Source organism: Aythya ferina, assembly GCF_964211825.1.
Source record: "Aythya ferina genome assembly, chromosome: 4".
Taxonomy (NCBI): Eukaryota; Metazoa; Chordata; class Aves; order Anseriformes; family Anatidae; genus Aythya; species Aythya ferina.
The window spans coordinates 18,180,304-18,252,392 of NC_140300.1; the positions used below are offsets into that span (position 1 = coordinate 18,180,304).

At 36.6% G+C, this 72,089-nt stretch overlaps 1 protein-coding gene and 1 long non-coding RNA gene across 2 annotated transcripts; both read right to left on the minus strand.

The window, feature by feature from the left end:
- Positions 1–2,591: 2,591 nt before the first annotated feature.
- ADGRA3 (adhesion G protein-coupled receptor A3) lies at positions 2,592–55,911 on the minus strand. Its single transcript, XM_084518855.1, has 19 exons — positions 55,355–55,911; positions 41,537–41,608; positions 33,790–33,861; positions 32,360–32,431; positions 31,359–31,430; positions 29,964–30,124; positions 28,370–28,583; positions 27,341–27,505; positions 20,598–20,799; positions 17,528–17,677; positions 14,783–14,944; positions 14,313–14,516; positions 13,768–13,981; positions 13,411–13,619; positions 8,969–9,093; positions 8,327–8,450; positions 7,312–7,457; positions 4,368–4,463; positions 2,592–4,172 (listed from the first exon to the last, which is right to left on the minus strand). The coding sequence occupies exons 1-19, from the start codon at positions 55,651–55,653 to the stop codon at positions 2,933–2,935; spliced, it is 3,999 nt and encodes a 1,332-aa protein (XP_084374981.1). The 5' UTR covers positions 55,654–55,911; the 3' UTR covers positions 2,592–2,932.
- Positions 55,912–64,501: 8,590 nt separating this feature from the next.
- On the minus strand, positions 64,502–71,626 carry LOC311436413. The gene is made up of 2 exons (XR_014692827.1): positions 71,207–71,626; positions 64,502–65,411 (listed from the first exon to the last, which is right to left on the minus strand). It is a non-coding gene; the product is annotated as an uncharacterized lncRNA (long non-coding RNA).
- Positions 71,627–72,089: the final 463 nt, after the last annotated feature.

The window sequence follows — 72,089 nt, forward strand, 5'->3', positions numbered from 1 at the left end:
CCTAGGAGGAAAACTGTCATACAAATTTCTGTTTCATCAGTTGTGACCAGTTAGCTAATAGAGGAAATTAAGTTTCTGCATACTGCACCTTTCTGCTCCTCAGAGTTAGACTCTGATAGAGGAAAAACTCACTCATTTGTGGCTTAAAGGGAAATTGCCACAGTCTGTGAAGTTGCTGGATACCTTAATGAGATAGGAAGAAGGGTGCGGAGGACTGCAGCATGCAGTTTAACACAATTCTTTTGTATCTCAGCAGAGATGAGTGAAAATGATGCAGGGGGAACATCTGAATTTGAGGGAAAGAGATCAGCCAGTGAAAAGAATTTACGTGGATGTCAGTGGAAGTAAACGTTACCTATGTATTATACAAAATATAGCTCATTACATCAAGAATTACACAGATTCTACACACCTATCCCTTAGGCTTTGGCAATGGGCTGAAGTCCTCCTCCTGTAAACAAAAACAGAAGTTTACATTTAACAACAGGTTTTCTTTTATATAAATGTTTGTCTTTTTGTGTCTTCATGCATTTTATGAGAAGCATGTTCTCTGGAAATCTCTAGACTCTTACATTCCTCTATTTGTTATTTTAACATTTCGTATTTTCTTGCATTCATGAAAGTTAACTATTGGATTTTTAACTATTGAATTTGAGGCTTTTTAGTGATGCCCCACTGAAAGGTGTGTACTAAACTTTTACTATAGCCAAGTAGTGCAAATGAAGCGCAAATTTTCAACAATCTTCATCTGATAGACTACAAAATTTCTCCACAATTTGATCTCACTTAATCTTAAGTCCTGCCTCATCTACTGTGCTAGAGCTCAGAGAATGCAAGATTTATAAGCACCATTATACTAAGTGCTGAATTCAGAGAAGATGATGTGTTCAGATAAGTATTCATTTGTACATAAAAAATGTGCATTTTGGGGTTTGATTTTGGTTAATTTTCAAGGAGAACCATCCTCATTGCAGACTGCCGCAGTGATGAAAATTTTATTTTAATTTTTAAACTGAAGTCACACCAGTCATCTGCTTGACTGCATATAAAGCACACTTTCAGAGATCTGTGAAGCCGTATCTCTGCACCGACCTTTTAGCTGCTGTCTTTTGAGTGCATAGGGACGTTCTCCACTCGACACCGGGTTTGGTCCATGATATGCTGGTAGCCACGACTGCAGTCAGCATAGAAGCCTGGTCAGCAGTGCCAGTTCTGCAAGGCCTTTATTAAAAGTGCTAGGTTAGCAAACACTAGGCATAACAGTGAATATCAAGCTGATTTCCTCAGCTCCTTACTTCAGGACCGCAGTCTACTGACACTTTTTATCTACTTGTATGGAGGTGAGTTCAGATGCGAGGTGGCATTGGTAGGTTAATATTACAGGTACAAAAGTTTGTCATATTTGCAGATCTTGTTAACCCCATCACTTTCAAAAGTTAGATTTTCCATATGAAACAAATTTTATATTCATAGACACCACCCCTTCACTTCCTCCCCCATCTCCCCACATGTTCATATTCAACCATCCAACCAATCTTGGAACCAGAGAAGGTATAAACCAAATTCAAATGAAGAAACAAACTCCCACAACACAACAGGTCCCTCTGTTTTGGAAAGCAAGAATTAAAAATTCACAAGATGTTTGTTACAGCACAAACTTTCTTCATGTTTTATAAGCGAATCTTGAACTATAAGGACAATTTCTCACCAGTATCTATGCTATTGATTTAAGATTTAGAAACAAACACTGTTTAAAATCTAGAAACAGTGAGCAAAAAACTCCCACTGATCTTTGTTTGCTCAGGGATGTGAAAAAGCAGCAATACAACACAAGACAGAGTTTCAGTAAGCAGCACGGTGTTAATACAGAACTGTCAAAATGGAATACATCTTAACAAAAATGAAAACTCCATGAAAAGCAATTGTCCCCTCCCACACCACCCCAGCACCTGACATTTCTTAACCTACAGAAATTGAAAATTAGTAATTAGCATTTAAGGCATTTTGATAACCCATTCCTTCGCATTACCCACAAGCAAATAACAATACAGTGAGCTCCTCATTCAGAAGAATGTAAAATACTTGCACCTTCCAGTCTTATCATACATTGACAAAATGATTGTTTGCATGGAAAACGTCCCTTTTGAAAATTTACACACATGCACCCCTTCCTTCTCAATTACAAATGATTAAATCAAATTAAAAAACAGAAAACCCCAGCCAAGTAATTATGAGGGAAAAACTGTATTTTCCAAATACATTACCAGGACAAGTATACTACAGCCCTGTGTAAATACGTATTGAAGTCAGCCACAACCATCTGAAAATATAACTAACTTATGTATCACAACAAGACAGTGATTTTGGAGTAAAGAAGTTGCCTGTAAACTAGAAAAACCTCTATAAATTAGAATTGCATTTTAAACAAACTGTAGGACTGATGTAATTAAGCTATTTGCATTGTCTATTTCAGACACGAAGTATTTTCTTTGGTGACTGAAACTGCCACACTTGTTACTTCTTGAGTAAAATCAAGATGACATTGAGTCTAATAATCTGTAATTGAAAAACAAGTAAGTGCAACATTAGGCTGCTGGGGAAAATACTATTTATTTATTATACATTTAAATACAAACTTGAAATGTGTTGTGGACACATCTGCAGGGTTACAGGTAAAAAATAAAAAATGTACAAAGTTCCATTCTGCATCTCTTAACAAGATTGATACTTCAAAAAAAAAATCACAAAAACACCAGAAGTTTGTCCTTGTAAGAACAGTGAAGGTAATGCATACAATCTTTTGCTTGGCAGATTATCCTTGTTCCCTCCCTGCATAAAGTACCTAGAGTTTGTAAACAGTCTTTAAAAGTGTTAATAGCTTTAAGGAATGTGTAATCACAGTTCACATGGATTTGTCCCACAAATTGTAATGCTACACAGTAGTTTCATGTTTCCATAAGCCAGTTCTAATATTACCAGTACTGTCTGCAGTGAGCAAGGGTCCATCCTGTCCACTGCTTTTAAGTGGTCCATTCTGAATGGCTAAATTTAGGCCATAAGATTTTTGCTGGTTTTCAAGTTCAACCACTATTGGCTTCCTCAGAATATCTTTTTTGTTGTTGGTAACTGTTTTTTCAGTATTTCTGCCACTTTTTGGAAGCGTACTGCAAGCATCACTACTGTCTTGCTGGGATTGGTTATACTGTCGTTCTCTATATGCCAAATAAGCTCTTCGGCTCCTTGAATGCCCTTCACTGTTGCTTTGTCGACTTTTCGGTAAGCCATTTTGCACGCTTCCTTCCACACTGGTAGGAACATCATATGCATATTCCCTCAATACTGCAAGCCTGCTAGCACGATGTCCCTTGCTTCTGTTCTTATGATGCCGGCTTGGGTGTCCATTTGTCCGAAATTGTACCTCTAATGGAGCTACATGCATTTTGATATCGTTATCCACTGAATGCTCAGTGAGACTGTTATCAAGCTGAGGACCTGTGTTCAGTGGAAGAGAAGTAGGGTGGCACTGAGCTGCAGCAGCTTGTAAATTTGTTAGTTTGCAACCTTGAGAAGAATTTTTCAGGCTCGATGCACTTTTATTTGTGCATGAAGATTCTGCACTGCTGTTGGTGCACTTGGGGGCCTCTCCATTGGTTCCACTGGAACTGGAGGGCTGAACATTCACTTGCACCGAGTACGTACTCCTTCCAGGGCAGCACGTTGTTATCCATGCATGCCTGACATCTTCCCTATTAACACAATGGTGCACCATAAGAAAGGCACTAAGGCTTAAACAAGTTGCCCCAAAAAAACAGCTAAAAATCAGGTCCATAGGATAATACAGGGAAACTGACAGAGCTCCAAAAATCCACAGAGCAACATATAGAAGCAAAGTAAGGCCCACTCCCAGAAGCTGTGCTTGAAAACTGTGCTCGTTCTCCAAAGCAGATGCAGAAACTAGTGACACTGACAACGAATCTTGGTGAGCCAGTTCCCCATGTTCGTTGGTGGCGAGACGCTGCTGTTCCTCAACTGGTTCCTTAAGTTCATATTTACGTTCAGGGTGCCGTTTTAGTTGTATGAATATGCTGAGGAAATACATGCAGTTTATGAAAATGATAAAGCTAGCTGGTCCATAAAATGCTCCTAAGCTAGGTTCCCAAGCCATCCAGCAACTGGAAAAGAAACAAACAAAAATCAGGATGAACACCTTCTCACAAGTTATTTATGCTTTATCAGTTCAAAACGGAAAGTGAAGTGACCTCGGCTGCGTTACATTTATTGGAACTATCAGAATTAATTGCAAGTAGTATTTAGAAAAGCAAGACTGTGAAACATTACGACAGAGCTCTCAGTTATACAGTACTTACTAAGGTGCATTAGGTCTGCTGCCATAATTTCGGATGTTTGCTGCTGCTGTTATTCCACAAACTATGATTGGGATCCCTCCACCAATAAGGTAGAACCTAAGAAGTAAAAACAATATATGAACACTTGGCTGCGTAATGGCAATGGATTTTATTTGGTCACCATAGGGAAAAGGAATTTCCAGAATTCTGGAAATATGCAATTTTTTAAAGAAAAAAGTGGGGTGAGTTGGTTTTGGACTCCAGTAAAAGCAATTCTTCCATGTCTTCCTCACTACGTTTTTTTTTTCTTCTGTGTAAACCACCTTTCTCTCAGTTTCTCACTTCCCTCCACAGCACTGAATAGACAAGGTATATGAAGTTAGAGGGAAGAAGCAAAAGATGACAGAAGCTATAAATTGTTACAAGAGAATATGGAAACTTAGAATGAAATAAGTGTTCTCTGTCTTATTCCTGAAGATTTTTATTTTTTTTTTTTTTTAAAAAAGAACTCTGATCTTACTTCCTGTTTCCTTGTGCAGTTGTACTGAAAACTGTATGCTTTCACAAGGATGAGGGCATATGTTGTTAGAGGATCTAACTAATCAAATCACTAATTACCAACAATCACTCCAATCAATAGCACGCTGTGCTACAATTTCTCCTTCAGTTACATCAAAAATCTAATGGCATGGATATACAACGTGTTACAACAGTAACAGAAACACAAAACCAGAAAAATTCACTATATGTAGAACATTCATGCCCAGTATTGGTACTACCATATTTTGCTTTCCATGAAGAATACTATGATTAAGATCTTGAATTTCTTTTAAAAGCAATCCTTTTAAGTAAAAATAATTTGAAACTGTTTCCTTTTGTCTTGGTTGACATGTCAACAAACTACCGTTTCTGCATGACAAACTCCATTTCCTGCTTGTGACTGGCAGCTAGGAGACTCATTTTTTTTTTCACACCCTCCTGCTTGGCATGGCAATGCAATGCAACGTACTTGGCATAAAGTTCTGAACAATTAAGAAATTCCACCCAGTGCAAGTGATGTACTATCTTTGCAACATGGCATCTGTGAACCACATAAGAACCCCTCTCTGGTCTAGAGTGTTTTACGAAACACTGAATCAGTTTTGAAGTCTTTTTCATCTTTTTTATGAACTGTATAAAGCCACATTAACACACAGAATAGAGAAGATCAACAAAAATTATCTTGCATGCAATGAATTTTCCAAAATAAAGAACAAAGCTTATCTGTGCTAGTATGGAAGGAAGGCTAATAGCTATTAAGTCCACCCTCATAAGACACCGACAGGAACTGAAGATCCACGTGTAAGCATAATGGTTTCCTATCAAGTGCAGAGTGGAATTCTTTAAACCCAAAGAGTGCAAAGCAGAATAATTTGGATATGGCAAATAAGGAGAAAACTATATACCTATTTACACCTACTAGGGCTTTTCTACATCCATTTCAAAATACCCTTTGTGAATGTGAAAAGGTACATCGGAGGAAGAATCTCAGCAGTATGGTGGCAAAGAGTGAATTAGTTGGTTTTGTCTCTTTCAGTTCAAGAAACAGGGGGCCTGAGTAAAGACAGCGACTGGTTCCATACAAGCAAGAAACTCTTATACAGAACTCTGCCATATGCCATTAATGGGTAGGTTTGCTTTGAGCAGGAGCTTAACAGGCAACTCAATGAAAAAAATTTAAATCCTTCTATGGCTGTCCCACATAAAGACATCACACATTGATTAAGGAAATCTTTGATCTGCAGAGACAGAATAACCTGAGAATTTATTAAGTATGCTTGCTCAGTTCTTATACTCTCTCCAGAGTTACTGTCATTATCACAGAGGAGGTGCCCAGATATGAAAAGGTATGTGCATGTTTATATTTACACAAAGCTGAGCCTCCAAGGCTGGTAACGTTACTGTAAATTTTTCCAAAGCAAGACCAGCATGACAAATAATAGGGGATGGAAAATGAAATAAAATTACACAGATGTTAAAATAGCCATGCAGTATCCTGCTGGAAGGCACAGTTGGTGATCATGATATCCTACACTGAATGGAACAGATTATTTTTCTGAAAACAAAAACAATGAATAAATTAAATAAAGCAAAGGGAGTGCTTAGTAATATAAATACTAGCATTCTACTTTCTGACTCATGTATTTAATATTTATATATGCTTGTACATAGTACTGCAAATTTTAGTTGATATTCAGAAGAGTATTTCTGATTTTCTGCACTTTCTGTACCTTAAAATAAATATTTGCTATGTAACTAATCAAAGTTAATCAATGTCTGCCACCTTGTGGAGAATTCCAGCTCAGCAGTCTTTAATTAGTATCTGGAGAAACAGTAAGGTATATGTACAAATTATATGAATGTTTACTACTAAAAGTATTTCATAAGGGGAATTTTACAGATTATTTTTTTTTTGCATTTCAGTGATTTTAGAAATACAAATTGTAAAGAGGATTGCTTTACAAAGAATACTATTTTCATTTGACAGTGCCTGACATTTTTTGAAATGACTTGTCAGCAATTTTTCGGAAAACCATATTAAACTATGTTTACTTGAATTATAGTGGTTATTAATTGTCTGGTAACACAGTTCTCCACATTCTTTCCCCTATGATAACTTAATGGGAAGTGTTATCATCTGAACTCCTAATCAAAGCCCCAGGAGTGATGTTAAACCAGTACCAATTTGTTAATTTACAAATCAGAAATACATCATCATAACCGTAACATGCTGAGACCAACCATCCTGCACTTCATCCTCATTAACGAGGAGCAGAGAAATCTGGAAATAACTTTGTAAACTTGAAAGGAAAAATCTTATAGGAAAAGCACTTGCAAAAGAACAGTATCAACCTGTTAAAATTTCTGGTCAGAGTATGAGCAAGGTGACCTAGTACACAGAGTTGCAGAAACAAACAAGGCTCACCTCAGCATTGGTCTGGGTGGAGGCGGCGGCTCATCAGGATCTTGACATCTTTTTGCTTTTTTGGTTACTTGCTTGTAAATATTACGAGATGTCACTCCCAGCCACAATACTGTTGCAAGAGTGGAATAATGGAGAATTATCCCAACCTTAAAAAAAAAAAAAAAAAAAGAAAAATAGAAACAAACCCCTAAACATTCCCATTTTACAAAGTTACAAGATAACCATTTACCATGCAATTTGCATAAAACCTGACTTTACATACAGTTGCTTCATCAAGAAGCAACTGCATTACATTTAAACACAGCAACTGAATGATAGATGGCTCAATCGCTGAAGAATAAATCATTATAAAAGAGGAGTCCCAATAAAGCTGTTTGTTTATGGAAAGAACAGGTCTTTCACTTTAAATACTTCTCAGTACCTTTAAGTTATACTGAGGCAGTAAAAATAAATACTTTTATATTTGCAGAAATCACCTTTTGTGTGGTCTGTAAATGTCACCTACAGCTCTCTATAATAATTCTGTAACAAATGAGTCTCATATATAAAGCTACAAGGTAAAAAACATTTTTGTGATAGCGTTTCTGGCTAAAGAAACCCCAAGCACTTCTGAGGTACTTTTTGGTTTTCAAATAATGACCTAGTTCTATCCGCATGCATGGGTCAAAATAAGAGAAGTTTTAAGATAGAAAAAAATTGATTCTTTATCAAAATGTTACATTCTGATGAAAATACCTGTACTGCACTGTAGGAGGCAAGGGGATATATATATATATATATATATATATGAATACCCCTATAGTATGAAACTGGTAAAACTAGTATTTTCAAATGATCTTAAGTACAATTCCAAATATTCAGTTATAATAAATAAGAGCTAAAAATAGCAAACCTTCATACTTACATAAAAGCTCAGCTTTGCCTCCCAAATGATGGAAGAGTTAAAATTCAGTATTTTAACATTGTTTTCTGGAAATAACTGTAACTTATTTTTTGTGCTGTTGTGTTTACTTACTGCTTGGCAAATGCTTGCGTTCCTGGTCTGAGTTATGCCTCCAATAAACATCACGCATGTCAGGAAAATATGAAAACTTAGGTTAACTAGCATGTGCCAGCTTTTTACACTGATCCTGACCACACTGTTAAGAAAAACAAATAAAATAAAGTTCAGCTGCATTATTGTCTTTCAGAAACCAGCAAGATACGTTTATGTTAAATGAGATATAATTAACGTTAATGATTGTTTGACTTCAAATATAATCTCTAATCTTCATTACAAGAATTTAAAACACCCTCCTATTAACCCGGGCTTATACAAGTATTTGGGATCTGATTCAAGAAATTTTAGGCTTCAAGCTTTCACTGACATTAACAGAAATGTCAAAAGCTAAACATTTTGTTAAATTTCACTGTCATTTTTGAGTGGTCTCTTCTTGCATCATGAAGGAAAAATGACAAAGAGATACACGGTTATGAGTTAAATTATCATACTAAAGAACATACGAAATAGCTACTTGCTTAAGTGTTAGTCTGCATCAACAAATTTTACAGGAAAAAATATGAATGCAAATTACTATATCACATTCATATAAGAAAGAAAAGGATCCTAAGAACTTTGAAAGTAATTTTTTTAGTCTCTAGTGATTTTGATTCATACCTGTGATGGTATATGTAGCTGACTATGATCATCATCAGGCACATTAGCAAAACCATGGCAGTGGCATAAATTACTGGATGCAAAAGATCAGCTGGCTGTGTATATAATTCAGCTCCTGTCAAGTCCTGGCAACAAAACCAAAAGTAACGTTAGTCCATCTTATCTCCTTATTTTGCGGGTGGGAATGGGAGAGGAGACAATATAAGAAACAGGAACCTTCTAGATATAATACTATACCCCTGAAGCCTACCCCCATTATTTAAGGTTATCTTTCTTCTACCAATACCCGTTATTCTGGCTGAATGTTATAAATGCAGTTATGTTTTATAACACACTTCAACTTCGTGTATGTCTTTATATACAGACAAGTTATCAGCTTAGACAGAACACAACTTTCTTGTTTTTAAGATGTGTATAACTTTGTATAGCACGTAGAACAATCCTGTGTTTCAGTGATGATTGAAATCTGCAACAACTCAGAGAACGGAACAGAAAGTGCCCTCAGCAAGTTTGCAGATAATGCTGAAGTGGGGAGAATGATCAGTAGATTGGACAATATTCAAATGGTTACTGAAAAGCCATCAGAACGGGCTGATAAAATGCCACGAATTTCAACAAAAGAACATGTGAGAGTTCTGCATCTTGGATAGAATAATGCCACACATGCTAAAGAACAGACTGGGTGTTGGACTGAATAGAAAGCAAAAGAAGAACCTAAGGGTGCTGGTAAGACAGAATCTGAACACGAGTCAGCAGCACACCCTACAGCCCAAGCCCACACTTCACTGTACTAGTAAAAATATAGCAAGCAAGTGAATGAAAGCAATTACTCCCCTCTGTTTAGCGCTGCAAGACCACCTCTGCAGAGGTATATACAGTTTAAGACTCCCCAGTATAAGACAGACACCGACACACTGGATAATGCATGTCTAACAAAGCATCACTGGGATGATTAACAGGGTGAAGCACACAATATATAAGGCTGAGAAAGCTGGATTAGTTCACCTCTAAGAGAAAGAAGATGAGATAAATCATTACTCCTACACTGGACTAATCATTATAATGAGAAATCTCATTATTATATTGAACCATCTACTGGGAAAAAGAAAACAGAGTCAAACTACTTGGAGTTCAGTGAAACTGTGAGGAGCAATGGACATTGTTGGCAGCATGGAAAATTCTAATTAGATGTAGGAAACAAATTCTGATGACAGTGGTCAAATACTAGACCCAGACTGCCCAGTGAGGCTGTACAACTGCTATCCTTGCAAATAATAATTAAAAAAAAAAGCTTGACTGAATATGACCTGGAGCAACATAATTCAACTTCGAAGCTGATCCAGCTTTAAGCAGTAATTGGACCCACTGACATCCAGAGGTTCCTATCAGACTGTTACTTCATGAGTACTGTTTGACTGAATAGATAGCTGATAACTCAAGATTTAAGCATCTCCTTAGCATCATTCAAGCTTGGTGAACCCACTGGTCAAAATATTCCTCAAGGAATAAGTATGGAATGGAATCTTGAACTGTTAAAGCATGACAATATTTTAAATAACATCTCAGGAGTGACATTTTCACTTATGAACAAGAAAAGCAAAAAATACTCATTTGATTTGGATGCAGTTAGGTAAGTTTCCACTCATGTTGAAACGATTTACTAGGATTCTGTTTCCATAATGGTAATGAAAAAAACTTCAGTACCTTCCAGCACAAAATAAAACTAAGTTCAGTGGAAAAAATATATATATATTTTACTTTCAGATGGGCCAAGATACAGGAACTTTTCTCAGATATTGTGAGAATTATACAACTTCTAGAAGTTTGAGTGAAGTTCAAATGCATGCTGATGGAAGGGAGAATAAATTCAGCATTCACAAAAAAAACCTGTAAAACATTAGAAGGAAGCTTTAATTTATTTTAAGAAAAATCAGTGATATATAAGGTTACAATAGGTAATCTGGTTTAATGGTCAGGGAAAGAGCTCTTGAATCAAGGCTTAAAATTAGAATCAGCAATATCTTCACTACTCCTTCAATTACTGTTTTATCAGAAAATAAATTTATTGTTGCTAACTCACTAACCTCATTTCAAACTAATTTAGTTAGATTGTCAGTTTGATTTTTTATGTATTTGGTTTTCCTGAGCACCTGGATGAAAACACTTTAGGAACAGTCATAAGATATTGCACCTCAGGCAGGCAGCATAGTCTGATCAGAACACTACCCAGAGCCCAATTAAAATCCAGCTGGAGATCCTTAACTACCCACTGCTGTTACAAGCACAAACAAAGGCAGTGGCACCCACAGTTGCTGGGTGCTGGAGAACAAGAACTGTAGGAGAACTGCTGAGCCTCCTGGTTACCTGTGCCATTATTAAGCAGTAGTTAAAATTATTTCCAAATAAATACAAAGTTTTATAGCTGTATGTTCCTAGATCACTAGATTAGGAAACTGGACACTTGGTCATGGCATTCCTTATCAGAGAAGACTTTACATTATGTTCTGAAATGTATACAGACAGGCCACTATATTGAACCTTTTATTTTAGTGTATATATGCGCAGAAGAAAGAATAACCAGTGTTATTTCACTCTTTATTAGCCAGTAGCCATAATGATGGACGCTGCATTCAGATCCTTGGTTGCCACTTCTGTTCATATCATTTTATGTTAATGATAACTGCTGAATTCAAAGCCAAGCTTCTAAAACTGAACTCAAAATAACATAACTTTATTTTTAACTTTTAGTTAAATAACACATAGGAAGTATGAAAACCTTCTTCAGCAGCTACTTAGCCAGATGTTTTGCACCAAATTATAAGAAATATAGATGAGAGTTACTCTCCCTCATCCTCCACCTACTGACTCCTCTCCTGTCTCAACCTAACACTTTTGGAAGTAGCTAAATATTTAAGGAATACCAGTTTTGAGTATGGAACAGGAATGCTTGCTCAAAGAGCCACTGGTAGAAAAGCAAGAAAGCTGCCCCATCCTCCTTTCCAACTTCTGGCAGTCAACAATTTTCTATATGCCTCACAATATAGTTATTGATGTAATCGTACCATGTGTTAATACAGAAAGTCATTTACAGCTGCAGATTGAGTATGCCCTTCATTTTTCTTCCTCCAGATGGCAGAAATGTGACCAATTTAAAGTATAATCTCTCTTCACATGTATACTACACATACAGATGAATTCAATTCTAAAGAACATATATGTTAAGGGAAGAATTATATATTAAAAATATTTAAAAAGGGAGCTAAGGGATTATAACGGTTTGAAGTCATTTAAAACAGTACCTTCAGAGGTAAAAATCTGATAAGATTTGGCATGATGCCATAACATAATTTTGCTTATTTCTATTTAGCTGTTCGTTATTCTATTATTCAATTCTCTTAACAGGATGAATTATCAATCTGAGTTGGAAAACAACAAAAACTGCAACTTCTCATGCACTGATCATCAAGAAATGCTCTTTCTTCTGAGTATGATTACATAAACATACATATATAATTTCAAACAGCACATTAACTACAACAAAAGAAAACCCACACCAAATTTACACGTAGCAAGTTCCACCCTGTTTCCTACTGGTCAACCATTTTTAAGGTATCATTTTACATGTGGTGATGACTGATAAGCAGGGTATCAATCACTGTAAACTGGAAGCTTTTGAAACGAAGCACTCCAGGAACAAAGAAGAAATTCTACTTCTAACTAAAGTGCATGAGAAGGCACCTCCCTCTTTCCCTCCCTTCCCCCCCCCCCCCAGTATATCATATTTTACAACTGGTTAACCATTTTATTGGAAGCATTACATGAAGACTAATGTTGAGATATATAGTTTTAGGTGTTTCTTAAAGGAACAGTATTTTATAGAGTGTTTTGATTTATTTATTTTTTTAACCTTTTCAATTCATTTTTTCCATTAACGAACCAGATTAGCTAATACTGTTCCATTCACTAATACTAGTGAATGAATAGCTAATTTACAGTAAGATAGCTAACCCTGATTATAGATAATAGCAAAAAAAAAAAAAAAGGGAAGCATTCCTATTAACAGACAAAGCAAACTAATTTTATCTAACAGATGCAATTTTTCTCCAACGCTGTTATTTTAAACTGCCATTGTTAAGACTGAAGTTCATAAAAACATCTAATTAAATGGTTCGTTAGAATTGCTTCCAATAGCATAGTTCTTTTCGTGTGAAAATTATTTTTTCTCCATCATACTATGCAATTAATTCCACTTTGACAGTTTTCCACTTAAATCTCATTTCACATCAAAATCTGTATTAAAAGAAGTAACAATTGAACATTTCTTATGTCTAGTTTTCTGTGAAAACAGACATGGGAATGCTTACTTTAATGCAGAAACAAAAAACAGGACTGTAGTTCCAGTGCTTTTAAGTTCCAGAAATATGTAATTCTAAGTGCCATACCATTAAAACTGCATAGTTGCTGAGGGAGTAGCACTGAATGGTAGTAATATTTTCATCAGACAGAAGAATGCGACAGCCATCAGACTTCCAGCCCCCTTGTCCGTTCAGTAGATCAAAGTCCCACTGAGCTGCAACAGCATCTGCTCCATGCGCAATGCGCCGCAGTGTCACATTTATAGGAATGTGGTGACTGGCTAGGTTTAAACCATCTGTTACAAAATAAATGTATTTGCACATGAATTTCTCAGTACGTCAAACGCAACAAAAAAAAAATTTAAATATGCTACTTGACAGAAATGAGTTAAGAAAAGCTTCTTATTTTTAAAGATCATAAAAGTGTAATAATAAAAAACAAACCTATCTTGGTAAGAATAACTGGTGTTACAACTGTACGACGTTTCCCATCATCAGCCAGATTTGTTGAATTTCCTGTTGCTGGAAAAAGCTTTCCATTGCGAAATGCAATAAGCTGAAGCTTGTAGACAGATTCATCTGCTGGTCTGATTTCTCTTTTTTGCTTCTGGGTGAAAAGGGAAGCTGGCAACTGGATAGAAGCCTCCACGATTGTATTCTAGAAATAAACAGATTAAAATAAATACGAATTATTATGCACTAGGGAGCATTTAATACCTATACCTACAAACAGCCTGAGAGCATCTTTCCACTTAAGATGTTTTAATAAGGGAAACCACACCTACTCATTAAAAACTAAGTCCATTAAGAAATTATCCCATAAGCAAACTATATTATCCTGTGTCACTTTAATCATCCCTTGTCAGTGTCATTCTGGATTACATAAGAATGCTACTTTAACATCAGAAATTCATAATGTAAGCTTGCTTTCCAAGTGATTCATATTTATGATATTATTACAAAGAGTGGGAAAACAGTGAGTATACAACCTTTAAAGCCAGACTTGACAGCGTATTTGAAACGTTGCATTTAAAGCTTAGTTGCTTATCTAGATTTCCATCTGGATCTCTTCTCCCATAATCACTGAGTCCTGTACGGTCTGATGTAGCCACTTTTTGAAATACGGTGCACGTCATCCCAGTGAAACCAGCAGCCTTTATTACATAAGCCTCAAGAGCAATATTTGGAGAATACTGAGACAAAAAAAAATCAAATAAAAAATGTTACACGCTACAGGAAGAATAACAAATAATCTTTAAGGGATTCTCTGTCATAACAGTATACAAAAACAAAACAAAAACTACTTCTGTATATCTGGCAGGGAATTCAGAATACTTCTCCTCTTCCTACAGAAACAGCAGAGATTAAGATAATGCCAAAAGCTATTAAGCAAGGAAAAATAAAAAGCTATTGAAACTTACGAGCCAGCAACATGTCTTCTAAAGAAATTTGTACTTACAGTTGAATAAACTTGAGCCCCATTTGCAAGCCGGTACATAGCAATTTTCTGTAGACACTGTACAATTCTAGTGCAAGCCTTTGCTTCCCTTTGTGCCATCCACAGAACACGTTCATCAGCTAACATAATATTACTTGCTATATCCACCATCACGTCACCAAGCTAGCAGGGAAAAGAAATAAGGTTATTTTATATCTTTGATAACGTGCATCAAGCAGGATCATTACCAGAAGATACAATGCTACTTGTCAACATAAGAAAAAGGAATTGGTTGTCCTTATTTCAATCACTGCTTGTCAAGTTGACATACTGAAATACATAGACATTTACCCCCATCAGAATACTGTACCAAAGTAATTTGTGTAATTGCATTAGAACTACAGAACAAAACCATGAGAAATACAAGTATTTCAGTAAGAGAAAAAGGCGTAATACTCCAACTTCTACTTTTCAAGTTATTCTAAAGAACAATTTATAATCAAATTTAAACCTAAAATAAATAACTATGAATCAGCAATAGTACAGTGTGCATGTCAAGAAAAGAGTAACAGAGGAAGAATTAGCACACAATCCTTCTGCCTCTCTTCCTTTTGTTATGTCTGCCTTTTCTTTGATTCCTTCCTTGCCTACTTTCAGTTCTTTGTGGACTGTTTTACGTCACAGGCTATTCAAGAAATTTAGAAAGGTACCAGAGTTGACTTCAAACCACCAATTACACTGTTAAAGTGGATGCTCGCACTCCCTACCTGGCCTTCTACATAAGAGAAATACAAACCAATGAAGGGAATTCCTTCACTTAGACCACAACTGTGCCAAAATTATCAAGTACCTATATTGGCCTACACTGGATTTTCACCGCATTTAAGAAAGTGGCAAATATTGCACCAAAAGTGAAGGTGCATGTAATTCTAACCAAACTGAATGAAATGTAATTCACAGTGCCTAAACTGACAGGGTGGTGGGGTTGGGAAGTGATCTCCTTTTGATCCAGATTGTGGCGTTGTTTTTTTTGAAGGAATATCATTAGTAAGTCGAGAACACAGTTAGGGACAGAAGCTACAGTCAGTAAACATTCCACAGCTAACAAAGAGCATCAAGCAAAACTTGCAGGCTACAGCGCTTTTTGTTAAATTTTCAAGAACAAATCAAAATTATATTAACGTAAGATGCTTATTATTACTTATTACTTGAAAGGTGTTATCATGTTTAATACATCAATAGATGGAGTTGTTACAATAAATTATCAGTGTTAAGATCCTAAAGTCATAGGGCTCAAGTTATTTCACGTTCCATACATTAAACATTATTCTTTCACTTTATCAAGGTATGCCTAAGTTTCTGCATTTTAACCTAAAATGTTAAAGGTTAAATGTTAAGGTTAAAACTGCATTTTAACCTAAGACAATCTACCGAGAAGTTTCTGAACATCTTCAATTTTTCTTCTTTTCACATCAAAAAGCTATTAAATGAAGCATTTTATAATGTACAATGTTTGTATTTCAGAATAGCCACCGTAATGCAAACTAAAGAACTGAAAATGAGATGGTGTAAGTCTATACAGTATCATTCATAGCTAAGAGTTTTGTAGAGTAAGGCCAACAAGAATTTTATTAACTAATAATGAGTATTAAATGAAATTGCACTCTTTTTTAACATATCATCAAGGTTGATTTCAAATCAAACCAATTAAGATAAAAATACATCAAAGGCAAGTCTGAAATTGCCAATGAATTTAGGACATTTTCATATCAACTATTACTTTCAAAAATGGCAAAACAATGTCAGATTGTGTCACCTCACAGACAATAAATCACAGCTGAGAAAAGAATACCCTTATAATGTAACAAATGAGGCAGCAATCTAAAAAATGTTTCTACTTTCAGCTCGATAGAAAACTAGCTATTTAATGAACTGCTTATGAACTACTTATGTAATTCCAAAATACACAAAAAAAAATCCAACCTATGATAGTAAAAACAAGTTGTAGACTGAAAATTCTCCAAGAGTTCTGCAAAGAATTTACAGCTGGCATTTATGGTTTGCTGAGGGTGGAGGGGGAAATTTGGATGCTTTTTTGTGTACAAATTTAAAACCAAGGCATTGTGGTCTACAATTGCCCAACATGCACTGTACAGTGAGATCAACATAACCTCTGTTCAGCAGTGAAACAGAGAGTTCCTGCCCACTGGTGGGACTGTTTAACCACTCACATTTTTCTCCCCGACAACGAGCGTTCTCTAAGATTTTATTTTCATGTTTTATCTTATATCCTGCAAGATACAGGAATACTGAAAACCTTAGAGATACAGCTCAATACTGAATAAAGACATCCTGACACAGTGGAAGGGGAGAAGATAAGTCTTGTTTTATTCATTATTGAGAGGATCTCTGAGGCTTTCATTATTTATCTTTTTAGATAAGAACATGCCAATGAAAACCTGTGTGACCCACTCCATATTAAATAAAAACAGACTTACTGTACCTATCTCCCTGCTCCAGTGCTGACCAGAGGTGTTACTCACATTACAGGTCCAGTGAATGCTGGATGATCTCAGCGCCAATGCAAAGTCTGTGACCATGGGTCAGCAACTTCAGGGACCTACTAAACAAACAAAAACATGGAATAGCATCTAATAAACCACTAACTCAGTGCCTGCATCTACTGTTGAAAAGGCTTCACTGCTCAGAATACTTTAGGACCAACACTGTGGTTATCTTTAAAGCGACGACAAGTTATCCAGTTACCTCTTTATATTTTTCCGCAAATCTTCCAAATTTCTCTATCATTTCAGCCACAAAAATAACATCCATCTTATCAGAAAAATTTGCTGCTTCAACAGTGTAAGCCAAGAGCTGTCTTGCTGTTGCAACTGCATTAGTGAGGTTGAGAGGCATCTACATAAAGAAGAAAAACATTTGAAAAAAGTGAAAGGTTTAAGTACTATAGAGAGGAAACACTTCAGCAATTAAAAAAACAGCATTTGCCAAAGAGGCTAACAAATCCCACAGGGATCATGGGAGACTTCAAACAGTGTTTGAACTAGCCAGAACTACCAGTATATCTGATAGCAACACCACATTTGAAAATAAGCCAAAGAACCAACATTATCTGCAGCCGTAAGACCTTTTTTGTCCAGTTGTCTTGGAAAGTAGATGTTGCACCATGAACAGCAAAAGAGACTTTATTGTTAAATGCTTATTTTGCTTTGCATGAGAGCCTGAGTAATGTAAAGTTTCTAAAAATACAGCATTTTATAGTAAGAGAAGCCAAAAGAAATTCCAACACACCACTGCTGTAGCACTCACTCTTGATTCTGTAATTACTGGAAGTGTTTGGAACTGAACACGCATAAACAACAAACCCAAGGCAGATCCTCTGTATAACAAATCTGATCACTTCATTCCTGAAACAAGGACAGGCTAAAAAAAATATTTACCACTAAACAGTACACAACTCCAACACACCTGAGGTAGAAGGGCCCCAAAATGATAAATTTCACACAGGACAGTGGAACACTGTGTAAAATGTAATCTGCTTGTATTCAGATGCTGTCTATCCACGATGATCTAAAGTAGAGACCTCTCTTCTTTCCATTATTTGGAGTCTGGACATACAGTCTGCCCTACTGAATTTGCAATCTGCCATGTAAACATGGCTATATGTTAGTCCCTGCAGGTCTTAGCTCACATACATAGAATTCAATGCAACTAAAGGAAGATTCTTTTTTCCAAAACACCATTTACAATTTAAATGACTCAGAATTCCATGTCATAACAGACACTGAACAATGTAAATTTTCAAATTCAGATATTTTGTGAGGGGTTTTTTTGAACTTTAAACATTTATTTCTTTTCACCAAGAACTATACCTTTATATACAAATTTATATAAAAATAAAAATGTTTATTATGCCACAAAGGTTTCCTGCCATTTAAAATGTATGCCTCTATTTGACTTAAATTACTTGGCAGAGTTCTAATGTTCAAAACAGCTCATCAACTACTTTGTATACAAAGACTCTAATGATGCTTATAATATCATTATTACATTTAATGTTAGTCTCAAAGAGACAATAAACTTCTGTGCAGAATACTGCTAGAAAGACTTCCAGACCTACTACACAAAGAGAGGAAGGCTCTAATGAGTAGAAAATAACCCCCAAAATCAAAACATGCCACTCCTCTCTTTAAAGAAAAAAAATGGAAAGCTTTATTTCAACCTGTTCCCATATTTTTAAGAAGGATCAAACGCATTTTAAATTTCCTAACACTAAATTGGCAACGTTCTTTTACAACCTGGAAAACATTGGCTAACAAAACAGCTACAACAGGTTGAAATCATCCAGGCTTCTGAGCAATTGCAGCAATAAATTGATGCTGCAGCATGCAGTCAGTAGTACCGGGCTGTTACAGGCCCTGCTGGAAAATGTGAATTCTTAAGTGAGGAAAAATGCAACCCATCTACATCAAAGGTTTTAATAAGCAAATACTTGACCTTACTGTGTCCCACAATGGGACAATAATGGGATCCCCGGCATCACCTCTCACCTATTAACCACTTATTGAGCACTCCCCCCCTTTAACCCTCAGCCACAGCATACACCTCCCGTGCTAGGAATGTAAGGGAGCGCTACACACAGTTATGTCGACCCAAGTTCAACCTGGGCCACAACAGGCAGTTTTCTCCCTTTCTCTCCCTCCCACTCATCGTACACAAGTGTTCACTGATCCCCAGGGAACCAGAGCAGAAAGGTAAATGCTAGTAAGTTGGTGCTGTTAAGTATACAGAGGGAGCGAGTCAGCAGCTACCAATCTACACAATATGCAGTTCAATGCTTTTACTTCAGGCTAGATTTAGTCCAAGCCTCTGGACATAAAGCACTCACCATACATGTAAGTCAAAGACATCCAGAGAACACATACTGGTTTAGATCTTAACTCCCGTATAGAGGGTGCGGTGCTTCTGATGCACAGTTTTCTCTAAAGGAATATGAGCTCACACAAGGAAATGTTGTGAATTGATGAAATGCGGTAATCCCTCCCTGAGGTCAGACAAGCACCACGGCCTGTGCTACCAATATCATCAACTCAAGAGGTATAGTTGTATTACAAATAACTAAATTTCTCAGACCTCCCTATTCCCCTCTGTTGCACAGGTGCTACTGATCTGACCCTAGGCACTGTGTTGATGTTCCCTAGTACCTATACACACAGGGTTTACATACACTGTTTTGCAGTGATGTACAGAAGCATGCTAGAGATAAGCCTCAAAAGTAGCTTGAGCAGAAAAATATTGTTTCAAAGCTACACTATTTTTTTTTTTTTTTTAGTAAATACAATCAGATTATAGAGGCCTAGGCAATAATTGCTACTTTTACTCGTAAACTCTCATTAACCACAAAAAACTATTACAGGCTTACTGCAACAGAGGCTGAGCAGCATTTGGCCACTCTATGATTATTATAATGAAAATAGCTGTTCTGTTACAAATTGAACCTGCCTTGTTTCCTTACAGAACATAGGCAGAATAGGGCATCCAGCTGACAAATATATTCAAGACATGTACCATTCAGCCTCTCTAAGCTTTACACAAGCACACTAAGGAATAGAATTTCCTCATGCTCTCAAACTTGGGGCATCCAAAATAGATCAAGCTCTTAACATAAACCTATGAGTTCTTGCATACTCAGAGTCATTCTTTTTTCATAATTCAACCAAGACCCACCAGTTTTACCTATGTAAAAGAAATGGAAAAGTAGGGTTCTGAGTTTTTGTTTTCATTAAAGAATTTGATTTCATAGATACAAACAAATTACCTGATTGAACATATAAAGAACTCGAGTCACATCGTTTGCATATTGGCACCTAGAATAGTCCTCCTCTGCCCAGTATCCTCCCCTGTCACATCTGCGCCAAGCTCTTCTCTCATCTTGTGAGTTGCCAGGATATATCCCACTGCCAGCAGAATAACGTGTACACAGCAGGTAGGCTGTGATGCCTGCCAATGTTCTAGGCCACCTGGGGAGTCAGAAGCAAAAACCAAAAAAAAAAAAAAAAGACAAATTTACATGACAAGTAAATAAAAGGATTAAGCACTACAACATGAAATAAAGAGACACTCAAAACTAAGCATCTCTAAACTATTTAAAGGGCCACCTTGGCTCGCCTTCAGTCCTTTCAAGCTGTTCATATTTGAGCACTATTAACAAAATGAGTACTAATGCCTGCAAGCTTTTCTTCATTCTTTCATAAGGTTGCAGGTGGAGTGAAAAAGGTGCTCATACAATTGCTAGGAACAGTTTACAGATTTTCTTCTAAAAGAAAACAAGCCTATTTCATGAAAAAAACTGTATTAAAGCTATATAAATAGTTGTTAAAAATACAGTAGCAAGCGCTGAAATTTTCTACTTGTCCTGTTCACATGCATCACTAACTTCATCAGTGACTTCATTCGTATTAACACTAAACTGCAGAAAACAACTTTCAAACTAATTCTGAAACAGTGGTAGTAGTACTACCACTGACTGATTTTGCAACCAAACATATACCAAATAGAAATTAACATGAGAGGGAAATGTTGATAATGTTAAATAGGAAAGGATTCCTTTAACTAAAGTGACAGAGAACTAAGATTAAGGAAACCTGAATATTCTCCATTTTCTCTTCTGTAATTTTACTGTATATCTATAGATTCATATACACAGGTAAAAATGAGTAAGAATAAACACAAAGTTAAATTGCAATACACATTCAAAACCTAAGAACTGTTTCAAAAGAGATATAAGAATATAAAGAAACAACAATTGGATTAAGCTGCAACACTGAGAAAGGCAAGGACAAGAAATGCCAGCCAGTCTGCCATGCTTCCTGCCCTCTCCCCAGTAAGATATGAATAAAATATTGCTTACATTCAGAACACTAATGCTTAAAATTGAAAGCAAAACCACATATACCTACAATACAAAAAGCCAAGTATCTCAAATCTCACAAGCTAACATATACGGTACAACTAAAACCAACAGCAAAAGAAAGCTTCATTCCATCACCCCGGGCTTTCTGTACCATAATCAAGTCAAGCCAAAGCAAGCTCTTTGAAGAGCCTGAAGAACCAACACACTTCTCAGTCTTAAGAATTTCTATTATCTTTACACACAGCAGTTGTATCCAAAAACTGGAAAAAAGTTATTTTTTCTTCATATCTCTGGACTGTATGTCAGTAAACGGCCAATTAATCACTGCTATTATCTAAATTAACAGATTTGCGGAACAAATTACCTAAATTTGAAAAAAATACAAATTTCTGCATTTGAAGGAGACTGGAGTAAATACCTTAAAAATCGTTCCATTTCAGGGAAGTAAAATGTAAATAATATTAACAAAACATAGAAGTTGAGTTCTAGTATCAGAGTACTCTGTGATAAACAACAATTCCAGGGAATGGTTTATGATCAAATTGTCTTACATGATGCAATACATTAACCATCTCCAGTATCCTGAAAGTCCTCTCTATCTCAAATTCCTGTGAACTTCTAGTCAACTCCAAGCACCTTCAGCAGCGGAAGAAAAGCATTGCAGGCATTTTGGCAGAGATTACTTCGGTTTGGTCAAAACAAGCAACTAACAAAATGATAGCTTAAAATGACAGAATCCTTAAAATGCATGAGTCACGGCATCACCACAAAAAATCAAAAGTCAGTAAGGAATCTAATGGAAAAGATTAGACAATATAATTACAATAAACCAAAAAAGGAAATACAGGCTTAAATTTTTGTGCATTTCTAACAGCTTGGCATTACAAATCAATTTGCCATACTGCAGTGACATAATTGAGATAAGATACGGAGACTTCATATGACCATCGCCATAATATCTGAGTACTAGATGAGAAGAAAGGTGATTATTTGGGTCTTGTAGTATAGCCTCATTCAGCCTAGTACACATGCCTCAAGGGCCACTTCAAGAAATTAACAAAAGGGTCATTATTCAACCTATATCAGGAAGGAAAACTTATACCAGAATTAATGGCAATAGAGGATGTTAAAAAGAAGATGAAAAAAAAGCAGAGATTTAAAATGCCAGCAATTATGTACTGGTATTTTACACAATGTAAACAATTTCAAAAAGTAGGTATAGATTCTGTAATTATTTATCGTATCTCCTGTAGAGAGGGAAAGCCAGCAGAAAGGACAAAACCTTTCTTATGAAAATCACAGCAGCCTCTGTTAAGTGCTGCAATCCCAGTTGCAAACTTAGAGCAACATTATGTGCATCCTTGTAAGCTAACAGAATTAATGGTGTTGGATCATGTCTGGACAACTGATCGTGGACAGAGCAAGTTACAGATCTGCTGGGAAGTGAGTAAGGGAGTACAATATATACTATACATGATAAAGATTTCCAAATCACTAAAATTCCTGCATGGGCAAATCAAAACAGCCCAATCTGTGTGGATTTGGGGAAAAACAACTAAAAAGTTGAGTTATTTCTAAGCTCCTACTTCTTATGGATACAAAAAGCCTTCAGAGGATGAAGTAAACAGAAAACAAGCAGCTAAAAGACAACTGAAGAATCAGTTAACAGATACTGGACGACATGCAGGCCCACGAACACTTTGGGGAATACATCCAAAACACAGCTTCCAGAAAGCAAAGATTCGGGTTTCCAGAAATACCGATATCAAAATTTCAAAATGCTATTTCCTTGACAAAAACAATTTTATTTTTTTTTTTTTTAAGATTAGGTTTCTACATCAATGCCAGCACTTTTAAAGGTATATCTATGTCTCTTTACACACAATTTTCTAGAAGTTGTATTTTTCCAAAGGCTTTTAAGTTGAAGTGTGGCTGCCTCAGTTTTGACTGAATACGCTGCATTACAGACTGAGCGCCGCGTGGTGTTATACTAACTTGAACTCTGCGGTCCTACCAGATGTTGTATGACATGACCTCCAAGAAGATCAGGAAAATATTTTAATCGAAAAATGGCATGTTCAATTCCTTTGCTCACTACTCAGAACATTAGGGGAAAAAAAAAAGAAAAAAGTGAAACAGCAGGATTCAACTAAAAAGCTTTTTTTTTTTTTTTTTTCCAGCAACAGTTTTAATTATTACATTTAAATATCACATTTCTAAGCAATATATAGCTATATAATATAGAAGCTATATATAGCTTCTGGAACTTCCGCAGCTGTTAAATGGGAAGAATGAGTTTCAGTGTAACACTAATTCCTTAATTCAACAAAGATTATTAGATGATCACAAGATGGTTTGTCTCTTTTCTCTTTGTACATCTCTATACTCCCCTTATTTTTTTATGCATCTCTTTCCTTTTTGTCACCATTCCTTTATTCCTACTGCATTTACTTTTCATTCATCTCCCTACAGAGCATTTTACCGTCTTTTACCACAATCTTCTCAAAAGAAGACTGGCAACATCAGAAAGTCATATAGCCACTACTACTTTTCTAGCAAATTTAATCATTTACAGAAACAATTTGCTAATAAAGCTCATACATTATGTATCTAATGATTTAGAAAGCTTTCCACTTAAACGGCCTACTGTTTATGTCCAGTTTAAACTCCCAAGCTTCCTGCCATAACTTCCCATATGCAAAACCAATAGAAATAAACACAGTCACTAAAAGCACCTTCTGGGGAACTCAAGTCCCTTGCCCTTTTCCCTCTCCTGGTCCCAGTACTCCATGTGCAGGTGTAAGTTTCTCTGTAGCCCAGCAGTGAATCAGATAGGGGAACTGACTCCAGCTGTAGCTACGCTTCCCTAGTTCCCCATTTTTCCTTAGTGAATGTTAATCTTAACTGTTCTCAGCCATAAACTGTTTCCCTCCCCAGTACGTGCATGAGATGAGGTACTCTGCTCTTCCCTGAAGCAGGGTTCAAAAGGTGAACAGCGATATGAAATTCTCATCATGGAACAAAGGCTGTGTAACTTTGGCTGCATTCTTCATTTCTTGGGAGCCTACGCTTGAATGTCTTCCACACTTTAACCGATGCTAGCAGAAGTGAACATTTGGACTGTATTAACTCTTACTTCATCACTGTTTATAATTATGTGCTCAAAATCTATCATATATACATGAGTAGACAGCTGTGGGGAAAAATAGGATTCATTTATATTTATACACTGTAATTTAAATTTCAGAAAGAAAAAGCCAGACCATGAGGTTATAGAAGCATTCTTTCTTTCATGCTTATTTTTAATGCTGTTTTGAAAACATTTCTTTGAACAATAACTTTTAGTAACAATGGGTTTTGATACCGTAATTTCATTAGCTTGCAAGTAGTCGAATATTTTTTATTATTATATCTAATAATTTTCTAAATTCAACATAACAATTACATTTTTAAGATTAATTTAACCTTGTAACAGTTTTCAAAAGGATAATTCTTACATTTATGACAGAATTCTATCAACTACCAGCAGAAAGTTATGCCAAACAACACTTGAAGGATTTACCGAAGCAGAAGCAATACGTTATATTTTAACATACAAATTATATTTTCTATTCATTCATGGATTGTAATGTATTCTGGGATGTCTGCTAAGACTTAAAAGAATACTTATATTAAAAAACACAACAAAAACGATTCCCATGATGGAGACAGCTTTTACCTAATCCTTATGAACTCATGCTAAACCATCATTACTGCACCAACTAAAGACAAACATTCTCCGTCACGACACTTCACTCTCCTATCTTTGAAAGGATAAAAATCTAGCTGCCAATTCTGAAGCAGCTTCTCAGCTAAAATGACTAGCCAGTTCCAACTAAAAAACTATAAAATCAAATTCACCTAGGATCATTTACAGCCATCTGCTCAGAACCATTTTCTCACTAGTCAAAGCCATATTTCCATATGGTCTCAAAGGTGAAAAATTACTCTTTATTATTACTCTACCTAAACTACAAATGGAAGACTGTTATAGTGAACTCAGACACAGTGAAGCTTTTGATAAGCTGAACATTCCCTGAAATCTTATTTCTTTCCCTTATTTCTTTCCACTGAATTCCAGAGGGGGTAAATCCTATTACACTCAACAGTCATTGAACTGCACAGGTTAATTTAATGGAAAACACTTTGAAAAAAGCCTTTACCATCTGTTTTCACCTCTAATGGCAAATCAAAGAAGAACAATTCACACTTGCATCATAAAAAAAGCGTAAGTGATTTAAATAGATGTGTATGTTCTTTGATGAATACAGCATGCATCTGTTTGACTTTCTTCACCTTTTATCTTGAGCAGGAAGTTCTCATTTGCTAATGTAGCGCTCATCCCTGCAGTAGGAACCACTACAGTGTAAAAGGAAGATATTCACACTGTTTCCTACATAAATAATTCATTATAACGTGAAAGTGAAACTCTTCAGTAATTCCAAATTGCCTCTGTGCAGCAAGTTGATCTTAATGTTTCTTCCCCACTAACAGTTCCCTAGTACCCAGATGGCCACTACCTTTCTCCTCAAAAACGTCCAGCTGATGAACAAGAAGATGAACTCAACACAAATGTTCTCAGCTGGGGCTTTACCTGAATTTTTGCTAGAACTGGAGAAGGCCTTTTGTACTTGAAAGCATGTCTTCTCTCCCCCCATAAACTACGTCTCAGCAACATGCTTTAACTTGCTTTTAATTTCTTAAAATGTTAATGGCCTTAGATTATTTCTACATAAAGACAACTTTAAAGAGCCCTAATGTACACAGGGAAAGGAAGAAAGTTTATTAATGTAAACAGATCAACATAGCCAAGCAGCATAAAGGAACATAAATGAAAAGCAGTTATCACAACGTTAAGAAACCCTACAACCTGTAGTGAAAATATATGCTATGACATACACTAATTCTCAGCAGGAGCTACTGTAGGGAGGTACAACAGAGAGTATTATAAAGGGAATTACCTTACATACAGAGAATCTATACAGAAGCTATCTGTTACAGCTGGCACCTCCAGGAGTAACGTGTTGTTAGAGTGACCAGCAGCAGAAAGATCAGAAAAGGGAAAACAGGTGAAGAGGTAAGAACAAAAAGACAACATAATCTGCAATATCCAACACAATGGAATATCAGAACTAGCACTACAATCCCAACAATCATAAAAAGGAAGCAACATTCTGAATATTCACTTGAATATTCAGGGAAAAAAAAACACAAGACTGTTTCTTATACAGTTATTTTGTCGTATGAAAGCAGGAAAAGTTTTTAAAAACCAGAATGACAACCTGGTGGAAAACCCAATCCATCAGTATGCATTCTAACTCTAACTTACAGCTCATTTTAAAAGTTTTAATCTATTCTAATAATTTAAATTGTATATATCATGATATCATAGTTTAATTTCCATTTATTACAAAGATGTGAGTTTACAAGCTCAAAAGTTTAGTATTCCAGTTGTGTGCATTTCTTTCAACACATGCTAACCGTGAACAGCTAAAAATTTATCACTTACAAATGAACATCCATTTAATTTAGGTGCCTTTAAAGCAATAATGTTTGAGTTAAAAACAGAAGTAAACAGACTTTTTCTGAGAAAAAGTGATGTTACCAACCTGAAATCTCCTTTATTGTTCACAACCCTCTCTGGAGGGCAGTATTGCGCAGAGCTTTCTAATACCACAATGTCTACTGTCCTCGTATTATTCCCACGTCTGGTTTGTACGTGGCAACCCCAGTTTCCTGTGGAGCCAGCCTGAATGTTTGAGATTGTCAGTGCACTGGGAAGACAAAATAAACAAACAAAAACCCCAGTCTTGCAACAAGATTCCCGTAAGTTTTATCAAAAGGATTAAGCAAGTACAGAAAGACAGTGGAAGAAACAACCAGTTACACAGAACTGTGAGTAATCTTGTAAGATCACAGCTATAAGTGCACTGTGATTAACAAAGAAATGTTTTCTATTCTTCTAGCTCTCAATTACGACAAGGCAGTGAAGAAAGAAAATGACCATTAGAAAAAGTTCCTTGACTTTTGAAAGAAGAGATGAGAAGACTGAATTCCATTAATTATTACCACTGTTCTTAAAACAAATTTTTAATAGTTGTTGCAGAAATGCCAAACTAAAATAATATTCCAAATGCATAATTTGTGATAAAGTTAACACCCTTATTTACTAATATGATTACTTAATATATAATCACTTTGTAGACAGTGAAAAATCAAAAATCTGTTGTAGGTGGAATAAATGATACAGATCTGATGGAGAACTTCCGTATTACCAGTTGTGGTGTAGTCCAAAGGAAGAGGGAACAATTCATGAGTTCACTTAAAAACCCCATTCTTGCAGTCTTAGGATGGTAAAATTACAAGTGTATCGTACCACGAAGCTGTCTTATGTGAAATGCAACGTTAAATCCATGTGTGTGTGTGTGTGCGCGTGCGTGTGTACACGTGTCAGCTACGCGATCTCTAGAGCTCCCTCCTAAGTAGTTAGAAATATCATACATGATATCTTAAATTACCTGATTTAACTGTTACTATGTCCCTGCAAGGATGTTTCTCTACGTACCCAGCAAGAAACTGCTGGGGGGCTGAGGGGTAGAAGGGAGGTAGGGGAATACACTTTCTCCATAGTGATTTACCTTGCAATCAGTGAGCAGTTATGAATCATGTTTTTTTCAACAAAAATACCCTGGGATTCATCAGTTTCCACTATCTTTCCGTCTTGGTACCACAAGACTTGCATGTCTTGATCAATATACGAAGCCATACATTGGAAGGGTAGACTATCTCCTTCAAAAACAACCTGGCGGTGAGATGGAGTCATATAGAAAGATGGTAACTCAAGAGGAGGCTCTAGAAATTCAAGAAATAAAAGCATAATTAACACCAGAAATGTTTTATAAGCATTCTTCAGAAAACGAGACAAATTCATTATCAATAATAATAATAATTCATTAACAATCAATAATAATAATTCATCAATATCAATTATTGATTCAATCGCACTGGAAGCTACAATTTGCAAAATTTATATGCAAAGAGCCACATCTGATGCATCAGAAATTCAAACTATATCCTTTTTCAAAAAAAAAAAGTATTCCTTTAATGTAGTACATTCCTGAAGTCATTTGCTATCCTACATCCACGTGAATGAATATAAATCTGAAAGAAGAATATCCCTATGCATTTTATTTCTTTAAAATTTTTCAACATTAATATTTGAAAATCATATATATAATACTATGCTTATGAAGTTGATATTCCTCTTCTCATCTGTTTGTCCTCTTCTCAGGATATCCTCTTCCACTGGCAGAGCACAATTGATGCTTATGCCAGATCTACCCATGCGCTTCTCTAGCAGAAGTCTAACAAAGAAAAGCAAGCCACTTCTATAAACATCTCAGTTATTCTGAAACACTATTGGCAAGCAGACTGTAATTTATAGGTAATACAATGTTTTTTTCCTCCTTTCCTAAAGCCATAGGACATACCCTGAAAGGTTACTTGAGGCAGATCTACTGTTAGGCACAGAAGACTGCCAAGCATTTCCTGAACCCGTCAAAAAAATAATCTGAGTAGTTCAGTGTGCACTCTGGTCCTTCTCTAATAAGAGAAAGCTTTAAGAACAACCCAGTGTAGTGGTATTCCCCCTTCTTCTTAAATAAAGCTACTTTCTCACAAGTTTTTCTTGTATGCATCTTAATCACATAACCGATCAGAAAATTATTACACTGACTCTCCCTACCCCAATTTTATTTATTTGCATTGGAAACTAAACAACAACAAAATTAAAAATATATATAAAATACCAGAAAATAAAATCAGTGATAAGATGAAGACCTTTTAACTTCAGACTTTGGCTTGGAAATATTTGTGTATATGAGAAGGCAGATAACTAGACTGGGGAAAAAATAATAACAGTTTCTGATTCCTCTTGTGAAGTTTAGGTAAAAATCACTTAAAACAAGTATTAGAAGGAAAAGGAGTTTATCTCCAGGCATCGCCACTCATCCTTAATTTCTACATACTAATATCTGTAATCAAAAACTTATTTCCAAAAAGCAAATAACACTGGACAAGGAATAAAACCAAGTCTTTAAAAACAAATCACTATTACCACATTCCATACAAGTGCTTTATTTCAAGGAAATAAAACTAAAAAAGCCTGTTCACTAATATTTTCTAATGCATTTGCTACTGTGTTAATAAGTGTCAGTTGTCAGAAGTGCTTACCGCAGGTCAGAAGCTCCTGCTTAACACCCGTCACCGTCTGTGACTGCAGTGATTTGGGATATGCACATTTAGTTTCACGTACAGTTATATTTCTTTCTTTTAGCCACTGATGCATCCAGAGTATGTTACAATCACAAAGAAGATAATCAGTCTGAAATTCTCTGCAACGCAAAATGAGTATTCACAATGATGAAATGAGACACTCAGAGGCCTGAAAGCTTTACAGAACAGCTGTAGATGCCTCTCGCAGGCGCAGACACGCTGTCAACAGATGACCAAACCCCACAACACAGCCGCCTGGCCTACTACCACATATTGGAAGGTACTCTGCAAGCTCTGGTGTCATGTCAAAAGTAAACAATCCTCAAGAAATGTAATCCTCTCAGTAAATACAGATAACATCTAATACTTGCGTATGAAATAATTTCTAGTAATTTTTAAATAATGTGCCTGAATATGCATCACCACGACTTAAGAGCACGCTTCATCGACAAAAGGTTTATTTAGCAATCAAATGCTTTAACATTAAAATCAACAAAAATATAAAAAGCATCCTCATTTATTTCGATTACGAGAGCCACCACTCACACAATTTTAACGATAGTTTTATTCTGCTTTATATGCAAATCACATAAGGCTTTCCATTGATTCATAAAAATCTCCGTAGAGCTTAATGCTTTCTACTAAAACAATATACCAAATCCCCCATAGGTGTCTGTTGTACTCAAAGTAAAAAACAATTAGTCTCTTTAGAAATAGTTAAAATGGATCAAAACGGATCATTGTGCCTAGACTGTTTTATCCTCTATTAAAAACAATTTATTTCTATTTTTGCAAATGTCTTGAGGATAGCACATCATAGGCTGAACACTTCAAACACTAAACCAACACTCTTGTGAAACTCCGTTTGGTCTTTTTTCATAGGCATTTCTCCAGATATACGTTTTAAATAAATGTATGATCCTATTTAATATGAAGTATTTATGTATGAATCATACATACGGAGTAAAACTTCAGAAGTCCAGAAGCTGCTATAGTGTTATTCTCTCAGACCTTTGTAACACATTGAACATTTTGAAGGTTTTTCTATAAACACAGAGTATCGTGTATTTATATTGTATGTTAGTATGCACATTTCCTATACACTTAATTCAAGCTTTAAAAAGTACTATTATGATATTTAAAAGTAAAATAGAAACTGAAGTATTAGCAAGTGAAAGCACTCACATTAATGTAAAAATCTCAACCAAAATCTGGAAAACTGTGGAAGTTTTGGATTCAACTATTTTTGTTTCACACAAAAGGCCATTCCAAGAAAACACTGAGGCATGTTTTAATAATGTAATTGTTTTTTAAAACACAAATGATCATTTTAAAATTAGATGCAATACTTACAGAGACTTTAGTGAACCAAGGTGATCAAATGTTCCCTGTGTAAGTGTAGAAAACAGATTTCCAGAAAGATTTCTGAGAAATAAAAGTAAAATGATTTCAATTCATGCTCGAGAGATTAATGTGAAACTTACTTACAAAGAAGATCCCTCTTCAACACAGCATTATTTTTTAAAACCTATAAGTAACTATTATGGCACGCTGCCATAGTTCATAAGACTAAGAATTGTATCAAGTTTGAAAGCATAGCAAAAATCCCCAGATAAACTGTTCCCCGATACTTCTTAGCTGAGGAATTTTTAAGATTGGGTACAAGGTTTGGTAGCATATACTTTATTAAAAACAATTAGCATGTATTCAGTATACACTTCCAGAATTTTTAAAATAACTTCATTGTTTTAACTGAATTGACATCACTACCATGCTGTAAAAAAAAAAAAAAAAAAAAAAAAATTATATAGTAAAAATTCAATGATACTTCAAAAACATCCCTTTTTTTTCTCCCCCAAAGACAGCGAAAGTTTGTAAGAAACAAATAGCTAAGACAAAGAAACATTCTGTAATCTTAGATGTTATTTTATTAAAATAAATGAAGAATATTTACAAAATATGCAAAAAAGGCAGCAAAACACAACCATACTGATACTAAGGTAAGAAAGCAGGGTTGTGTAAGCCTGACATACATTTCTACAGAAAATATTCTGTACAATCTGCTACTCTTTTTCCCCCCAGTATAAGGAACTGGAAAAGTAAAAAAACAGTTCCTTTACTTTTCCAGTAAAGGAACTGGAAAACAATTGCAAAGCAGGCAGAGTACATACTAGTATCCACTAGTTGTCCCCTGCCCTGCCCTTTTCTTTTTATCTTAAGCTTGCTACTGACCACAAACAGGGCATGTCTTTCATGCACACACTTAAAACAAACTAGTCCCTTTAAAACACAGAATGTTAACTTACATGAGAAAAATACTTAAGTGAAATAATACACAACAAAATTATACTTACAGTCTAATAAGATTTACGAGTCCTCTAAATATGTCTGCATTCAGGCAGCCTATTCTGTTATTAGTTAGGTCTCTATCAATAGGAAAAAAAAAGCAAAAATCAGAATAAACTATTTCATTTCAAAATGACATACAAGTCTGCAAACTGAAGTAATTAAACTAAGATTCATGAGTAATGGAATGTACCATATATACATTTAGTCTTTTTCAGCAAAAATCAAAATGTATTGTTATATTGTGTGCATTGGTATGCACACACACTCCTTACCCCATTTCTATCTCAATAATGGTTTGCCTATATACAGTAAAATAAGCCTAACCTTTAACATAAGTCCCCTCAGAACAGGCTTGGCTTATATCACTACGAAGCATATTTTTGCATTTGTGTGGTATATTCATGAGCTACTTCACTGATTTTTTTTTTAGCCTGCCAAAGGAATCTACACCAGTTTATTTACTGTATACAGGTATGAATATTTCAATATTTATATTAATACATAAACATTACATAATTTACGAGGTAAATCTTAATAAGGAATAAAAATTAAGCTTGCAAGTTCCAGAATTGGCCCTTCAGCTTTATTTTTGAGGTTCTTGAAAGTGCAATTGGCAACAAAATCTCCTTTTCACTGAGCCAGATCACCTGAACAGTAACAAACATACATAAACACAATGAAAATTTAAGAGCACAGTTGCACGCTGAGCAAAGGCCTGTGAAAAATAGAATTACTAGGACTTCCATGACTTAAAAGCCGTCCCAGATATTTTGAAATAACAGAGTTAAAAAAAAAAAAAACTGTCACACCAATATCCTGTTTTTCAAGTTTCATCTAAGACAGAATTTTTACAGCCAAGGTATAGATCCCTGAAAAATGCGTTAATGGAAATGTTGGCACAGCCTTCAGTAAAGCGGCATTAACAGCATAGTAACTTCAGCGTAATATTAATAGCAAGGGACTTTGTGTTCCACTATGACCCAAAAAAAAAAAAAAAAATCACAGGGAGTTTAACATTTAATAAAGCAACACTTGATGGCATCAAAGCTCTGAGTGAACAACCCAGTGTTGTCTCAAGTCACTGAAATACTAAAAGAAAGGAATAATACAAGAGAGACTGCCAGTAAGATCAAGTGAGACTGCCAAGCCACGGGCAGTAGATGTTCTTCAGTCTGAAGACTGAAGCAGCAGCTCTTTTAGACTGAAAGCAGACTGTTTTATATTTACATATAGACGTAAATGTGCGTATTAGACAGCAAAACTATATAGTTACACACACATAATCTTCAGAGATCCCTACCAACCCCTACAACTCTGTGACTGTGATATATATCCGCCTTCTAACAGACAAACAAAAAAAGATAGAATAATTTTGTGTGTTTGTTTTTATTTTTATTTCACCCCCATAAACTGGGGGGGAAGACCAGCTACTTACAGTCTTTTCAGAGATGAAAGTCCCAGAAAAGCTCCTGGATCTATAGTACTAATAAGGTTGTTTTTAAGGTCCCTGTATAGAAAAATTAAAACATTAATCAAAAACTACCCATTAAATATAGAACTAAATGCATGAAGATACACCTAGCTTGTCTTAGCCACTTTGCAAACTACCCCAAAATCCCATACAACACATTTGTAATATTTCACGTCTTTTGCAATTTGCAAACCTGTATTTTAATTAGAAAGAGGAATACAAACAGCATATATGTTGCTTTAAATATTCTATTGATTCTTAGCACATGAAAAGGTACAGTCAAAGACATTTTATCATACTGTCCAAATAAGTTATACCTGCTCAAGATGTATTACATTTGCTCATTATATAGTACAATACATTCTAGTTCAGTATTATTTTCTTCAGCCTACCTGCATTTTAATGCTTTAGTATTGCCCAACATCTACCAAAGCAACCAAAGCAGCAAAACAAGATCGTAAAAATATACCAGACCACTGAAAGTTACCACTTTGGCTAAAAATCCCACTTAAAGACGGCGAAAAGACTCAGAGCACGAATTTTTAAATCTTTCATTTCTAGAACAGGAGACTGTAGGGAATTAAAGTGTCTATGTCATTAAACAGCTTTATTAACTGTACAAGTGATGTCCTTGTACAATAGTTTCAATTCCTGAATTAAGATATCCTGCAGATATGGCTTAGTTTGAAAGATCACAAGTAGCGTCTGCCAGTAGCTACAGAGTTTTGAACAAACTTTATCACTGCTAAAAATATTTTTATCTTCTTGCTCATCTAATATTTGTACTGTATTATTACTGAAATTTCTCAGGCATTTATTGTGACATGGAAAAGTTTTCACTCATTTGGTAATGCAGGAAAGATTCACATTTGAAAACAAAATTAGTAATTCCAATTAAAACTAATGTTTTAGTTAGCTGGGGTAGGAAAAAAAAAGCTCTTAGAACATTAAAAGTTCTGCCAAAAAAAAAGAACAGTACAAGAGGATTACATCTACCATCACACAGATATGCATGAATGAAAATACAAGTTCATCCCGAGATTTCACAATAGCATTTCCTGCAGCCAGATTAGTCAGACACGGTACAACAGACAATGCCAGGGCACATGGATCAGGCCTCACTGCCATACCTAATAAATGTTTTAAATAGTTGAAATACTTCAAATCTACCTTGCAGTATCACCAGTTAGTTTTAAATCAAACGATGTGTGTATATTGTGTATATTCTGCTCTCTTATTTCAACTTTATTTTCCTGCCCTGTGTGGAGCAGGGACTGCCAGCAGCATCCAAGGCAGTATTAGGAATCTGAAAATCTGATGTTTCTAAGCCTCTTTCAGAAGGCTGATAAATCCAGTCCCGATACTGTGACAAATCTGAGAATATGAAATATTAGTCATCACTTATTTACCATCAGTCTTTGGACAATGAAGAAAAATGATAGTATCTTTTCATATTTAAAGCTTTAATTTGAAATCATACAACTCCCACTTGGGGAGAAAAAACCTTGGCAGCATGCCTTGGAAATCCACTAGTTTAGATTATCTTTAATTTCATTACTTTAATTCAAATTGTACTCTCTGATACATCTCTTACTTAAATTCCACACTTCAGTGGAAAAACAAACAAACCAACCCACAACAATGTAGCTTCAGAATTATAAGAGTTTTATTACTTCCAAAATCTGTTTCAGATTAGTTTTATAAAAAGTGACCAGTCTGATTTATACAAAGTATTTTTTTTCCTCCTCTTAATAGGTCTTAAAACAAGTTCCAGAGGGATAATTAAACCAGAATTAACATTTTTTTTTAGAAAAGAAATGCCAACAATTGTCATGTTTTCATAGAACTCATTCAATTGATGCTCCATATTTTTTAAATAAGATAGCAAAGCATTAATCAACAACTATATTAAAATATTTTAAAGCAAACAAAAAAAACAACATCCCAAATACCCAAAGCGATAGCTTTTTCTCAACCTGCAACAACAACAGTTGGGGAGTCTGCATTTTGGGATTTTTCCCACTCCCAGAGGCAATCATTTGGAAGACTAGTTATGTGTTCAGCTCTCAAAAAGCATTAACAGATGAAAACTGTGAAACGTAAGAGACATTTAAAGAGCACAAATTAACACAGTACTGACATGTCTGGCAGCTCTCCTAAAATAGGATGAGATGTTGATGCCCAGGTGGTGCAGCTGCCAGGACTCCGGGATCTGGGACAGCTTCAAGAAGTGGCAGCTGTGGCCAAACTGACAGACTGGTCACATCCTCATCAAAGGGGTAGGGTGGGGAAGATGATCTCATTAGAAAGTTGTGTTTGGCTTTTAAGGGTTTTGTTTTATTCTTACCGCTTTTAATATCTGCCAACAGAACTACTGATTTTTAGCAAATGGAATGTAATCATCTTATTCACTGATTTTAATTATTTTTTCTTTGGCAAAGCTTAACCAACAGGATATAGTGATAGGTATTAATTTGTTCAAATAAAAGTTCATTTAAAAACACAGAAATCCACTAGAAGGGTTTCAGTTAGGGTAGTATTACAACTTCAAGCTCTATCTCATTGGCACATCTTTTATTTTACAGTAACTACATCTTCCATCTAGTAATTAGAAATACTGCTGAAAAACAACAAAAACCACAAGCCAGGCAGATGAGCAATCTTGCACTGAGAAGCTATATTAAAAAAAAAATATTTTTTCTTAAATCTACAGAACACCGCAGATGAGGATGCTCGTGTATTTGTCAGGAGAGGTGACTAACTGGGATTAGGATCATAGGAAAACTTTAGTTTGCAGGGATCGCTAGAGGTCATACAGTCTGGCTAAAAGCACAACTGAGTCAGATGAACTGCTCCACTATGATATCCAGTCAAGTCCTGAAAACCTGAAAGGATGGAGATTTTACTGTCTTATCATGCAACCTCTTCCAGTGTTTAATCATTCTCATTAAAAAGGATTTTCTTATGTTCAATCGGTCTTTTTTTCCCCACAAATCCACGATTAAGCAGGCAAATACCAACTTCTCAACAAGCAAAAATGTTGATGCCTAACAATCAACCCTAATGTTACTTGGCTAATATAACAAAAATAGAAATGAAAAAATATACTTGGATTTAACTGTGGTTTGCCATTAAAAAAAAATCCTTCTATTTCATTAAAATTTAGAATTGTATTTCATTAGCCAATTGTCAAAAAAACATGTGCATAAGTATCTAAAAATTACTTGTGCATAAATACACCCTATTTGCAAACCTTTTCTGTCTCAGGACACAAAGATTGTTTAAGCAGTTACTTAAGCATCCTGCAGGCACAAATGATGCATATATGTACCTACTGGCATGTATACATCTAGCTCTCCACTACTATTGAGTAATCTTTTTTTTTAATAGAGCTTGAAAATTAATGTAAGAGAGATTAGCTTACAGGGACCCCACCCCTACTATATAAAATGCCTTTTCAAAAAGAAAATGGGGAGAAAGGACAAAGTATGAAGTTATAAAAATAGGTTAATCATTACATAAAGCCAACCTCTCCCTCCCACAGTTTTATAGGGTATACACAAAAGCTAGAGCCCAGACCAGATGCCCTATTTTTCCCTTTCCTTCAATTTCTGTGCCATTTCCCACAGTTCAGAACATTCCAAACTATTCAATTCTGGAGCACTGGCTTTTCAGAGACTAAAGGAACATTTTCTCTCGTACCACTAATCTTTCAAAAATTCTCTCTGAAGCACTGCAAGGATAGGGCAAACAAATACCATTTTGTTAGCCTAACTCCCAGTCTTCTCCTAGAACAAAAAGAAATGTGGCTCCCAAAACTGAAAACAGACCTAATGTCTGAGCAGAAAACAAGTTTCTGAATATCCATAAAACCACTTCTCTGCTCAGTGTCATTCAAACAAGAAACACACATCGATCACTTTTAAGAAGACTTCAAAATATAATAAAAATCAGTTCCACTACTAGAAGAACACAAGTCCCTCTTTGTATATGCTCTGCAGCACTATCACAACAGGAACTAAAATCAGAAAATGCTACTGTCCAAAAAGCTCCCAACAAACATTCCATCCTTCAGTTAAATAAAGCTCTTATTTTGGTAATCTCTCTCTACATAACTTCAAAAAAAATGTTCTGTAGCCTTCTCACGCTTACTCAAAAATCATTTTGGAAAAAGTAAGAGGATTTATTTCAGTGTCTTATAGTAATATTAAGTTATTCAATGAAATTGTATCTTTTCCACCCTGGAAGACAACAGTCTTAATAAAATGACAATTCTCTCATTGGAAAGTGAGAAGAAATTATTTAAAATTCTTAATTTGAGATGACAGTTAACTGAGGGAAGGTCAAAGTAGTACTTACATCAACCAGTAACGTGTTCACGCATATGACAATGGGCACAGCCCAACACAAACAAGAAAATTAAAACAAACATATCTGGAAGCGTTCTCAGCACTGGATTACATTAGCAAATACTGGCATAGTTGTAATTACATTCTCCTTTCAAAACAGGACAAACTTTACTACCAAAAGTGAATATTTCCTCCTGTTTCTACTCTTTCTAGGTCACTGAATAGAATTTTCCTCATCTGAACTTCTATAAGTTTTTATATTAAGAGGAAGAGTCCAGTGGGAAAAACTGAAATCCACGATTTCTTAGGACAGAACAAGAGCCCTGAGAACAGCTTCACAGTTTGAATAGAGAAGCACTGTTAGAGAATTGGGAGGGTGTTTCTGTTATGTCTGAAAGAAGCAGACATTTGAGCACTCCACTTTCTGCCAGAAGGGCTGAAGGCCACAGACAAACACCACTCTAAGTGTACTCCCTCTTCGGCAAAGAAGCAGCACATAGGCAGTCAAACTTTGTGGCCTCCTTACTTTCCCTGTCACACATGCACACACATCAGAACTCTGTTACTACTAAGGTAACATCTAACGAGAATTTTTGGAGGATGCAGTACACAGATATTCATAATTCCAACACAAATCAAAATATTCTCTTTCACAAGAGCAGCCATTAATCTTTTTTAGTCATTCTCCATTACATTTCTCACATTTTAGAAAGCTTTCAATATCAATGTAATGGCAAGAATGTTATTATGTAGTATTATACTAAATTATCTTTTAATTTCCTTGAAAGAACACAGAAAACAGACTGTCAGACTGTTTCATCTTGTGAGTTGGCAAAAGCTAATATAAAAACTGAAGTTTTTAAAGGAGAACAATTGTATATCTTGTTTTCATCACAAGGAAGGTATCATGGCCAAGTATACAACCCCTATAACAATAGCATTAAAATATCACATATACAAAAGGAAATCCAATATAACGGTGAACTATAGCCAATAGATGTTTCCAAATGGATGATCAATAGGGGGTAAGTCTTTCTTATTTCAAACATTTCAGGTAGAAAAAAATAAATTATTTTAAACTTGCAGTGAATCTTTTATTTTGCATATTCGAGAGGCACATTGAGACCTGCGTGAGAAATGCTCTCCATTATTTTCTCAAATTATCATTCCTAAATCCAGGTTAGCACGTAAGGGGTTACAGAATAAATTCAAACAAATGTATAAATCTTGTTTCTTCAAACTGTTTGCAATAATTTTAGAAGCAGAGCTTACGAGTAAACAAGTATTGTCTAGTTCACAGAAGACAGAATTAAGAACTACGGTTACATAATGATGCCTTGATACCCTTCCAGAATACGGCAGTGGCTAAACTTCCAAGTTGAGAAATTCAAAATACAGGTGTTATTTCAAATTGTTCAAACACCAACTGCAGTACAATACACTCGTTTGGACTGCTAAAAATAATGATGAAAAGCTCACAGGAGACTCATGGTTCCTCTGGGCAAGGGTACCTTGTCAGGTTCAGTTTCCCCAGGATGAGTCTGCTATATAGTCTCAAGAGAATGACTATTAATTTAAGTTTGAAAAATTGTTTCAGTTATACAATTACTCTCTGTCCTAAAGTTAGATGCATGTCTTAGCAATATTTAAAGCAGAAAAGTTTATTTTTTGTTATTAAATACTTTTTTTTCCCCCTCATCAGGTCTTTCACACACACAAGAAAGAGTGGTCATTAAGGACTAGTGTGTCATGCCAGTTATCCCTTCCTTTACGATGAAGACACCTTACCCTCAATAATCATTTGTTGGTGTATTAATTCCTACACTAGTACGCACAGTGTGTTATCTCATTCAAATTACATCACCATACCATCTAAATACTGCCTATTCCAGATCACTTTAAACGTTCAAAACATGATGGATTACGTATTGCTTTCTTTTCCTTTTCTTGAAAAGAGATATAAAAATAACCTAAAAATCCTTACAAACAAAAGGCATTAAATGGAAGAAAGCTGGGTTATTATATTAAATGAAATTAAGATTTGGATTCATAGAGCAAATGTAAACGATCACCTCAAACTAATTAGAGTTTCAAGTATTTCCTGTCTGAAAATTGTAATGAGTTTCAACAACCAACAACTGTCAGCAGATGCTTTTATTACCTAGAGCAATGATGCCAAAATAATGTGTAAAGATCCAGAATGCCGTCCCTGCTGATAACCTTGCTTCTTTGGCACAAAGGCTTATTTCTACAGTAGAGCTCATCTGTCAGTGCAGGAGACAGATCTTTCTCCTAGGTTGTGGGGGATGAACAGTGGTAGCATTTGAATTTATTTAGGCCAGGTGACTGGGATTGCAGCCTTCAAGCTTCAGAGGATGAATAAAATTCTTTTAATCCCCTGAAGCCAGAAGTCCTTTGGAACTCTTCCTAGATGTTGCAAGATTATTATGAAACTGGCTACCTTCCCAGTCAAATGGCCTAGAAAAATCCCTATCTCTAAAGTTTCTGCTTGCTCCCAGGTAGATCAACCTGCCAATCCTGACCTTCTACCAGCCGGAAAAAAAGCTGACTGTAACAGAAGCTATAATGCTTCTTATCCCATAGGCAATACATCATCTGAAAGGGAAAGTGAAAACAGGAAGCGAAAGGTGTCAAAGAGGTTACTCCCATCAGGCTCGCTCCCATTTTTCCCCATATATTTGGTATATACAGGGACTGTAAAGTAACATGCAAAACTGTTAACATGTATGTCAGTAACAAACCTACAGTGCATACAGCCTCTTTTAGAGGCTGTCATATACTTATTTCCCCTAGACAAATACTTTGAAGTTGTTTGATAGAGGGCTTGACACTTCATAAGAAAAGAAATTAAACAGCTTTCTCTACAACCTAAGTTTTCATATTATAAGGCCAACAAGAAAGCAAGTCCAGTCCATCATAGTGTTCCAGTGAACTTCCCACTGGAAATGCCCTAATCTCACCCAAATCGGGTTATGAGCTACAGCTTTCCTGTAAAATGTCACATTTCATTACCGCCCTTTAAAAAGTAGGAAAGTTTTTGTTTGCTGGAGTTCTGATGGGGGGGGAGGGAGGGAAGGAGTTGGTTGTTTTGCTGACTTTGCATTTTCTTCACTTGCACCTAGTTTGAGAGTTACAGCTTTTACTAAGCACCCTTTAGGCTGTTACATAAAATTCATTTTCATAAAGAAAATACTCAACTATGTTAACTCTGCAATCACAAAGTTGTATCAAAATACAATGGGAACATATCTTGTTACAGCAGTATTAATGAAATAAACAGTATACAATTAATTTTTTATTTTTATTTTTTAAGTGAAATCGAATTTTGAAGAAGTACTTACAATCTTTCAAGAAGGTTTAATCCAGAAAAGGAACCATTCTTCAACTCTGTTATTTTATTGTTACTCAGAATCCTGTAAACAAGAACAGAACAATATATTACATATTTAATAGCAACATTATTTGCTACAGCTTACACTTCTGGTGCTAAGACTTCTAAACAACCTTTCTACTTAGCAGTCTTTACACCGAAGTACAATACCTAGCTATTATCTAAAATGCATATAACAGCACTGCCCAAATATCACATAGGAAAAAGGAAGTGTTTTATTTTTATGTTAAGCGCTCTAAGTAACATGCAAGCTTATGTCATAATGTATGAAAGAAAAAACACCATACAAATCACTGTAACACCAAAAACACCATTATGGATCACCATAATGAAATGCTGTAACTGGTGTAATAGAAAGTGCAGTATTAAAAAAACAACAAGCTTACACACTCAGCATGATGTTCTGTTGCACCCATTTTGGTTTTCCAGATGACACAGGACTTGTTCATTTCCTTTTTTTGTACCTAATCTCCCAGCAGTCCCTCACATACTCAGCTTTCTACCTAATGTAATTCTTTTAAAACACCTTTAAAAGAAGTCAGCAAGCATTCTGCCTATCCATTACTTCTTCCCTTGAAGAACCAGATCACTGCATGTTTTCTCTTCCATACAAATAACTGGATCAAAGGCTATTGAACTCCTGTTCAATAGGAGGTTCAGGGAGACCTTATCACTCTACAACTACTTCAAAGGAGGCTGCAGCGGGGGTCAGAGTCTGTCTCTTCTCCTAAGCAACAAACAGTAGGAGACGAGGAAATGGCCTTAAGTTGCACCAGGCTAGGTTCAGGCTGGACATTAGGAAAAATTTCTTCATTTAAATGGTTGTGAAGCATTGGAACAGGCTGCCCAGGGAAGCGGTAAAGTCACCATCCCTGGAGGTATTCAAAAGACATGTAGATGTGGTGCTTAGAGACATTGTTTAGCGGTAAGCACTGCTAGGTTAATGTTTGGACTGGATGATCTTGGAGGTCTTTGCCAACCTGACTGTATGATTCTATTAAGCTCCATCTAGTCAAGTGTCCTGTCTCCAGTAGCCATCTGCAGATGCAACTTATCCTTAAGCTAAGAAACTCCTTGAAGGCTTCCTTACTTAGAAGGTCCTGCTTTCTATATCCAAGTCACTAAATTTTCCTGTTTTCTTTTTGAAACCATTTATGAATGTTGGCATCCACAACACTCCCGAGCAGAAAGTTTCACAGCGCACAACTGTTGCATAAAGAACCCCTCATCTCATTTGTTTGGATCACAGCTCCTACCACCTTCAGCTGGTGCTCCCTGCTTTTTATATTGAAACTCCCCGTCTACCCTCTCTTTACCACCCACAATTTTGTAGAATCTTAGATTGTCTCTTGCCAGGTGGAAGACTCATTTTCACTAATTACTTTTCACACAAAAGGTAAATTTTTGCCTTCTTAACTTTTTCTGAGCTCTCTCCAGCTTCATTAAACTCAAAAAATTTTGAGACTAAAGTACCAAAACAGAAGCGGTATTCAACACATGGACAAGTCACAGATTCAGACGGTGATATAAGGATGCTGTTTTATTGTTTCCTATGGTTTTCTTAACAATTCATAACATCTGATCTGCCTTCACTACTTGTACTGAAAACTGAAGTTTTCTGGTCAGCTCAGTGTCCATCATCTCACTTATGAAGACAGAATTGTTGTCATTGTTGTTCCCAGCACAATTCTCACTTCTCTAATGTGCTGCTTCTGCCATTTTGTTGCCCAGTTAGTAGTTTCATAGACTTCTTCTGAAATTCTTCGATTTACCCTCATTCTCAAATTGTCACAACCCAAAACCCTCATTTACAGGTCATTAACAAATACACCATACATCACAGGTCTGTAAGATCCCACTCCATTGAGAGGACTGATCATTGACTTACAGCAGATACAAGTTTTCCAAAGTGTACATCTCTCACTTTTTCCAACAAACATTACTTCTACTGTTCAGTGCAAACATCAGACTTGGAAGCACGTAGTTCCACAAAACTCCTGGTGCACTTCTAAAATCAGCAGTGTATTTGCCACCCTCCAGCCTTCAGAAATCAAGTTCATTCTGAGCAAGACTTCAGACATTCATCATTTGACTTTTTCATCCCCAAGTTCTTCTAAAAAGCTCTCCAGTGAAAACCAGCTCATCCTGTAAATTTATTCACTGTCAGCTTGTTCCATAACTTCTGCTACAGTCACTTCAATTTCTGTCAGATCCTCTATCAAATGTGTCTCGCAGATCCAGCATGTCCATGCCCTTCTTCACTTACACCAATTATATCTTCAGACTGGATCACACTACTTCAGCATTAACGACTGCCACTAGGAGATTTTTTTTTCCAGTCTGCTACATCTTTCAGATATCCTTTATAGTAGCAGTAAAAACAAACACACACACCTTTCCTCCAATGCATAAAATTTATTATCCAATGACAAGCATTAGTACTTCAAAGCTCATCATGAATAAGACAAAACTAAAATACAGAAATACCGTCTATGAAAACAGCACCTTTTTGACACAGCCATATATTACATTAAGCAGTTTTCTTCTCTGGGTTTCTCAACGATTGCCTCAAGCGTCTATGGTTTAGACAAACAGTGAAGGCAATTTTCATCTCAAAGCTTTGGCTTTGAGTCAATCTCTCTCGATCACACACATGCAGAGAATTGAGACAGCTGAACAATTTTTGTGAAAATCTTTCCATTCCCAATCTGACAGGCAGAAGGTTTGAAAACTCTTGAAGTTAATATTGAATCATTCAACCAAGGTAACAGTTCTGATGCTAAAAGGAGATCCCGTTCTTTTTCCTGCTCTTCCACCCATACCACGTATTTCAGCAGCTCATCCAAAGCCAATCCCGGTGCCCACTGCTCCATAAGCAATGTTAAACTGCACAAACACCCCAGGGAACTTTCAAGGTGTCATGTCAATTACATGAACAATTACATGTTAATTGCAGAACTGTGATCAACATAGTGCTCTACACAGTCAGCCAGTCCTGTGTGGAAACTGATCAGAGGAACAGTGGAAAGGTGAAAGGATAAGAAAAATATTTACTTTTACAAGTATACCAAAAATATGCTGGTATGTTTGTCTATGTCTGTAATATCCACTAGAGTGTCAGCTAAGAAAGTCTGCTCTTGCAAAAATACAGTTCCAGAAAAAGGAAAATTATCCTTGGCTGCATCTATGATAATCTAGTTGACCAAACAAATGAAACCACAGAGAGTTTTTTAAAGACAGACAAACAAATCAAGGAAACAAGGGTAATCTTTTCAGAGATCAACAGGTATTTCAAGGAAGATCCAACGCAGAACAGAAAAACAGAGCACACATTTGAAAGGCTGAAATTTGGCGAGGCAGAATGCAGACATTTTAATAGTAAAATGAATTTATTTTTTTAAATCTATCTTCAACAGAGAATGCCGGCAAAACTATTAATACTTAACTGAAGTGTTAAAAGCACATACCCTAAAACCTTTGAAACTACTTTTACTTCTATTAAAAGAGAGTAGGGGTTCAACCTAGACAGTACAGGACTCATTTTTACAAACCTCAAACCATCTAGCTAAATCTACAGGAAGTACATCTTTATTTCAACATTTTTCCTGATTCCAGGAAAATGCAGAAAAAAACGGAATAAAAATAAATGAATGAAGGAGCTTATAAAAAACTAATTATTACTTAATGCAAACTGAGCATAAGGTATAACAACAGCTTAAAAAAAAAAAAAACAGGTTTACAAATAAAATGAAAAGAAAAAACCTGAAGGTCAGATATAAAACATCGAAGTGAAAACACAAGCAAACAAACTACCATCTTCAGTGGCACAGAAATCTTTTTTGTTTTAGTTATAACTGACTTCATTTCATGAAATATTGATTTCACCTGTACTTTTTCCAGAAAAAAAATAGCTACTCAAAGAGGAGCAGAAACCTCTTCAGAAGTAGGTATAACTGACTGAACTAAATTTAAATGAAATAAAAAATTACAATTCTGTAAATAAATAATCAGTTTTCTGACATTGCCTATAAAACAAAAGGCCTGAAGTAGAAGCCTCTGAATATCTGTTCACTAGGTAAATTTCTCTCTGGAGTGTGATGTACAAATTATAGTCCGTCTGATTTAGTCTTTTTTCCTGCAGAGGCTGTTAGTTGCTTAACCATAAAGGTTTAGTACAATAAATGATAGATTTTATAACACTCCATATAACATAAGACATTTCATCACACTTAATGTTGTAAGTGTAATCTTTAAAAAATGCAGCTTAAACTTGCTATTAATATATTTAGTCTATATGTTATTAGAAGTGTTTAGGGATGTAGCATAAGACGACAAAACACAATAAAGCATTCACCTCAAAGTAGATATTTTATATCCACTTTTACAATTCCTGTCCATTAATGTGCAGTGAAATGAGCTATTATGTACCACTTAGACACAGACGATTATTTTGTGATCAATAATAATTTTAATTTATTAGTTTAAGACCATAATTCTTCCTAAGAGGCAAAAATACCTGAACCTGCACATCATTAAGAAAGTGAGTGGGAAAATGAGCATGAGTGCACACTCCACTCAACCCCATCTTGTTCAACTCTTCTTTAAGAAGTGACCTCACACATAAATGATGCTGGTTTCCATAAGCCAGTGTCACTGCTACGCCATACATCTCATAAGTTCCAGTTTAGACTCACTGTTTTTCTGTTGGTTGGGTTGTTTTTTTTCTGGTTTAGATTTGGGGCGTGTTTTTTGTTTTGTTTTTAAAGGATCAACAGTACCTGCTTGGAAGAAATGCATTTTGATTTTCCATTGTCCAACCCTTGCGTAAGAACACAAACTGAGATGTGGATCTATTTTATGCAATTACTTAACAGCAGCCATTAAATGTGATGTAATCAGCCATGTCTTTATGACAGAGAAGAAAATTAAAAAAAAAAAAAGGCTTATTTTTACCTTTATAATGAGGTAATAAAACACTAAGTGAAAAAGGTTTTGTGCTGTAAAACAATTTTGGCTTGTCAGCAATAAAACAACCATTATTATGACAGAAGTCAACTAATCAGGAATTTAGAATACATCTCCAAACTTCACAAATGAATCCCTTTAACGGGGTATTACTAAATTACACATTAACATCCATTAACGCTATTACAAAATAGTCAAAATAGCCTCCAAGAAGTATCAAGACTGGGAGACAGTAACTTGTAGCTGAACACTTAAGTAGCTTCCAGAACAAAATTTAGGAGAGCTCAGCAGTGAGCTAGGAAGCAGAAAATAGATCTGATCATTTCACAGTGATGGCTGTATATTCTTAAGGACTAGGAAAAGTGACCACCAGCAAAAAATGGACTAAAATAACCATCGGTACAACCAAGAAAAATGCTTTCTGCTGAAAGCAGTGAATGTGCAAAAACAACTATATTTATCAAAGTTTATCTTGTAGAAACTATGATTTAACAAGGACATAAAAACTGAATTTTGCACAGTTAGTACTTTGCCTTCTAGCGAATTACTGGTGTCAAAGGTAAAGAAACACTAAGTAATACACTGAGCAGAACTTGAACAGTACTTGCTTAAAAGTAATCCCTGAAATGAAAACATTCTACAAACTATTATACAGAAATAGAATGGTGAATCTTTCTAAAGCCTTTACTAAAGGAGAGAGCATTTTCCAATATATAAAAATGAGGAAATTTAGCAATGAAACATTTCCAAATGTTTTTGTATTCCAAAAATACAAGTTTGTAACAGGTAAAAAGACCTGTTCTATCTCACTATTATGCACGTTAGGCAATATTAACATTGTAAACTAAACTAATGAGGTCACTGAATTACACCTGTATCTATCTTTCCTTTTTTTTTTTTTAAAACCAGAAACATACTAACTTTATACAATGTAATGACAGACCAATTATTTTTTTTTTTTTTCTGCACAATCCCTGTATCATTAATTTACAAAAGGAATGATGCTCATTTTATGCAATGCTATTCAAGACTTTTTCCTGATACTCAGTGTGCTGCCACAGTCTTTATCATCTTTAAGGGCATTATTCTTGATTTCCAATGAAATACAGTGCCCATCACTGGACTACCTCAATTAATTTTCTAATCAAAAATGCTAAATGAAAGAGATATTGGGAAAAGGAAGCAATGAGGGACAAAGCAGAATGCAATAATGAGAAACAATATTGCTGAAAATCACACCACCATGAAGAGAAATGCTTGTGAAATTATAAGCTTAACAACCAAACCTCTCTTTCTAGTACTTCAGTTTTTCAACCTAGGATAAGATGGAAAAAAGGTTCAAGAGAACACAGTGACATCTATTTTTTTTTCCAAACACTCCACATTTCCAGTCCTAAAGCTAACCAAAACTACTGGCAACCTAACCCTTGTGACCACAATGTTCCCAGTTTCCTCCAAATTCTCTCCTCCCCTCCCCGTATCTGTAGCAACTGCATCAGTTTAAGAGATGACTGGCTTTTTCTGTGGCCTCTTGTCTTATTCCTCTCCCTTTTCCTAGCTTTTCCACTCCTTACCCAGCAGCTATACACTTTTTAGGATTCTCCCTTGCAGTTTAGTGCAAGCATACCCTACACTTCCAAGCTCCACAAAAACATGCACGAGAAGAGCTCGCTTCATGGGAAATACTGCAGACACACAAGTCTAGCCAGACCCTTAACCAGCTTAAGCTGTTACAGGCAATATGTTCTGTACGCCCTATCGCAGAAGCAGTAATTATAGCCCATGCCGTCAAGCCCACAGTCATGTATTTATATTTCCAGCGCGCACATATTACCTGATAAGAAAGTGCTTTGTCTAGACATGATTTGTCTAGACACGTTAGCAAGTACTTCCTGTCAACTCCTAACACACGAAGACACATTTCCACAAAAATTTATATCCTAATGCTGCAGAAGTCGGCAGCTTTTGGATAGTTTAGCTCCCCGAACTGACTCCACATGGAGCTGGACACACAGCACAGCAGTGAGGAAGACCCCAGCGCGGCCCGGCCTGTGCCCGAGAGGCAGCTGAATGGGGGTGTCACTGCCTGCTAGCAGCAAGGAGATCCCGCTCTCCTCTCCCTCACACCACACCATCCCCAGGCCAAAAGCAGGGAGAGGAGCAGGAAAGGGACCCCCCAGTCTGCAGCATGGAGCTGGAATGCCGGCTCGCAGAAGCAGGCAGCTTTAACATGACCGTCGGCACAGTTTTGAGAGTTCACGTAAATGCCTGTCAACAGGTGAGGCTGTCACCCTAAAACAAGACTGAGGTATTATTAGATGGGCTAAGATCCTCCAGATATCTTACAGGACAATTTAGAAATCAGAGCACAACTTACAAAACCTGCCTGATGCTAGGTTTCATGGTAAAACCTGTTCTTTAAAAACAAGTGTTAACTCATGAGCTTTCTTTTCTAACAGAGAAAGTCTACATTCATCTCCTCAGATGGAAATACATCATGAGGACAATACCATAAGAGTTTGTGAGATGCTGCTGTATGATCCACATCCTACTGGCAACCTGTTACTAATCCTACCCAGATTTCCTCTGTATCTGCTAAATTTCCCGAAATTCTTGCTCACTTTCACTAACCAGTTGTACCCTCCACTTCAGAATATTAACTTATTCTACTTTCTTTCCCTCCGAAGTCTTTCTGATTTTCCATCTCCATAATGAGCAAATCCATCCCAATGAACTCCCCCTGTCCTGCCACCTCAGGTCCTCCCCAGCTGCCAGCCATAGCTATCTGCCTCTGTTCCTACAGCCCTTCCTTCCCCTTCACTCTGGGGCTGTGTGGGTACCTGCAGAGCAGCACCACACTGAGCACTGGACATCACTGGAGGAGCCACAACAGGGCAATGCATGGAAACAGCAATTAATGGCCACTGCAGCACTCTAGGAGCAGCAAGACATGGTAGCTTTCACTGCTAAACAGCCGCACAGTGAAATCCAAGGGTGAAAATAAACTTCTCTCACTTATTTGCTGTTAAAGATTTCAGATATTTAACAGATGATTTCTCTCTGATTTTACAACTTAGTATTTTTTTTAATTCGTCAATTATTTCACCACAGAAAGCAAAATATAATGAAAACATACTTATCTTCTCTGAAGTTCTTAAATTTAAAATTTAATAATAAATTTTATTAATAATGAGAAGAAATGCTCAACTGGTTTTAATCTCCACGGATTAACTATTAGCACAATGAAAGCACTTAAACCGTATAGATTTAAAATTATAGAGACTATAACAGTCAAGATAAAGACTAAATAAATTGAATCTTACATCTCCATATTTTTTTAAAATTGCAACACTAATGTTTGAAACATGAACAAACTGTAAGCAAGAAGGAACAAGACATGCAGTTGTTCATTCTTCATTCAACAATGCAGTACAACACCTATTTATATTCATTTAACTTTCAAATGTAAAGTTCTACGGTTTTGCAGATTTGCAGAACCAGCAAAACCAGGCATACTACTGATCAATAAAGTCCACAATAAAAGAATACAAAAGTATTAATCCTTAAGATAAAAATACCACTTCTTGAGGTTAAACACTGCACAACACAATGAACATCTAACATTCACTGAAAGGTTATGGAACATATAAAAGATGTTGCTTTCATGGATAACCTCATGGGCAATAAAAGGTTCTGGGCAATTCTGTATAAATACTTTTGCTCCAGAAATCAAAAAATTGAATTTGGTCTCATTACAAAATTTTAAATTTGCTCTGCAGAATTTTGCATAACTTACCTGTCCTTTTTTCTTTTTAAACTCAGCAGTAACCAACGTGTTGCTCTCAAACTCTGAGCCTCAGACGTGTAACAATTGACTACAGTTGTATTTATGATAAAAAGCCATATTTCTAAGTACTTCGTGTATTTGTATTTATTTAAAAGTACAATGACCTCTGTTTGAAAGTCACCTAAAACAATTCAAACACATTTGTATGTAAGAATCTCAAAAAAAATCAGTAGTAATAATAATCATTTTCACATGAAGATTATTACCAATTACAACCCACCATCTATGTTGAAGACATTACTACTACATAATAAACAACAACACACTATGCAAAACTGAGTGGGTGTCCTAGTGTGCACATAATTACATGATGATGCCTTCTGAAGTTCAGTAGTTATTTAGGCAGAACAAAATACTACAAATTAGATGAAAAAGCTGTTCAAATTGTGACCTTTGTTTTTTTGCAATGCTCTTACGAACATATAGGCATACGTGGTCATAAAAGTATATTGTATATATTCAATGTCTAATAATAACAACTGCACAATAATAAATCAGTTTTGAAACATGGTATACAGCAAAATGTTAATTTTATTTTGAACGTGGATTGCTATCTTCTCAACAAAGATGTACACAAAACAACAGCTGAATACTGAAGAGGTCTATTAGAATAAAAGTCTAACAGAAAATGAAGCATCACTACCGATTTTTACAGGTTGGATGCCACTGGTAGGTGGGCATGCACAAGTACTTGCAAATGACTCAACTGTGGATACAACAGTTCTCAAGCACTGTACTGTCTCTGTTCTGCCACATGTTCTTGAGGAAAACATTTTTGCACAGTCCATGTACCCACCAACTGAAGAAAATGTTAAGATACGTTTCCGTGGGAGTTATTAGCCCTTTGTGTCTTCAAAAAAAAAAAAAAATGTTATCAGTTATTAGTACAGAGTATTTAGAAGTCCCTGGCAGATACTTCAATAAAAGAGGGATTAGCTGTCAAGAGAACCATTCAAATTAATAACACAAATTATTAATTCAAAAATAATTCAAAAGAGCCATATTTCCACAGAATACACTTACTATGCCTGTATTTCCTGTTTGTCAATTTTGGGTTATGAACATCTTTTTCTAACACATACTAAAGAAATGCCCAACTAAGTAAAGCAAATGAAATAAAACAGTTTAGCAAAGCATTAGACAATGCCTCAAAAAAAAAGGAGTATAAAAATTCTGAATATAAAGTCACTACATAATACTAATGTATTTATTTTTAAAACTTGGAAGTCCTTTTACTGCAAGTAGGAAAAAATTACTCATGTAACTACACATAATTAATGGAATTACAATGCCATCACGCACCGTGATAGGAATGACTCCTTGTGATATGAGTGACCTTTTGCTTTGAAAATCTGGGAGTATAAGAACTTGTGTTACAAAAATTGAAAGGCTTTGGAAGTACCCAAAAGGCCAAAAAAATACACCTTTCAGATGCTTAATGGATACAGTTCAATATGGTTATATTTAGAAGCTGGGCAAAAAGTGTGGCGTTTTAAGATGTTTCTCAACAGCAATCCAATTAACCGTATCTTTGGACTGTTCTGAACGCAAATCCAGACTAATGTTCTGGCTTGTAAACCTTAATGCTTGTAAGTGCCAACACTGATACTCATGTTCCTATCAGAGTATGTGGGTAAGCAAAGTTGCAGACCAGTAAGATTCCTATTTCAGTAACACTTCTTTACTGAGCACACATGCTTTTCCTCTGTTTATTTATATTCCTATAACATAACCTATATGTAACCAGTAACCAAAATTCTCAACAACAAGGATTATGACTTCACTGTCGTGTCTTCAGTGGGATTACACATTCTCTTTCACAGAACAAGCTATGAGATCATCATTTGAGCTTGCATCAAAGGAAGCACAGCAATAGTTATCTTATCTCATGAGTACATGTGAATATAGCGTGCTCCTTACTTAAACGTGAATCATGGCAGTGACTTCAGTATCTAGAGAAACACAGCAGACAAAAGCACATAGCTACATTCACCCAGTTATATTATCTTCACACCAAAAGCATCTCATCTGGCCGGTTAAACTACAGAGGTCAAAGCCATCTCTGGATTTTAGAGTAGGTACACCACCCTTCATTTGCATCCCAATCATTTTTTATTGTATAAGGCTACAAAATACTCAGCCCCTTCCTTAGGGACTAACTATAACCATAACTAGAGGTCAAATTCCATACTGAATTTGAGTTACTGCTCAATAAAGCACTAGCTAATTCTAATTAGATTCTAAAGGAATCTCAATTTACAGTACAGCTTTAAATCCTAAACACTACTTAGTCTCATGTACACACCTCTCCATACTTTATGGTTCTTCCTTCAGTGGTTGCTTTCCTTCTTCAAACATAAAGCAAAATTACTTTGTCCTTTATTAATTGACATCAAGTTAGGATATTTCTTCCTGAATTGTAACTAAATATTCTAACCAACCGTAACTAGTACAGACCTAAATTACAAGCAATGAAAGCTTTTGTGGCAAACAAACGTCAAGCATTTCATGATTTAAGTGACCTTGCCAAACTTACCAACACCAGTGTTAACCGCCAACTACAAAAGCCTAGCCAACATCCTCAGATGCTACTCATTTATCCTTATTTCCACTATTTTTCTTCTGTCCCTACTTTTTAGTGAGTTTTATCCTCAAAAATGTTTCACTGGAGGAAAAATACAGAAATATACATGCTAAATGCACAGCAGCTCATCTACTGAGTGTCTAATAAGAGTTTGAGCAGTGATGAAGATGGAACCAGGATCTCCAAGAAGAATATAATTACTAAATTTGAGTCCTTCCTAGCTCACTTCCAGAAGCATAATAAATTATAAAACTTTTTATAAAGTCTTTATATTTAAGATTGCTTTCTGCAAATTAAGAGTCAACATAAAAGGAAATTAACTGAATTAAATCGCAGCTGATCTATACAACAGTAACCTATTTTCAGCTACTTATCTCTACAGCAATCCACTAATCCAAAAAGCTATAATAGAACTAGTAGTTATCTTAATAGAAGGATCCCACAAGAATCAAGATTCAAGATAACTTAGGGCAGTTTGACTCTAATCAGACAACCTTTCCCACCAAGTATTGCAGTTCTAAGTATCAGCTTGGAGGAAAAAAAAAAAAAAAAGACAAGAAATTTTGGCAAACAATTACATAACAATTAACCCAGTTGATCCACATGGTAGTGAAATGGCACATGGCAACCCACCTCATAAACTACCAAAATCTTCTAACCAGGTTAACACTGATTCAGGAAAATGATACGGAAAGTCACTCCTCAAAAGTGAACAAACTTGAAAGATCCCAAACCACAACACTTACTGTGTCCAGTCTCTTAGAAAAGTGTATTGGTTTAATAACCTTTGCCTTATATTTAAGTAAAATTTCAAAGTATGTGTTCACATTGATTGTATCAACATAGTTATGATACTTACTAGAGTAAACAATGGAAAAGCATGTTCTTGCTAAGTCTATTAAAAGTTTAAGAGAATTTAAGAGAAAAAATGTTTCAGAAGTTATCATAATCTTCAAAGGCCAGTTAAAAGTGAAAACAACTAATTACTGTATGTAGATATGCTCTAGATACACTCTAGATAATGAAGGAGTATGAAGAATCAAGATGAAAGATGAGCCATTCTTCCAAATTCTTCTGTGACTACAATTATGAACAAAGGTCCATTCACAGCAAGGCTGCTGTGTTTGATACCTGCTTGTCTTTCACTGCAATCACAGCTGTGACTCCAAACTTTTTGAATCAAAAGATCCCCACTGCCAACTTCAGCATATCACCCAGACTAACAAATACTTTTATCTTTTTTTGTGTGAATACTATATGCTCAAGAGTTAATCATCTGCAAAGCACTTACAGCTAACAAAGACTAAAATGAGTTTGTTGATCAAACAGCTGTCACCTTCCACCTTTTGCTTTCTTGTCTACTTCAGAAACTTCACACATCAATATTTCTGGTCAGTTCTCACAGGTCATTTAGAAATATTCTCTGAGCCCTTGCATACTGACAAGCTGAGCACAACTAGTTTGGCCTCAATCATCTCCCTTTTTTGTTTTTCCCCCTTTCTCATAGGTCCACATCCACGGGACTGGCATATACATCTCACTGTAACTTCCCAAAGAAGCCCTTCCTTCGTGTTCAGTGCTGCCAAAGTTCACAAAGACAAGGCAAACTGTTATTCTCATAACAGAAGTATAATAAACTCCAATTATCTCTAGATCTTTCAAACCTGTGATTTCCTGTCAAATAATAAGTATCTTAAGCTAGACCTCATAATAGAGTTTCTTTTCATAACCTTCTTTGCATGCTACTTTGTTGCACCCCCAAAATCGCAGTGGCTCCCTAATAAAATGAACACAGGTTGCACTTTTTGGGCCATCCACTGATAAGATTCAGTGTTGCTGCATATCTTCTTTGCTACATAGACCTGTGAACATCTCAAGGAGAAGAAAAAAACAACTTGCAAATGCTTCGTTTGCATGTGCGTGCTCTTTAGGCGAGCAGCAATACACTTCTTGCTCTGGAGTAAGCTGCACACCCAGTTTGAACTTGTTATTCAAACGGACGAGCCAGGATTAAGTCCAGGTAAAAACAACACGCCTACTGTTACCTGAAAGTAAACTGACGTTTTCCTAAGAGACAAACTAAGTCCCTTTGGCTGCGTGACAATATTTGCTACCGCCAAGCTCCTTGCCTGCCACGCACCGAGCGGCTCACGCCCGGTGGACACAGCTACCTCACGGCACGGCACTCCGAGGCTGGCTTTCCCCTGAGAGAAAGTCCAAAACACAGAAAGAAATACACCAGGGCGCTCTTTAGAAGTTTAAAGGCGACTTCGCGGGATAAAGCGACGCCGGAGTCCCCGGGCAGCCCCAGCACGGATCCCTTTCCCCCTCCCCGGTCCGGTCCTCCCCCCCCCGCCACCGCCCGTACTCACAGCGTGACCGTGCGGTTGGGCAGCGCCTCGGGAGGCAGCACCCGGGCGAGCTGCAGGTTGCTGCACACCACCTTCACCTCCACGGGGCCGCCGCCCGCCGCCACGGCCGCCTTCCCGGCGCTCTTGGGGCGCCCGTCGTACTTACAGCCCGTGGGCAGCGCCGTGCCGCCGCCGCCGCCGCCGCCCCCCAGCGCCGCCGGGAGCAGCAGCAGCAGCAGCGCGGCCAGCAGCCGGGCCGGCCGCCGGTGGCGGTGGGGCCGAGGCGGGCGGCAGGCTGCGCAGCGGCCCGGGGGCAGCATGGCGGGGGCGCTCAGGGCCCCGCTCCTCCCGCAGGAGCCGGGGGGAGAGCAGCGAGCTGGGCGCCGCGGCTCGCCGTGGCCTAGCTCCGCGGGGGCGCTGCCGCCATGTGGCGCCGGGGAGTGTTGGGGGGGGCCGCGGGCGGGCAGGAGCCGCCACCGCTGCCGCACCCGCCCTCGTCTTTGTGTCGGGGCCGGGCGGGCTCCGAGCGGCGGCGGCGGCAGCAGCGCCGCCTTCCGCCGGTGTCGGAACCCCGCGGCCGGAGCCCCCCGCCGGGCCTCGGCCTGACCGCGCAAGCGCCGCCGCCTGGGCGGCCTCCAGCGCGCCTGCGCCTCGCCGGCTGAGGGGGCCGGGGCGGGGAGGTGCTGCTGCCCCGGGGACTGGGGAGAGCCGTGGTGCTTCCCCGGGGAACCCCCGGCCACCCTTCTGCCGCTGTGGGGGCACTGCCTGTCGTCGGGGCCTTCCTCCTGCCAGCGCCCAGTCTGGGGGAGTGCCCCCCTCCCAGCACTCTGGGGCGTGGTGGTGCTCTGTGGGCGCCGTTCCTCTCGTTGGGTTGCATGTGTGCCTCATCTCTCAGTCCCCTGCTCTGAATCATCGGTTGTCCACAAGGGGCTGTTTCCAGTCGTGCCTCATGGAAAAAGGGTCATCCTGTGCATAGGTGCTAAATGGGCTTTGTTGCCATGGCGTCTTGCACTCGTAATTCATCTGTCCTCCTCAGGTCATCCGTGTAAAAACAAGCAACTGTTATTCCCACTTCACGGCCAACAAGCCAGAAGATGGAAAAAGTCATTTCAATATCATTAAACTTACATGTTAAACAAACAAAAACATGTTACCTGTAATATGAGTCTTTTCATTATACTCTTGGGACTGCTTTTCTGGGTGTCGTTGGGTCATTTTTGCAGTTTTCTAAGCAGCCAGGCTGGCCAGACCCAAACACCTTTGTGCCGATGACAGTAGAAGTTCTCAGTATGTTCTTTGCCTCCAGCATGTGTGAGACTAGTAAAATAACTGCCATCTAACTTGCAATCAAATTACAAGAACTGGCAGCACCTACTTTAGAAGTTTAAGGAAGACTTTCCAGAACCCATGGGAAGTTGTTGGTCCCTAACTAAGAACTCACAAAGCCACATCCTTACGGAAGAGCACTGGCAAGTAACACCCTTCAAAATACCTATTGTTACACAGAAATTCGATGCTAAGGATTGGCACTAACAGCTTCCAAAATGAGGCTAAGAAAATCTTTAACATACTGTTTCCTTGAAATGATCTGGAACACCTCAGGTTGCAGCCCAGTGTTAGATGCAACCTAATAAAAGATACAGGTGGACTACTGGAGTTGTGGATTGTGGCAGGTGGACCAAGGTTTCAAGAACAGCATCAAAATTACTTGGGCGTGTTGTGGATACTCTTTATCTACCACCATGCTTTCTCTCCTCTGTTTTATGGACTCTGACAAATCAAAATGGAGCCTGTCTCACTTAATGGAATTGTTGACCAGAGTACAAAGAGACCATTGTTCCTTGAACTTTAATATTAGTCACAGAGTCACTCAGCAGGACCAGCCTGATCTGGATGAGATGCGAAGTCACAATTATACTTGACCCAAATTAGGTCAGGACACGAAATACAAAATGACAATGTCTGTGCTCTTATGATGCTATTGTGGCACCCATAAGAAAATATATATCTGATCAGCATACAGCTCAGCAGTATAAAGTCAATTCTTCAGTTTGGGGCTTTGTTTTAAACAAATTCAAACTGGAAAGTGAATTTCTGTTGGATCAGTGCTTTGTATCATGGAGCCCCATTATTTCTGATCTGGCACCAGCAGTTTTATATCTGGATTTACTGTATCAAAACATGGCCCAAGAATTGGTCTGGAGTTAAGCAGCTCTTCGTGTTTTCTACTTTCTTCCTACCTTCACCTATGTCAGTTCCACAGTGTGGTTCACAGCACAGCTTACATAAAGCTGGCTGAAACACAACATGTGAAGGTCAACATGGAGACAGGGCATAGAGCTGCTTCTTCTGGCAGAATATGTCACTTCAAACCATTGGCACCACCAGAGCTTTTTGGCTTAGCATCATCTCAGTTTCAGTGTTGCTAATCAAGATTGCACTTCAGTGCTACTGAAGGGAACATTCCCATTTTTTTTCTGCAGCTACTTATTCTTCTCCCTTGCCTTGCATTTGTGGTAATGTGTTGTTTAGACCACATTAGTCTCCAGTTGCATCAGGGAGGTGATCAACATTGTCACATAACACAGAGGTGATGACGGAAGTGGTGACGAGGAACTATTTCTTCTGGTGACTGCAGTCACAGACCATTTTAACTCTTGATTTTCCCATAATCCTGAAGAGACAAATTCTCACCACTACTGTTCATATTAATGTCCTGTCCACTTTCATTCCTTGTATTTTATAGATACGCATGTTTCTTGACCTCGGTATTTCTCAACAATCTGCTGTTCTCACCACTTCTCTGAGATCACCCCTACTAATGTCTCTAACTATATTTCCCAGCTGCAAAGCACCTACCATCTTAAGCGATGCCTCTGTTTAAACTGGTATTATTGAAACCTCAGAGTGATTTGTTGATTTTTATTTTGTTGTCTTCTCTTAGTTACTCTGCTTCTGCAATGAATCTAATTCCAAATTATATTGTTCCTCACCTGTTTTCAAAAGGCTTGAAAGCTTTAAGCAAAAGGCTGTTCTTGAAGGCTTGTGCTTTTTACCTTCATCTTTCCTCCATTGTGCAAAAACTGCAACTTCTATTTTCTGCTAAAGATTTGAAAAAGTATTTTTTACGTTGACTCAGAAAAGCTTTTAATCCAAAACATGTGTCTCACAGGAATCACTTAACATATTTCAAGGTTTGTTTTGTTTTTTGTTCTTTTGAAATGTAATTTTTTTTTCACATTCATTAGATCACTACCTGTATTGTAGTTGTGGTGGTCTAAAGCTATAAGGATGAAACTATGTTCTGCAGCTGCTTCAAAAACCAGAAAGTCCTGTTCCTCCTAGATTTCCCACAACCGTTCTACTTTTTAGGTTATATACCCTGTCTCTTGGTCTACCTGTGGTAGTAATCTGATTGTACAATAGACCCATTCAACTCAACAATTAACCTACCCTCTTTTTCCCTCTTTTTTCTCTCTCTCTCTTTTTTTTCTTTTTTTTTTTTTTGTTTTTTGTTTTCTGACAGGTTGTGGAGTTGAATCAGCTCAGGGAAAAACTAACAGATTACCAGTGTCGGAACAAGACAAGAACACTAGCAAAGGGAGCACAACCTCCTGTCTTAGCAGTAAAGTAAGCCAGAATATATACCTTAAAGAAAGACAAGATCTGTAGGGGAAGGCAATATCTTATAGTAGGTGATATGGCTGCAAAAAAGATGGAAAACTGTACCCAAAATTTACAGGACATAGTAGGAGTAGCAACTACTCAAAAATACTCTCTCTTTCTGCAGTCTATACTTCTTTTTCTTAAACAATGGATTAAAACAAACAAACAAACAAAAAAACCCTAACCTCTCTTTCCCTCAGTCCTGCAATCCTATGCCAGTGTTGGTAATGCCTTACTTGAGGTGAGACTTGAACTTTTAAAAATGTTTTTTGTTTCCAGTTTGCAAACGAGTATCCTTTGTCCTTTTTTGCTGTTTTCCTTCCCTTCATAAAATTTACCACTAACACATTCAATTTTCAAAATTATTTTTTTCTCTGTTCATTCTAGTTTACTAATTACAAAATTTTTGTATCCAAGAAATTAGGAAGAAGGGGGTGGGAAATAGGGGAGGATGAAGGAAATTCTTATCAGCATTTATGTGTAAACAAAGATAGTTTTGGCAGCACTTCAAATCCTTCATGTGTCCTCAGGGTAGAGAGATAAATAGGAGCTCTTAAGTGATTTTTTGTCTGTCTTTCATTCTGATTCTTTACTTTGCTTACTTCTGTCCATTGCTTTTATCAGTTCAGATTTCACATCCCTCCACATTTTTCTTGAGCTATCATCACCTTCATCAAAATGATTGTTCCCTAATTTTCCTCACAAGGGACCATCATACTGCCCCTAGTTCTCACTGCCTTGGAGTCTTCTACCTACCACATTTCATCTCTTTCCTTAATGGATTGGGACATATGTTTTGTTTGCTACAGCAATCACCAAGGAAGAGGAAGCATTTGGTTGCTCTTAGCTATGTCTGCAATACTGTGGTTATTTGCTATTCCAAGTAGACAGAGGTGATGATAACTGCTGGCACACACTGGCTTGCTATTAACCACTAAATCCAAGCAGGCACAGAGTCACCTTTATACAAGTACATCTTGCACAACTGTAGGTTGTAGTATTACATCTCTGCCTCTGTCAGTTCACTTACTTAATCCGAGCTCTGCTGTTGGTTTGTGACAAACACAGGCATTCCCAGATGCGTAGCTGACGTTTGTCATGTTGCACACAACAAGCTTGGGCACTGCTGTATTCAAGGGTCAGGATCTTCAGTATCAGTAGTATAACTGGGTGAAATAACTGGGTGAAATTATAGTTTTCAGACTCAGTGGGGAAAACTGAGGAGGAACAATACTTCCCTTTACCTGGTTGTTCCTTTAAGTAGACGTGAGTATTTCAAGAATGCTTTGGCAGAACCCCAAACATTAGTTGGCTTAGTTTGTGAACTTCTTATGGAAAACTTTTTGGAAATGCTTAAAAGGAGACTGCTCTCTAAGTTGTTTATTTAGAAGTCTCTGGTTTTGGTTTTCAGTAAATCCCAAATTAAGCCAGAATTAGACAGTGAAATTTTGTATGTTAAAACCTGAAATATCACCAGATGCACTTCTGCAGAAAGAACAGTCGGCCCTGAAGATTTCCATGCTTGATTTTTCTTTGCCTTAAGCAAAGGGGAAAAAAAGTACCATGTGGATTCAGCAGACTCATGCAGGGATCTCATTCCTCCTCTGCTGTTCTAGTCTATAATTGTAGGTGGAAGACTGACTATGAAATACAGTCTCATTGGTAAATTTTTGAAAGCAATGCACACCGCACAGAAATGTGTAAAATATATTGTGCCAGGTTTCTTATTGACATGCAATCCAATCACCACTTCTTTAGTATTTGGCCTCCAAATAAATGTTTCATGTAACTTTGAAACCTCTTAGATTTTTATATATCCAATGTGAATTTTCAATAAAAAGTTATAGAAATATATATCTGCATGAAAGGGGAAGAAGTAAATATGGTTCTTGTAAGACCTTACATTGAAAATGTTGCTAAAATGTATAACTCACTTTAACCCCTTCTGAAAAGATTAGCATCTGTTAGGCACATTACTCAGCATTAATAGACTTCTAAGCAATAACTACTAATAAAAATGGAAATAAAGTAGTTTTCCTTCTATTCCTCATCATATTTCATTAAATACTCTAAAAGATGTTATAATGTAAGTAGGATCCAAAGACACAGATTTAGGGGAGGGAGTAGAATTAGCAGGGAAAATACAAGCTGAACTACTTCATTACTAACACATCAGTGCTTATGGCTGAAAAGAAGGAAATGGTATTCCAAGATGGTAGTGATTATATCTAGCCAGATAGATGGGGATTTGCACTGTTGTGTGAACAATGCATACGAAAGAAAAGCTGTCTGATGCTTAAGCATTCAAATGGTTCAGAAGTTAAACTTCCTTAACATGAATACTTTGAAGAATTTCCTGCGTTCCCAAATCTTATCACCTTAGATTTTACAGAACATTAACTCTAGAAAAGTCCCAACTTTATTGGCTGTGTAATGGTGCCTGAAGCAAGAGATTCTCTTTTTCTTCCCCTGCAAAGTGCCTCAAACTGAGGCAGAAAACTCTGAAGAAAAAAAAAAAAAAAAAGAGAAAGGTTCATATGGTAGTTGGAATAAAAAAGGCTATGCTGGCCAGAGGAGGCAAGTGATTTCAGAGTACCATTACTGACATGGGACTGTAGCTCAGACAATGTCCTACAGGACTGTGCCAGCCCAGCCACACATCTGGGCTCGGAGGTGTACCTACATTGAGATGCAGCTGATGGAGCAGGCAGGAGTTACAGGCCTGTTGGTGGCAAGAGGTACAAGTTGCCTTTGAAACAGAGGCTGTGTTCTTGTCAAGTAATCAAGATACATCTACACCCTATATGCTGCATAGACACAGTACCATGCAGAGATGCAAAAAAAACAGTGAGTGGATAGGAGATGCAATGTGTTTTACCGTGGTACTCCTTCTGAACTCAAACCCATACCTTTCAGCAGGTGGAGCCACAGCAGTAGGTATAGCATGCTTGTCTGGTCGCAGAGCTAGCGCTCCTGTCATTAGAGAAGTGATCTTTGTGCCACCTTCAATTACAATAAAAACATCCAAGAAATCTGCAGTAAGACTTGTAGCGGTCTTTTATCTCACTACGTTTTATCCATAGGATTACTTTTACTTCTGTTAAGCAACCACAAGCCATCAAAAATGAAGCAATAGGAAGCATAATAAACAGCAATTAATACATCATTATAGGTTTGCTTCTTGAGGAGGAAGGAGATTTGGAAAACAAAGGATTTTGATGTCAACATTAGCAAAATTTCTGGATCCTGCATTTTGGATACTTCATCATCCTGACGTCTACTTACTTTCATAGGCATTTCAGCAGTGAAACTATCCATTGAAAACTTTTTACTCAAGCAGGCCCCACAGACTACTCAAGTTTTTGTTGTTTCTGAAGCAACGGGCTTTTATCTAGATAAACACAGCACATTAAACATATCCCACATTCTGTTTTGTATTTCCCAGAAACATTTTCAATTGAGATTTAAGTATTTAATTTAGACTTCATAAAACAGTTAATATATATTAAATAAATAGCAACTACATACTCAAACATATTTGCAGAGTATTATGGCTATGCAATAGGTCCATATCAATTTCACAGTTATGAATCTATTACATAACTTTTAATCCTTTGTGAATGTTTAATAATCAGTATTCAAATAACATACATTAACTGTCCTATTAAATCTAAATTAATTGTGGCTCAGGGAACATTAATTTAAAAGGTTACCTATTTTCCCAGCAGATCTGATCTTTGTTTCATATTTTTTCATTAAAATTAGTCTTAAAGACTGAGTAAATTTGTTTCATTTAGAATATAGTTACTAGGTGCTCTGAATATCTGTGAATCACGTTCTACCAAGCTTCTCTAATAGCAATATTAAAGATTCTCTCCCATTTCCTTCCAGTGTCATTAGCATTACCTGAAGATAATAAAATATCACGTGTTTGTTTAGGAAAGGTAAACCCTTTTGCCTGCAAGAACTGACATTCAACAGTTCATTAAAATCGTTGAGTAAAAATTCAGCTGTGGGATTTGCACATTGTGAGTTTACAAAATGACCATCTCTCAGGACGAGATGTAAGACTGAAAATTTACAGAATACATTTCTTCTCTAAATGAATCAAGATCACCACAGAATTGATTTAATAGTAACTGTATCTCTTGCAATCTTATGAATAACAAATGTGAGAAGCTAGCATAATGCTAGATTTAGACTTTAGATTTTTTTATTATTATTATTTGATAAAGACTGCATAGCAATGAGCAATAACTGGCATCAGAGTGTTTTGATCTGTGAACCAGGTTGTGTCATTGGAGAAAGGGACAAGATTCATTAAAACAAATGCCAGAAAGAACTGTTGAGTCATGCTACCTAACATATACTACAAGAAACCATCAAAAGCCTGTACTGACCTCAGTAAATTATATCGAAATCAAGCTCTCTAGAAAAAATATTTCTGAGAACATCCAGAGCTAGCAAATCCATTGCTTCTCTTCAGAATGCATTCACCTTCAGTTTTATAGAAAACATTCTGGAATAGGAAACAAATGAAGTTTGAACTGCATTTTTGCTATTTTTAGAAGATTGTGTAACTATAAAGGCATTATTCAGCATCCTGTATTTTATTCTCATTATCCTATACATACACCATGATTATATCACCTCTCAGTCTTTTTAAAGCTAGTCTCTGCCGTACAAAAGGCTTGCCAGCCCTTTTGTAGATCTTTTATTCACTCTCTACTACAGTTACTCAACATATCTTACAAAAAACACAGTCACCAAAACTATATATGGTATTCCAATACTAGTCTCATCAAGGCCATATGACTTCTTTGTCATCATTCCTTCTATCTTTCCACTGCCTGAGTTTTGTTTTCCTGCCACTGTCCTTTGAGAATCTGTTCAGGAGCCCACTGAGCAGTCTTTGGTTTTGTAGATCTGCTTTGAGTTCTTTGTCCTGTCTAGGCAGAATACCTGTGTATATCTGTGTATGTGGCAATATGAAGATGCATGTAAATTTTTAAATAGAAAGAGCACAGCAGGCTGCTTCCAGAGTGCATGCTGTTTTTGCATGAAAGACTCATTATTTCTGAAATAAAGCTTTTTATGTCTGAGAGTTCTGTTGCATTGGTGCTATAACATCTAACAGGCAAACCACAAGCACAACAGAACAGTGCTCCAGCTCTTCCTCCCAATACAGTTCCCACTTGAAACCTGCAATTTTCAGATTACAATCATGGTGTAATTTAGGTTGGAAAGGACCTCTTTTGGTCATTTGATTGAACTCCAGCTCAAAGCAGGACCGACTTCTGTGCTGTAAAGAATGGGATAAGGTCCCAAACAACCTGATCTAAGTCCCATGCAAGTTGCTGTGCTACAATCCTAAGGAAATTGTATTATTACCCTGTACATATTATCCATCACTATCATGCATCGTTACTTTTTCCAGACTTAACGTTAACATTTTTCATAGTACCAGAACTAAATCTGTAATGAGACACATGAGAAACATCTCATCATAAGGAGACTTTAGGTGTATTAATTATTGAACGTTTAACCCAGATAACATATATCCTAATGTAAATGTATAGCACCGATTTCTTTTAAACCAGAATGCTGTTTGGTATGGTGTTATAGTTCTCGGAGAGAAATTACATCTATGAAGTTACCTGAATTGTTCAAACTTTGTGTCAAGAAAGAAAAAGCTCAAATACATTTAAGAGGTGTACTTAAAAATGGCAGATGGTAAATTATAATTTTTCTCTGTTGAACAATTAAATCCTGTGTTGACTTTTGCTATACTTTTCCAGATTAAAAATTTGTACAAGTCATTATGCTCTGAATATTGTCACAACAGTACTATCACTTCTGTTCCCTGAAATTCACTCAGCTTTACAAGACACATTAAAGCGAACATCTCTGAGTAAGAGCTGTGCTTAGCAGACTCTCCTTGGAGTCTCAGCCACAAGTTAATTGAGCACTGCAAAAAAAAATTGCATCCTTCATAGATGTATGACATTCTTCATGGTCACAGTGATGACTCAAAATCAAGTGTATTATTTTTTACAAGACTTCCAAATACGAAATTTGTAGTTTTGAACTGTATTTGTCCATTAGTTCCTATTGTGCAGCATCTTGCAGCCAGGCTGTGTTCCTGTAAGTCTGCAATGCTGCGTTGTAGTTTTTGCACCCACTGCATGTCAGATGTGCCAACTACCTGTTGCTGGCTAGCTTCAAATCTGATAGAAACTTAATAGATCTTAAAATTTGCTGCAGAAATAAAATAGCATTGGTAAGGGCTCTTCCATAGTTCTCTCTCATGTCGTGATTATCCTGTGAACTCTTTTCCTTGAAAGCTGAATATTGAGGGAGCTGATGACAGTAACTGCCTTGAAAGAGCACAGGCCTCATAATCTTGTCCAGTCTGTGAAAACAGGGAGTGTTTAAAAAGAGTTAAATTGTGTTAGCTAAAGGAATAATAGACAGATTTACTATCCTTTAAAATGTTTAGCTGTTTGCAGCTGAACATTGAGTTTAAGGCCAACATCCAAAGAGCTGATGAGATTTAAGTAATAAATGTCTTTGTGAATCAGTCCTCAGCTACTTAAGAACCAGATATTTTATATTACTCTGCCCTTTTCAAACAGTACCTATTTTCTTGTCTTGATAGGACTTAATTTTTCTTTCTCATATAAAGCCAAATATTACATCATTTCTGGCTCTTGCCATGCTATTTCTTGCTGTAGTGCTGTAACACTGATGTTGTAGCCTTAGCTCTAGTTTGGCTAGAGCAGTGATCTTTAATTTGTTGATTCATGATCCAAAAATAATATGCAGATGGCAGTGCCAACATTTTACCTTGCTGCAGATACGCACAGTTATGGAGAACAAGTATGGGCAACAAGAGAGGGTATGGCCTTGTAGGCCAAAGACAGAATCCATTCCTCTCATCCAATTTCTGTACAACTTTCTCCTTTGCCCACTGAAGTCATTTATTGCTCAAACTAGGTTTTATTAGTCAAGTCTTACTTAGCGTTTACTGTTTAATTTAAAATCTGTCTCCACTTATTTCTTTGCCTCTGGAGACCAAGGGGGATGGGAGTTAAATTTATATTAAAATTTTAAAGAGAATAAGTGAGGGATAAGGAAAGATGAAGAATTATAGGCCACTAAATTTGACTTCAATACCTGACAAATAACTAAAACAATTAGCAAAGCAAGAGCAATCAGTATGTAAACAGCTTGAAGAAAATACAGTGATAAATTGGTAACACATTTGTAAAAAGCACAAATCAAGTGAAAACAAACTAATTGGTTTCTTTGATGGAATAATGAATGCATAAAGGAAAAGTGGTAGACACAGAACTTCTTAATATTAGTAAGACACTGATAATGGTTGCTCATTGCATTCTTAGAAAGAAGCCAAATAAAATTAGATTAGGTTGAACCACCATAAATTGACTACACAGGTAAATAAATCTAACACTGAGAATCTTAATGAACAGTTGCGCTGGTAGCCAGGAAGTGATCAAAAACATTTTAGATGATCAGACATCCTACATAGATCAATTTAGACGTGAAGGGTGTTTTGCTTGCCTTTTTTTTTTTTTTTTAAAAAAAAAAAAAAAAAAAAAAAAAAAAAAAAAAGGAGGGGGGTGGGGGAAGAAAACTATCATAAAGCAGCATCTAGTGTAAGAAACACCTAAATAAAGAAACTGAGCAGAACAGCAGAAATGTCATCCATTTTGGTTCCATGCCAGCACCAAATAGCTTACATCAGCATCGTTTTTCTGCTACACAGCTGAGTTTCTTTATTTAGACATATTAAATACTCCAGAGCATATCTAAATAGAGCTTTGATTACTGCAGGATTATCTCAAATTTATTTATTGACGTGGCTTCTGTTGACTGATATTTCTGTCCATCTAAAAATTGCATGATTCATGAAATGTTTATGCCTTGTTGTTGTGACTGAGTGAGAAAAATGTCTAGTAGCACCACGTCTCTGATAACTTTTGCTCTGTCTTCTTTATAGAAGACATAATAAAAATTCGTATGTTTATTCATTTGTTTTACCACAGTAAATAGGCACACTGTTGGTAGTTAGCTGCCTACGCATTTTGACACGCAAGAGAATATTTTGGAAAATAGAACAAAATCTTGTTCTTGTCCCAAAAGCTGATCACTGAGATGTGACGGGAGACAACATTTGCTAGACATGCGAGAGCCCAAGATATCAGTGAGAATTCTTTGTAAGCTTTATAGACAGCAATTGTAGCAAGCACATCAGCTTCATCAACATTGTCAAGATTTTTCATAGCTTTTAAGGGAAATAAACTTTTTTTTTTTTTTTTTTTTTTTTTAAGAAATCTTAAAGAATGATTATCAGGTTAGTTTTCGAGATTCTTATGAAACAATCTTCCCAAGTAAGAAGGGTAGCACAAACCTGAACAGAGTGTGCACTAATCAGCTCTAACAATAGAAGACAACAAATGTATTTTAGATATTAGAATAGAAATGTAGTGTTGAAAGGAGACATCATGTGCAAAAGGTGAAGAATCCAGAAAAAAACTAGAAGAATCCAGAGCACAGAGAATAAGGAGATACAATTTTAAAAAAAGTGTTTTACACAAGAAGAAGCAAATTTAACAAAATTAAATGTTAACAGATGGTTTTGTCTGTCCATACAGACTTCAGTAGTGCTTATTTTAATGTATATTGACATGACAGCTATTTACCATCTTGCTTTACACACTGATGGTTTGAAGCAGCTAACACAAGGTAGAGATTGTGTAAACCTCTGTACTCTGAAATTTACTGTTCTTCCTTATAAATTATAATGTATTTAAATACTTGACTTTCTATTCTAGAATTAAAGTAATTTGTTATAGCATGCCTAGACAGATTTATTCTTAAGTAACAATATTTTTACTTAAAAGAACCATACAGCATCTCACTTCAGGAGGTCTGGTCAGAGATTGTAACTCAAAATATATTTTAAAGAATGATTCCTAGAAGATTTAGAAGGGTACATTTTTCCTTTTTAAATGAGAAGCTGTAGTGTAACTGTGTATGTACAAACACACAGAGATAAATAGTTCTCCAAGAGCTTTAAATTGTTTTAATTGTTTTAACCCCATAGAAATGCATTTGACACTTAAGCATATGTAAGAATTTAAAAGAAGATAGTATTAAGATGGTTATAGGTATGTTCTTTCTGAATGCTTCTAGTAAAAAAAAAAAAATCAGGCTCAAATTCTCATTGCTCATAATTACTATTCTCCAAGTGCCAGTTTACAGTGAGAAATGGAGAGGCCAGAATCTGAAGATTCTTAAGTGAGCCATCAGCATAATTTATTTTCACAGAATCACAGAATTTCTAGGTTGGAAGAGACCTCAAGATCATCGAGTCCAACCTCTGACCTAACGCTAACAGTCCCCACTAAACCATATCCCTAAGCTCTACATCTAAACGTCTTTTAAAGACCTCCAGGGCTAGTGACTCCACCACTTCCCTGGGCAGCCCATTCCAATGTCTAACAACCCTTTTGGTAAAGAAGTTCTTCCTAACATCTAACCTAAAACTCCCCTGGCACAACTTTAGCCCATTCCCCCTCGTCCTGTCACCAGGCACATGGGAGAACAGACCAACCCCCACCTCACTACAGCCTCCTTTAAGGTACCTGTAGAGAGCAATAAGGTCGCCCCTGAGCCTCCTTTTCTCCAGGCTGAACAAGCCCAGCTCCCTCAGCCACTCCTCGTCTTTCAAAGACACCTCTCACAAATCTCCACCAATATTTTTTTCCATCAAAGAGGTACAGTTTCTTCTGAGGTGCAGTAAAGAGTGTTGCACAGTGATCCATTACACAATGGTCTAAACCAAAAATCGAAGGCCATATCTGACTAAGAACAGGTGTCAGGAGCAGGAAGATTCTAAACAGGCGGAACTGTAATACTGAATGATATTTAGCCAAGGGAAATACTACAATATACATATCTGTTTCATTGAGTATATTCCATTTGCAATCTGGAAGAAGGAGTTTCTAACAGCCATGATTTGATCCTCGTGTGGGACATATATCCAAGACATGCAAGACTCTCAAAATATCTATGCTGCACTTAAAACAAAACAAAAAACAGAACACTAGCTCTCACACATACTATCTATAGCAGAGGCAACCCATAACAAAGCTGCGAATAGCTGTATGTCTATGGCTAAATGGCCAACACCAAAATCAGTCCAGGCTTGCCATCTAAGTGTTTATGCAAATCCTTAGTAGATTGGTAAGCACTATTGCTGGTACAGCATCATGACTAACAGCACTTCAGTTAGCTGAAACTCTAACCTCTGTAAGCAGACAGACTGAGTTAAACATAACCTGCATAGATTTAACATAAACGGCGTAGATTTACTGCAAGAAGGAAGAACATCACTCCTGACTTGCTGTTGAGATTCCCCATTTTCTTGAAGTGGTTCTATTATTTCTGTTATTGACTTTACCTAATTTTACACAGGGTGAGGAGACCTAATTACATACAATTTTCAGCTTTGGTCCACAGGGCCTAAGCGTTCTCCAAGCATTAGTTTAGACTGAGAGAAAGTTCATTAGCTCAGTGGGGGTTCACAGTCCTTCTGAAGTATCTTCTAAAGCACTTCCACACACACAATGCTGTATGCATTGATTTCAGTCCAGTATATCACCCCTTATGCTCCTAACTGATAAACAGGTTTCAGTGAAAAAAATAACAGTAGTGAAAAACCTAAGAGAGATGGAAAATTGGGATGACCTTCTCAGGGCATGACAGCAGGCATAGGGAGGTGAAGCTTTATGAATTACAATTAGTTTATTCATGACACAGGAAAAAAAAATCTGAAGGTGCCTAAAAAGACTTCAAAATAAATTATACTGTATAAGTGCACTAGGATCTAGACATACATTTCAACATAGTTACATTAGGTCTATAAATAATAGCATGGCTGGATTTCACTCACGGCTCCAATTGCAGTAACTTCATTGTAAATCAAGTCATACTTTACCAATCTTACCTACTTTAGCCACATGAAGAAGCCCTATGTAATCCCACCAAATACCCATCCCCCTTCTTTCTCCACATTTTACCCTACTAATCTGAAATGCAGCCAGATTTTGTCTGACTCTCAGTGGTTAGGAAACTTAGCACTCATATCACTGTATTTTGACTAAGAGCATAACCATATCATAACCACTTCGCATTGAATAATCTAATCCTTTGTGATTTTGGAGGTGGGTAAAAGACCTGTAAGTCTTAGTAAATTCATCTTTTTGGCTTAAAATGCTTGGAGTGCTTGAGCCAATGCTCTGTACATGATCTGTCTTGCTTAGGTAGCATTTGTCAGTGAAACACACCCACCTTCAGTATTTGCACCCCAGATAGCCTGGCAAGTCATTATATTCATATCTTCAGAGTGTGCTCCAATTTTCCTAGGCTCTTTTCTGAATCGGGTATTTAATATCAGATATATATAACACACACACACACATATATATGTCATTAGATATTTATTATTATTATTTATTACATATTATATCTAATATAATATATATATATTATTATATATGATATATTAACCTATAACAATTCTATCTTTATAATTAATGCCCATGTTGATGACTGTATTGTTTATAAAACTTACCTATTCTACAATCAACCAATATATTATAAAAATGTGAAAAATATAATGCTTATTTTAGGATCTTACAGATTCCTTTCCTACATGCAAATGCTATTAAAATCACCTTTTCTGCAATTAAACAGTATTAGGTAGTCTCTCAGTTAAAATAGATTTACCTCAAAAATGCATCCATCCCTCTCTTCAAAAGTAAAGCCCCAAAGCAAAATGCATAGAGTTGCCAGCAGCTTTAGTTTAAGCTAAAATTAGCCATGCTGATTAAGTGGATTTTGCATAACCTTAACTATTAATCCTTCATATTGGTCTTCTTTTCTTTGAAAAATCTTGGAAGTACCAATAACCTAAAGGTTTATACAGTCACTTTTTAATACTACTTAGTTAAGATTTAATCCTTCATATAATAGTTAACATTGGCACCATCTTTTAATAGCCCGAGATTTCTAACAGCCACTTGCCGAACAAAACAGGCACTTTAAATTCCAGGGAAATAATAGCAGCAGACATAAAGCAGAAGAACTTTGATTTAAAGAATTTAAAAATGTACTTACAAGAGATAAAACTAGAGTAACAGTAAGCTAATATTTCAGTTTTCACCCTTTCTTTAAACAGCATTCTTTCCACGGTAGATTCTCTCCCCCTCCATTTTCTTTAACTCAGGTCCTTATTTTCTAACAGCTAGATTGTCTCCCATCTTATCTGTCTAAGAAAGACATAAATTCAGTTTTCTAGTGAGACCAATGTGGAATTTGATTCCAGGTCTCTCTTTTATAGTAGCCCTTGTTTTATAGGCTCTTCCTCTGCAAAGGCAAGATAGAACTGAGTCTTGGATCACTCTATTGATGTCTAAGGAAAATTAAATCCCAAATTAAAATTTCAATCATTCCTATTGTCAGATCAGGACAAGGGAGAATCAGGTAGATGTTCTTCATGAGGTAGTGCATCATTGCAAACTAGACTCTTGTTTGGGGTTGGTGGTTTTGCTAACAGAGGGTGCTCTCCCTGAAGATTAATCTAATGTGTTTTGCTTCAGATTTGCTTCAGGCTAAGAGTGTGAATATCGTTAGTTACCCAAGCTCGGCCGACACCTGGAAGCTCATTAGTTTACGATAATTCCTTTGTGTGCCCAAGCCCTGCCTCAGCGTTCCACAGCATTTACTTATGTGCCTTTTCGTACAAGAAGTAATCAACCTTCACATTCTTGTAATAATTGGCATTGTCTGAGATTTATTTTTTGTCACCAATATTTGGAAGAGAGTTTGGCAGCCACAGTGATTCTGCTTTCTGAACTTTAGGTGTGTATAATGGAAATCTAAAAATGAGTAATTGTAGGTAGCTAGTAATTATAGTTCAAACCCTAAGGTTTGTCAGTCAAATGATTAAAAAAATCAATTATAAAGCAAATTATTAATTAAGTGAGCAATAAACATCTTT

What these genes read in the sequence shown, in the direction of transcription:
- ADGRA3 (XM_084518855.1), bottom strand. Translation starts at nt 55,653, where the DNA reads ATGCTGCCCCCGGGCCGCTGCGCAGCCTGCCGCCCGCCTCGGCCCCAC. An exon ending in AGTTATTCTTACCAAGATAG is followed by an intron (nt 13,620 to 13,767) that starts GTTTGTTTTTTA and finishes ATTTTGTAACAG; the next exon opens with ATGGTTTAAACCTAGCCAGT. An exon ending in CCACCCAGACCAATGCTGAG is followed by an intron (nt 4,464 to 7,311) that starts GTGAGCCTTGTT and finishes TTTACTTCTTAG; the next exon opens with GTTCTACCTTATTGGTGGAG.